The 68,975-nt window shown below is 61.2% G+C and overlaps 2 protein-coding genes and 1 long non-coding RNA gene across 4 annotated transcripts in view; all 3 read right to left on the reverse strand.

The window, feature by feature from the left end:
- Positions 1-13,749: 13,749 nt before the first annotated feature.
- Positions 13,750-17,330, reverse strand: LOC120234901. Its single transcript, XR_005529239.1, has 3 exons — positions 17,275-17,330; positions 16,367-16,476; positions 13,750-14,038 (listed from the first exon to the last, which is right to left on the reverse strand). It is a non-coding gene; the product is annotated as an uncharacterized LOC120234901 (long non-coding RNA).
- Positions 17,331-31,199: 13,869 nt separating this feature from the next.
- On the reverse strand, positions 31,200-46,614 carry RBM38 (RNA binding motif protein 38). The gene is made up of 4 exons (XM_039236902.1): positions 46,196-46,614; positions 45,277-45,400; positions 44,744-44,798; positions 31,200-32,714 (listed from the first exon to the last, which is right to left on the reverse strand). Exons 1-4 carry the CDS (start codon positions 46,361-46,363, stop codon positions 32,411-32,413), a joined length of 651 nt encoding a protein of 216 aa, XP_039092833.1. The 5' UTR covers positions 46,364-46,614; the 3' UTR covers positions 31,200-32,410.
- Positions 46,615-59,254: 12,640 nt separating this feature from the next.
- Positions 59,255-68,975, reverse strand: part of RAE1 (ribonucleic acid export 1) — a 19,714-nt gene continuing 9,993 nt past the window's right edge. For both annotated transcript variants that reach the window (XM_039236871.1, XM_039236872.1), the window contains exons 8-12: positions 68,103-68,210; positions 64,559-64,665; positions 64,403-64,478; positions 63,708-63,902; positions 59,255-60,300 (exon numbers count right to left, since the gene is read on the reverse strand). In XM_039236871.1, the coding sequence (XP_039092802.1) occupies positions 60,214-60,300; positions 63,708-63,902; positions 64,403-64,478; positions 64,559-64,665; positions 68,103-68,210 (573 nt within the window). In that variant the 3' untranslated portion in view covers positions 59,255-60,213. The remainder of the gene's footprint in view (positions 60,301-63,707; positions 63,903-64,402; positions 64,479-64,558; positions 64,666-68,102; positions 68,211-68,975) is intronic.

A 68,975-nucleotide genomic window follows, 5' to 3' on the forward strand; every position in this document is an offset into this window, starting at 1 on the left:
GCAGAAGCGCCCTGGGAGCGCGGTGTCGACAGCGCATTGCCCCAGACGGGCCCTGTTGCTTTATCTCAGCCCGGCTGCCAGGCCCGGCCGCAGGGCATTTCATCACCTGCTCCCATCAGCGCGCTCCCCGGGCCACGGACACTGTGCTCTGCACACAGAGAGAAGAATGCCCGAGCCATGTGCCAGCAGACTGACCACGGCCAAGTACAACTTAGGATCCTGCACCCTTCGCGGGACTCCCAAGCGTGGACTCCTTCTCCCTCCGCGGGGCCCCCAAGCCGTTCCCTGCCGCTCTCTGCAGCCGGCCTGTCCCTCCGTGGGGCCGGGCTGAGGGAAAAGAGAGGCCCAAGTTCACTGACAGCCAGTGCCGCCCACTCATAAATCGGCCCTGCGACCTCAAGGGCAGCTGCCCAGGGCAGGCCGGCTTATCAACCCAGGAAACGTGAGCCCGGTGCGGCCCCACCGAGCAAGGAAACGGGGGCCTGAGGAAGGGAAGGCACTTGGGGACAGCACCTCGCAGGGCCTGGGTCACTCGGCTGGGCCAGGGGGCTCCCCTCCCCCCGTGTTAGGTAACTCTCTCCGGGCCTGCCGCAGGGAGCTCCCACCTCAGCCCCAACTGGGGCTCACCTGGTGAGCCTAAACCACGTCCCCTCGATGTCACGGGCCTGATGACGGAGGAAGGGGCTGCGAGCCATGACATCACATCCTGCCAACGACCCAGATGAGCAGGAAACAAGTGCTCCCCAAAGCCTCCCTGGGGGAGTTCAGCCGGCAGGCGTGTGCGTGCGCCCTTGTGAGGCCCTGTGCAGAGCCGGGTGGGCCCGCTGCATTCTGACACACGCAAACTACAGCAACGTGTCAGGTACAAAATGAGTATGGTGCCATCTGGTTTGGGGCCCAGAGGAGGCTTCCCAAAGAAGTAGAGTTTGAGGTGAGACCCACAGGATGAAACGCATCAACTCGGCAAAGGGAGGAGGCAGAGGTGCAAGGGCCCTGAGGCCAGAGGGACTGGTATGAGGAAGGGAGGGAAGGAACGAAGCCCTGGTGTGGCTATAGGGCAGAGCACTTGGGGCGTCACTATACTCTCGGAGCCTCAGTTTCCTCACCTGTGAAATGGGATTATAACAGCATTCCCTTACTGTGAGGATGAAGTGGGCCTGAGAGCCATGTAGCAAAGTGGCTTGGAGGATGGGCTCTGCAGTCATATCAGAGCTGGGTTCAAACCCCAAGCCTTCTGGTTACAGCCTGGATAACTCAGGTAGGCTGTTCCTCTCTCTGAGCCTCAGTTTCCCCATCTGTCAGGCTGCTTCGAGTTTTAGATAACAACATGTCAGGCAGACCTGACAAAGGCTGGTTATCATCTTTAGGGACTGAGATCCAGAGATGGAAAGGACTGTGTTCAAGGTCACACGGCCTGGTGGCTGAGTAGGTGGCAATGGGTCTCCTGATCCTGGCCTTGGCCGAGCACAGCTTCTCGGTCTGCAGGCCCACAGCCAACTGAGGCAGTGAAACTCAAACCAGGAGAGCTGCATGTGAATGTGCACATGTGAGTGTGCATGTGGGCATGAGTGGACAAGGGGTGTTTATGCACAATTGTGTGAAATGCCAGGTTTGTCTGCGTGTAAACAGGACATGGGTCTGTAAGTGTGTGTGTGCAGGTGTGGATGCACGGCATGTATGTGAATGCACAGACGTGAATGGGAGTGTGCGAGTCTGTGTGAATGGGCCTGGTGTTGTTGAACAGGAGAGGAAGACACCTACGTGGCCTCAGGGACAGACAGACAGGGACCAGCGAGTCTTTATGCCTGATCAACTTCAGTCCAGATGAACCGGGAGAGTGGAAGAAATATTTAACAAAAGGCTCCTGGCCCTGGTGGGTTTCTTGCAACTACAGGTTCTCATTTAGGACAGTGTTCCTCCAGAAAGCAGCCAAGGCTCTGGCATGTTTCACAGAGACGGTCAGGGAGAGGCGGGGAGTCATCCTTCCCTTCAAGGAATTGTGATCGCCCAGCCACAAGCCCCTACTCCATGTTGGACCCCGTGCTGATGACCTCACATGCATTATCTAATTTAGTTCACACAACAGCCATGTTGTTCACTTTACAAATGATAAAACTGAGACTGAAAGAGTCACCCAAGTACTCAGTGTGGTCACTGCGTTTAGAAAAGAAGATTTCAATTCCCCATCCCTCTCTCTATTCAAAACACTTTGTCACTTTGCAGCTGCAATCACTCCATGAGTCTGGGTTGGTCTCGTGACTTGCTGTGGATACCAGAATTGCTGGAAGTGATGTTACTCCTCATCTCGGCTTCACACAGCCTTGCTTGCTTCCTCTCTCTCTCTCCTGCCTTCCTCAGGAGAATGCGACACACACTACCCAGTTGTTGCCATCAGTCTAGATGATACTCAGCCACTGCCCAGAAAGAGTCTGAAGCTGGCCCAGCAGCTGACCCAGGTGCATGAGGGATCCCAGCTCAGACCAGAAGAACCTTCCAGGTGCTGATTCAGGCTGAACTGTTGACTCGCTGAATCATGTCATCTTGAGCAACTAAGTTTGGGGATTATTTGTCATACGGCAACAGTAACCGATACACTCATGATCGTACAACTGTTAAAGGTAGAGTCAGGGCTCAAAGCCAGGGTTGTTGTTGTTGTTGTTTAAGTTTATTTAGTTTTGTTGGGGGAGAGAAAGCATGAGCAGGCGAGGGGCAGAGAGAGAGGGAGACACAGAATCCCAAGCAGGCTCCATGCTGCCAGCTCAGAGCCCAACATGGGGCTTGAACTCACAACTGTGAGATCATGACCTGAGCCAAAACTAAGAGTCTGTCGCTTAACCGCCTTGAGCTACCCACACACCCCTCAAAGCCAGGTTTTTTGCTCCCAAATCCATGCTCTCACCCCCTATATTCGGCCACCCCCCCACAGAAGGGAAATAAGGAAGAAAGCCTAGAGCTGCTAAAACTCTCACGCCAGCCTCCCGAACATCAGTCTACACCTTGTTTGGAACGTGCCTGGTCCCTACTGTCACCCACCTTGAGACTCCCTGGCGGGATCTGGTTCTTTTACCCCCGTCTGGTCCCTGAGCCCAGGCGGGGACGGAGCACTGGCTTCAGCCTCGGATCTCCCCCTAGCCTCTGTCTCTGCTCATCCGCAGAGTTTGTTCAGAGCGTCGGCAGAGAGAACCCGGTGTTTCTAAGCGTACGTATCAGCAGCCGCGATGAAAACCAGCTGCAGGGTTTAAAAATAACCTTCCCAGGCTGCAGGGGTGCCAGGTTCCTGGCTGAAGGGGGGCGGTAATCAACCCCAGGTGGGGGCACCCCCTTCTGGGGAGACTAACAGCCTCCAGGAGGCTCCTGGGCCAGGCCCAGAGCCCTGCCCGCCGGCCCGCCTGGGCCTGAGTCCCTGGGAGCAAAACCCGCCCAGGGAGTGCGAACAGGGAGCCAGGCCCTCTCTTCCGGGAAGTCGAGGCAGGGCCCCTGAGAGCCCTCCGGAGCAGGGACCTCGTCCAGCCCCTTATCAAGTGATTCTTGTCCCCTCTGCTTCTTTCTTCTCTGGTCATCACCTCTATAAATACAAGACTGGGGGTGGGGGCGCCTGGGGGGCTCAGGTCAGGATCTCACGGTTCGTGAGTTCAAGCCCTGCATCGGGCTCTGTGCTGACAGTGCTGCGCCTGCTTGGGATTCTTTCTCTGCATTTCTCTCTGCCCCTCCCCTGCTTGCTCGCTCTCGCTCTCTCAAAATAAATAAATAAACTGAAAAAAAAAAAAAAAAAAGATCAAGCTTTGGAGGGGCCGGAGCCAGGCTCACATGGGCCCTGCCTCAGTGGGTGGCCCTGAGGACCCACAGGACAGGGCGGGTGCGGAGCTGAGCACAGCGGCCAGAAAACAGCCAGTGCCTGACTGTGCTTCCTCCTTCAGAGAACAGGGCGGCCATGGTGACCCCTGCTCTCTTCCTCTCCCTGATCCTTGGGCGCCTGGTCCTCTCCCAGCTCCCCTCGGGCCCCTGACCTGAGCCCCCCCATCCCATAGGCTTGGAGCTGCTGAGACTTTGCCCACATCTGGCTCTGAGAGGGAGCCCGGCAGGCACACTGCCACCTCCCCACCTCATCACCTCTCACGACAGCTCCGGGCGGCTGATGGGTTCCGGCTGCTTCCCAGCGCCTAGAGTGGTGCATGGCACACAGTAGGTGCTCAACAAGGAATAACAGCATTCTTATCATTCCCATTTTACAGATGAGCAACTGAGGTTCCAAGAGGTCGGCTGGTAGCAAAGTACAGCCCTTGGAGGTTGAGGCAACCCAACCAGTGGTTGGTGGAGGATCCCCCGCAAGGTCCCAGAGGCAGGATTTGAACCTAGTTTCACTGGCACCAAAGTCTGAGTCTTGGCCGTCGACGACGGCCGAGTCTCCCACCTCTTCTGGCTGACTCCTCCAACATCCTTGCATCCCAGACCCTGTCCCGCACGTGCTGTGTGGCCTTAGGTAACTCACACAACCTCTCTGAGTCTTGGGCTCTGCATCTGTACCAGGCAGAATTTCCTTCAGCTCATTTTTCATCTGGTGCCTCAGTATCTAGCGCTGGCTGAGGCATGCAGTCGGTGCCCAATAAATCTTTGCTGATTAATTCAGTGAAGAGACGAGTCTACTTGAAGAGCACAGAAGTCAGCCAGGAGCTCTGGGTGCATGGCCTCCGGGAATGTACCCCTTCTCAATCCACTTTAAAGACACAGAAATTGTAAAAGGCGGGAGAGCTATGGGGTGTGCGGTTTCCATGAGAAAGAGGGGGGACCCTTGTCAGCAGCAACCCCCCCCACACCCAGACTCTTGGAAAAAAAACACTCCCTCCTACATCAAAAAAGAGGCGCGCGGATGAGCACCACCAGGCTATCTGTTAAAATGAAACGTCGAAGGACTCGATCCTGCACAGCTGTGACCCCACACTCGGGGGAGGGTTGTCTGGAGCGGTTCTCCCGGGTCCCTGCCGCTGGCTGGGAAACGCCCCGATGCCCCACCCGCGCAGGAAGCTGGCCCTGCTTCCCTTCTGTGCCCGCGCTGCCTCAGGCTCCAAGACCCCCCCACTCCCCACCCCATCTGGGGGCGATCCAGAAGGTTCTGAGCGGAATCCTGAGGCCCTGAGAGCACAGCCACCAGCTGTGAGCTGTGAGCTCCCAGTGAGCACGTTCCAGCGCCAGGGTGGGCGCAGAGAACTTTCCAGAGAGGTAGGGGCGCCTCCGGCAGACTGTACTCCCCGCTCAGAGCCGGCATCAGAGGTGGTGGCCACCGAGCGAGCCCCGAGCCCCTTGCAGGAGCCCCGGGTGGCAGCCCCCTCTTTCTATGCCGAGGAGAAGCTCTGGGCTCTCAGGACGTCTGGGCTCCCCCTGCCCTCCACCTCCAGGGGCCCCCAGCTCTGCCCAGGCTGCCCCGTCCGGTGGAGCCAATCCTGGCCCCCCAGGAGATGTCCGGCTCGCAGACGGCCTCGCCCACAGTGTCCCCGCCAGCACCCGCTGGGCTGGCTAACGGCAGGGGCCGCCCACGCTTGGTGTGGTGCTCGGCTGCGGCCTTCCTGAAAGTCCTGCTACTCTCCGAGCAGGGGCTGCACGTTTTCCCTCTGTGGCCCGTCCTGCAAGAGGGGATCTGAGGGCCCCTCGGGTGAGCCCCATCCCCCTGAGATTCCCGGAACTGGTGGGAAGTCTTGGGAAGCAGACGGGGGAGCAAAAACTGCCCTTCCCGGCGTGCTCGGGTCCACCCGAGGGATCTGGGCACACCCTTCCGCGCGTCCTTGATCATCCAGCTGGGCTCAGGGGGGCTCCCGCACCCACCTGCACTCACGTGTGCTCACACATGTGACAGAGAAACAGAGAGAGACAGAGCATGAGCAGGGGAGGGGCAGAGAGAGGAGACAGAATCAGAAGCAGCTCCAGGCTCCGAGCTGTCAGCACAGAGCCCGACGCGGGGCTCGAACCCACAAACCGTGAGATCACGACCTGAGCCGAAGTCGGACGCATAACCAGCTGAGCCACCCAGGTGCACCTTATACCCATTTTAAGGATGGAAAAACCGAGGCTCCAAGAAGAGACATTGCTTGCTGGGACCAAGGCGGACAGCCTCACTCCACAGTGGCTCCTGAAACATGACAAGCCCCCCAGCCCCTCTGAGCTCCCAGCGGCCTTACCCCCTCTTTTGGGTCCCTGCCTGCAAGGTGCTTGTTCTCCAGGAGCTGCTCGAGCTGGTTCACAGGGGTGAGTCCTCCCTCCAGGGCTCACAGCCGCACCTCGGCACGGGCACAGGTGGCGTGGCGGTCAGCTTGTTCCAGACTCCCCGGGCCCTGCCCCCGGCCCCTGGGCCAGCCTCGCCCTTCAGCCTCAGAGACCAGGCACCAAAAAGGGCTGAAGGGTGTGACGGGTGCCCCACCGAGGACGTGACACAGCCTGGGGTGTGCACCGCGGGGAGGGGCTCCGTGGCTGCAGCTGGGACTCCAGGAATCTTTCTCTCAAGATTCTTTTTTTAATGTTTTATTTATTTCAGAGAGAGAGAGAGAGAGAGAGAGGCAGCGTGAGCAGGGGAGGGACAGAGAGAGAGGGAGACACAGAATCTGAAACAGGCTCCAGGCTCTGAGCTGTCGGCACAGAGCCCGACGCGGGGCTCGAACCCACGAATTTCTAGATCATGACCTGAGCCGAAGTCGGACGCTCAACCGACTGGGCCACCCAGACGCCCCATCGAGATTCTAAATGGAGCTACTGAAGGTTCCAAGTAGAACCTTCCAAGGGCCCTAAATGGAGGCTCCTCTCCCTGGGGGGGATTGGAGGGGGGGGGTTGCACGGCCCACGTGCTCTTCGTAAAGGTGGGGTGTCCTCCGAGCCCCGGGGGCGGGGGTGTTCGCAGGCCCTGCTGGGCGGGCAGGAAGGACAGCGGGAGGAGGAGAGGAACGGACAAGCCGCCCGCCGCGTCTGAGCCTGTCCAGGCCCCGCTGCCCAGGCCTTATTTGGTAAGAGCCCGCGCTGCCCTGCCGCTGGGGGGGCCCCGGGAGGCTCGCCCCCACCCACCTGGCTCCCCCCCCGCCCGGGGCCCCTGGGCCAGAGGCCGGCCCTCCTGAGGCGCGAGATCCCGCGAGGCCGAGGCCGAGGCTGCGGCAGCCCCCCTCGGATGCCAGCCCGGGGGCGGGAGAGGGGTTCCCCGGCTTTTGCCTATATATGGCCGAGGAGAGGCCGCGCCGCTCCGACGGGCCCGCGGGCCCCGAGGTGTTGTCTTAGGGGGTGTTTGGCATCGGGCAGCGCGGCCTTGCACTCTTGTAAAATCCTGGCAGGGAAACTGACAGCCTGACACAGTTCTGGAAGCTCCGCGTCTCCGAAGGCCGAGGGCACGTGGGGCGCCAGCCGCCTGCCGGGCGGGCGAGCTCTGGCAGCGGGCGGGGGCTGCCCCACTCGGGGCGACCGGGCGGGGACACCCCTCTGGGCCGCTGGGCCCTGACAGGCGGGCAGTGTGTGCTGTGGGTACCATGGAGGGCGCAGGGAGGAAGCGGCGTGGCGGGTACACGTGAGCCACCGCCCGGCCCGGCCCCCTGCCGCGTGTGCCACTGTGAAAGGACAGTCCGTCCTTGTCACCCCGTCCACGCCTCTTGAGCACCAAGGAGGTGGACGCTCCCCTCATCCCTGCTGACGGATGAGGAAACCAAGGCTCTGAGAAGGAAAGGGATTTAGGACCCTGGGCTCTTCCCCAACCCCCGTGGGGAGCTCCACGGGCCACGTCCATTGTTCACAAACAGGTTCACAAACGTGTCCTGGGCTCCGCTCTGGGCCGGGCATCACCGTAGGCCTGGGGCAGCTGCAATGAACCAGGTAAGAAGTGCCTTGTCCGCAAGAGAACAGACATCCTGTCAAGTAAGGGAGACAGAGAAGGTCTCTCTGTGCAGACCATCTTCAAACGGAGGCCCAAAGACGGGAAGGAGCCAGTCCCGGGAAAAACACAGGTGGCGGTGCAGGCAGTGAAAATAGCATGTGCAAAGGCCCTGAGGCAGGGAGAAGCATGGTTGGGCCTAGACCAGCCGGGAGGCCAGTGAGGCTGGAGCAGAATGAGCGGAGGGGAGCAGAAGAGGCAGTCACAGGTGGTGATCACAGCGGCTTCAAGAGTTCCCATGAGGAGGGGGTGGTTTCATTGCAGGAGTAGGGGGAGCTCCATTTTTAGCAGAGAGCTCATAGAATCACGTGTGCTGCGCGTAGGAGACGTCTGTACTTTGCCAAATGCTTTACGGTCGCTTTCCTGATTCCCCAGCATCCCTGTGAGGCGAATGGAATCCTTATCCCCCTTTTACAGATGAGGAAACTGAGGCCCTGAGAGCCGAAATGGCTTGCTGTGTCATCAGTATGGGACAGGAATTCCTCCCTAAGCCCCGACTTACGTCAACGCCAGTGCCGGCGCAGACCGCCCTCCCCCACCCCTGCAAGGCAGGAGGGCAGGAGGGGAGCAAAGCCGCGTCCTCGCCGGTGGCTGCTCCTGTCCCCTTTCCACCTGCCGGCCCGCCCACTGCCCCCCACACATGGCCACTTGCAGATCGTGGGACGGATGTGCCCTCTTGTGCTGGGGACGCCCCCTGTTCAGCACCCCAAGTCCTGCTTCCCGGGAAGTGCCTTGGCCCCAGGCACCTGAGGTCACGTGCCCCGCAGGGGGCCCCGGGCACCAGTGGCGGCTGAGACGGGGGGGGGGGGGGGGGGGGGGGGGGGGGGGGGGGGGGGGGGGGGGGCGGCGGGGGGGACAGACACCGGCTCTGCCGCGCCCGCACACCTGGCCGCACGCCCACCCCCGCCTGGACCGGGAAGGGGCCGTGGGGAGGAGAGCAAATAGCAACGTGTGTGGTGCCCGCCTCAGCCTCCGCGGTGCCAGGGCAACGCCACCTGCTCCCGACCGCCGGCGACCGCAGAACAAAGGGAGGGTCAGGGCCGCTGCCAGGGGAGCGGGCGCGGGAACGTGCCCGGGAACCGGCCCCCAGCCGGAGACTCAGAGTCAGGGAGGCCTGCCCGGGAATCTATGGGCTCTGCGACCTTGAGCGTCCCCGGGGCCGCCGGCCCGTTTATTAAAGGGAAGGCGACGATAGCCAGCAACAGGCAGGGGTTTGCTGAATGCCAGGCTCTCTGCCAACCGTCGCCTCCTGGAATGTTCGCGGGATCCTCGGAAGAAACGGCCGTTAACTCTGTGCGGACAAGGAGCAAAGCCCAGAGACGCTGAGACAGCCCCCCCAGGCCACACAGCCGCTGACTGTAGAGCAAGGACTGGAGCCTAGACCCATACGCCTCTGCGGAGGTGAAGGGAAGGATAGAAAAAGCCCTCGAAAGGGAACGGCCACCTCCCCGGGCCCCGGGTCCGTGTCCCACGTTTACAACACGTCCATCCAGGCTGGCCTGGACTTTAGAGACGGGGAGGCCGGGGTCCCGAGAACAGGAGCCGCTGTTCCCTGGGGGTTCGAGGCCCGTCACCACTCACAGCAGCCTCGAGCGTGCCACCCGATGCGTCGGCTCCTGCCCCTGCTCAAGAGGCGGAGAATCTCCAAGCTCTGCCCTGTGCCAAGGACGTCCCCGAAATTTCATGACCTTGAAGCCGCAGGCGCTGGACTGCCGCTCTCTCTCTACTATTTCCAACCACGAGGCCGCCGGCATTTCTGCCCAGGGTCGACCCTGAGAGATTCTAGGCATCAGCTCAACGGCTCAGCTCCCACGGGGGCAGCGTGAAGGGTGGTGGTGGATTCCTTGTGCAAACACACAGTGGGGCTGCTGGCCGGGTCCGTGGGCTGGGCCTGTGGCCGCCTCAACGCCGGCACCCAAGGGCAGGCCTCCAGGATGGTGGCTGGCCCGCATTCCGGAACGACAGGCTGGGGCATGCCTGCCGGGCAGCGGGCTCGTAGTCACCACCAGGCCAGAGCATGAAGACACCCTCTCCCCCTCAGACGGCACCCTGGTGACGGCACAGCCTCGCGGAGCTGCGTGCCACCTTCCCTCCGCGCACGATTCCGCCTTCGCGTTACGGGACGGTGGTGTGGAGTGGGGACCCTCCACGTCTCAGGCGGGGCAGCCTGAGCTCAAATCCCAGCTCTGCTAAGCATCCGAGTGACTGCGGAGACGGGGCGTGCCTCCGTGTGTCCCCAGGTCCCCATCTGTGACTCAGGGGCTCGTAAAACACGCCACTCTGTGAGGACTGAAGAGGTAACACACGTTCGGCATTTGAAATAGTGCGAGCCCTCCACGGGTGCTACCCCAGGGCATCTGGGGCCTGGGGTCTCTGTTTTCTTCATCTCCCACTTTTTTTTTTTAATGTTTTATTTATTTCTAGGAGAGAGATAGAGAGACAGCGTGAGCAGGGGAGGGTCAGAGAGAGAGGGAGTCACAGACTCCAAAACAGGCTCCAGGCTCTGAGCTGGCAGTCAGCACAGAGCCCGACGCGGGGCTCGAACCCACGAACCGCGAGATCATGACCTAAGCAAAAGTCGGACGCTTAACCGACTAAGCCACCCAGGCGCCCCGTTCATCTCCCACTTTTAAATAAGGCACTTGGGGCCTTAGGGACCCAGAGGCAAAATGCTGGGCCAGAGGGTACGCAGTTTCACAGCCCTTGTTTCCTGCCCGGAGACTGATCTTCAAACCTGGCATCGTTTATAGCAAAGCCGATGTGTCATTTTCTCCACATTCCTGCCAGCACTGGGTTTTATCATTTTATCATTGTGTTGCTAATGGAATCAAAACGGCTTTGTCTGCATCTCTCTCTTTGCCGGCAAGTCTGTGCATTCTTCTGCGCAACAGTGAACCGTTCATTGCTTCCTTGGGGATGAGCGGCTTGTGGGCCTCCTTTGCGCGTTCAAGTGGCATCTGCCACAGTCCCTTGTCAGGTCCACACCGGAAGCGTCTTGTGAGCAGGACGGCGAGACAGGAGAAGTGGCAGCTCGGGGAGGCAGCGAAAGAAAGCCTCCCCCTCCCCCCCCCCGCCCTCCCTTCGCCTGAGTGTCTTCAGAGCCTCAGCAACTGAGGAAATGCTTTGCTGGGACGGGAGATGGTGCCGGCAAAGTCCCGCGGACCTCGTCCGCTCTGTGAGGACCCCCGAGCTGGCTCCCCCTTGCCAGGGTCTGGGACCCCCCTCCCCCCCACACACACACACTTGAGACTTGAGTTTACAGCTCGCAGGGGGCAGGCACCCCCGGACACTCGGAGCAGTCACACCCCATCCTGCGCACACCCCGGGTCCCCACACCCAGCACCCCGCCGACCCCACCCAGAAGCCCTCTCCTGCGGGGACTGGCCAGCAGCAGTGCCCCTACTTTGACAGAAAGGAAACCAGGGGCCCCAAGGAGTCATTTTTCCAACATCCCCTGGCCGTTGGCCCCAATTCAAACCCAGGGTCTGGACTCCCCGTCCAGTGCTCTTACCACCTTTGCATGTAGAGGCTGCCAGTGAAAGTCCTCTTCGGGGCCCAGGAAGCCGGGCAGGATGTGGCCCCGCCTGCCTCCCCGGCTGCATCTGATTCTCCACTCAGATTCGAAGTCCCCCCCCCCCCCGCTGCCTGTGCACCTGCCTCTGCTCTGTCTCCCCACGGGCCCCCAGGGAGGCCTCTGCTCAGGTCACCGGCCGCCAGAGGCCGCCCCCCACCCCTCCCTCCACCAGCCTCCTGCTACTGCCACTCGGGCCGGGTCCTTCTCAGCTGCGGGGCCGTTCTGGGCGATGTGGGGGGGCAGCGGCGTCCTGACCTCCACCCACTGGCTTCCAGGGGCACCCCAACCCCTCTGTGACACCGAAAACCTCTCCAGACGCTGCCCAGTGTCCCCCGGGGCGCAGCATTGACCCAGGAGAGACCCGCTGCCCTGGACTCCGGCACAACCGAGCTGGTGCCCGGTGGCTGGTGGCTTCTCCCCATCTTTGGAGCCCAACCTAGGCCTGGTGGCCTCCGCCAGCTGTCCCCTCCGCCTGCGGGTGTCCTCAGATACCCGTCCCACTCCCAGCCTCCCACACCCTTGGGGCCGCTGGCGGGATCACCCCCCAGTTTATCTTAAATTACTCTGTTTCTGTTTTCTGTTTAGTGACGTGTTTATTTGAGTGTCAGCTCCGTGCACGGGGCGGGGCCTGTGATGCCTTCCGCCCGAGCCCCCGGTGCATGGAAGACCCTCAGGAAACCCCGAGTTCCAGAACGAATGAATGAACGAGGGCTTCTCTCGGCTCCTAGAAATGAAGCCCGTCTGCCCCCACGGCCGCGACGGCAGGGGAGAGCCTGCCAGGGAAACCAGACAAGCCCCCTCCATAGCGCCGGCCCTGAGCAGCCCCCCACACCCATGCCCCCAGCCTTTTTGGGGTTCTTGGGCGACAGCGTGGAAACCCGTCCCCGGGGCCGGAAGCGGCCGCAGGCCGGGCCCTACTCAGCCGGGGCCGGGCTCAGATGGTGAGGCCCAGGGTCTAATTATAGAAGGCAGGTTCTGAGAGGAAGTGGCTGTTCTGATTAACACCCTCGGGTTTGTTCCCCCCTCGCTGAGGCCGTCCCCACCGGGAGAGGGAACGTGTGAAATGGACTCAGCTGCCAGGCCGTGGGGGGGGGGGGTCGCGGGGGGAGCCTCTGGCTGCCGGCTCAGAGCTGGCCCGGAATCTGGCTCCACCTCCCTCGGGCCCCATCCGCTTGAGCAAGCCTTGGCCTCCTGGCACCTTGGATGAGGACACAGGGACCTGGAGCTGATCTGATTTTCGAAGGGGCTGTAAACCGTTGTGCCTTGAGCAGGGGCACCAGAGTCGGGAGCTCTTTGAACCTCAGTTTCCCCATCTGCAGAATGGGTTGATGAGAACCGCGCCTCTCACAGAGCCTTCAGGGGGACTCAGTGGTGAGGTCCGCGCTGCCAGCTGGGCAGCCTGGCACACGATGAGGGCTCCGTGGGTGCCCCATTCTGCCGGACTGGCAAGACAGTCAAAATGAGATGGGGGGCTCCTTGCTCAAAAGATAGGAAACATTCCAAGATGGAGAGAGCAAAGCATTAAACCTGGAGCTGATGCCCTTCTGAGCCCCGGTGATCGCCCAGGCCGCACACCAGTGAGGACGAGGGGAGGGAGGGGTGGGGGTGGGGGGCTGCTCCTTAGGAGGGGGGATCCCTCTACACAGCCCTCCTCTGCGGACCTCCACGTGCCGTCGAATGGAAAACAGCATCAGAGCCCCGCCCGCGGCGCAGGAAGCCTCACGTACAAGCTGTCAGGACAGCGCTGCGAGCGGACAGTCATCATCCATATTTGAGTAAAAACCAGGGCAGGAGGCCGGGGCTCCCGCCTTCTCTCCCCGCTGGGGGGGGCCTGGGGGGGGGGGCCCCCGGCAGAATTCAGCTGTGTAACATTTTCTTTCTTAAAGACAGAGATTAGCAACTTGTGACAAAATCGTAAGAATGTTTAACTCTGGGTGGGGGGCAGCGGGGGGAGTTCTTCTTTTCCTGAAGTTTTCCGTATCTTTTCAATGGTAAAAGCCGATTTCACCACTTTGAAAAGTTTGAAAGAGACTGCCTATTCCCGGGGCGCCTGGGGGCTCAGTCGGTTGAGCGTCCGACTTCGGCTCAGGTCATGATCTCGCGGTTCGTGGGTTCGAGCCCCGCATCGGGCTCTGTGCTGACTGCCAGCTCAGAGCCTGGAGCCTGTTTCAGAGTCTGTGACTCACTCTCCCCCTGCCCCTCCCCCGCTCATGCTCTGTCTCTTTCTCTCAAAAATAAATAAACATTTAAAATTTTTTTCAAACACAATATAATTCACATTTCATAAAAGGCACCCTTTGACAGCGTCCGATGCCACGGCCCTTAGTACACATTTGTGCACCTGTCCCCAGGATCAGATCCCAGAACACGTCCATCACCCCAGAAGGACAGGGTGGGCCCTGTATACCCCACCCCCCCCACCAGGGCCCTTTCTCTGGCTCCCTCTTTCTCCGCGACTCCGTTCCTGCTTTTCTTTCAGTTTCTGTTCGTGGATCGGGGTGTGAGTCACTGCGTTGCTTTCTCACACACATTCTCCTTTTCTCTGTTTCTCCTTCTCTCCCTCTTTCACTCTGAAGGGGACACAGGCAAACCCAAGAAAACAAATAGAAAGACAGACAGGGTGGGGACAGAGAATGTCTGAGGGCTCCGGCCAGATGCGGCAGCCACGGGGACGCCTCTGAGGAGGGGACGGTGAAGCCGATGCTACAGGAAGAAAAGCAGCCACTGCTGAGACACATCCAGGCAGAAGGGCAGCATGAGCAAAGGCCCTGGGGCAGGAAAGAACCTCAGGACGAGCCAGGCAGAGACAGAGGAGCTGGACAGGGGCCTCCCTAGGCACCAGGCTCACAGGCTCTGAGGCGGGAGCCCCAGTCAGCCCATGGCCAATAAGTCACGGATGAACCTCAGAGAACCTTCCAGCACCCCCATGGGGGTGGGGGGGCAGACCACATGCTCAGCGCGGGGGACCCTGAGGTAGACATGATGCACCTCTGCCTCGGAAAGAGCCTGCAGGGGAAAGCACAACCGGAGCTCAAAACAAAGTTTGTGGGTTGATGCGCTCAATTATTCACTTCAGAAACACCGAGTGTTTGCCGCAAGCCGTGTGCGAGCTCGCGCAGCGCCCGACCTCATGGGGCTCAGAGTCCAGAAGCAGCAGCTCAGCCCTCGTCCTGACACGCGGGAGAGAAAGGCCGGTGCTGAGATGGCCATTCGGTCACGCAGCGCAGCTCCTGGGGCTCCTGCGTGGGGTCCAGCCCCCGGTCACCGGGGCGTTAGCTGAGCGGCCTTCGGCACATCAGTCTCCCTCTCTGGGCCTCCGTTTGAGAAAGGCCAGCATGTGCTCGGCCCCTCCCCTGACCCTGACTTTCAGAGAGGCCCCCACCCACGCCAGCTGGTGGGGAGCCCCGGAGGGTGGGGCCCAGGCAGCTGGGGGAGGGAGCGGCCCGTGGAGCAGCTGGAGGCTGGCTGTGTCCTTAAGGCACCGAGGGCAGCACCAGGCCAGCTGGCTGGAACCCAACAGCCTGAGGCTCATTTGTGATGCAAATGGCTGGCAGTGGCTGGGAGCCAGGGCACACGTCCCCAGCCAGGGCCCCAGCCTTTATTGTGAGCGGAGCTGGGGGGGCGGGGGGAGCCTCCCCAGGCAGCCTCCAGGGCCCTTTCCAGGTGGGTCAGGGGTGAGCAGGGACCTGGGGCGGGGGGGGGGGGGGGGGCTCCTGACCCACAGCGTGGGGAGGAGGTCAGATCCCTTGTACAGGAGCCCTCCCTGCATCCCAGGCCCTGCTAACCATGGGAAGCTAACCCCTTCANGGGGGGGGGGGGGGGGGGGGGGTGCGCATTCCTGGAGCCTGGGGCTGGGCCGCTGGCCTCGTGGTCCCTGAATGAGTGAGAAAGTGGCGGCTGGCAGGGGGCTCCGGCCGCGGAGCGCAGAGGTCACCTCTCCGGCCTTTTCCCTGGGATCCCGCAGAAATCAGGACACCGCTGTGTCCCAGCCAACGCTCCCTGGCCGGTCCCCAGCGCCTCCGCCGCCTCTCCTGGGTCCCCTGCCAAGCTACGGCCATGTGGACCTCCTCCCCACCTTTCCCGGCGCTCAGGGCCTCCGCAAGCCGTGCCTTCCACCCGGGGCGCCTTCCCCCCACCGCCGCCGCCGTCCTGCTTCGGGTCTGTGGCCTGCGGCTGTGCATGTACTTGTGTGTATAGTCTTCTTCTTAAAGACGGCGCCCCAAACGGCACACACTTCGGGCTCCACAGAACCTGCACCTGTCCCCAGGGGTGGGAAAACGTCCCGTGACACTCTCTTCCCCGGTCCCGGATTACCTGAGTAGGTCACATCCCCGGTTAGGTCATTCATTCACTCAACAAATATTTACTGAGCAGCTATTACATGCTGGGCAGGTTCCTGGGCACGGGGGCTGGACCAGGGAACACGGCCGACAGAAGTGCCTGCCCTGTGGACTGACATTCTACCAGGGGTCACTGACACGCAAGCAGGCGATATTCAAGTAATAATAACTGGTAAATGCAGGCTTGAGCTTGATGATAGTGACGGAGATAAAGGAGCAGGGAAGGGAGAGGTAACGTGAAGCTGTAATTTTTTTAATGTTTATTTATTTATTTTGAGAAAGAGAGTGGGGGAGGGGCAAGAGCAGGGGAGAGAATCCCAAGCAGGCTCAGCACTGTCAGTGCAGAGCCCAACACAGGGCTCGATCCCCAGAACCGTGAGCTCATGACCTGAGCAGAGATTGAGAGTCAGATGCACAATTCACTGGGCCCCCCAGACGCCTGAATGGGGCTGTCATTTTCCATGGGCCAAGGTAAGAGGTAAGCCATGCAGATAGCTGGGGATGAGCAGTCCAGGCAATGGGAATAGCAGATGCAAAGGCCCTGTGGCAGAGGCTCACCTGAGAGGACTCGACACTTCTCTTGTGGTTTTTATCAGTTTGCAATTAAGTAATTATTCCAGCGATGGCTTCCATATTTTCTCTTACCCGCTAGGACCTCGTAGTTGGTACTTGTTCAATAAATAAATGGAGAAAGCATTTCTGTATGTTTTTATTGGAAGGGAGGGATTGGAGCTGGGTGAAGTCATGGAGCCCCACCCCCACCCTGGAACACCCTCAAGCTCATAGGCTGGAGCTCGCTAGGCACCTGCAGGCTGGAATCGGGGCACGGCTCTAGGGGACAGTGGGCAGCTTTTTCCAGAAGCCTGGGGGCGGCAACACGAGCAGCTGGGAGCCAGGCAGAAGAACGGGGGGGGGGGACCCACAATGTCCCAGCTTGGTTTGAGGCACACGTGAGCCCCTTTAGACGCCCCAGAAGCAATCAGGAAACCACTGCAAGGGGGCCAAGTTCCTGCCAGGTCGCCGAATGGGGAAGTGAATTTTAAAAGTGTGGCCCTCAGGCCCCAAGTCATTATCACCTTCCCCCACCCCCACCCCCCACCCCGTGGGGTCCCTGCGGCTCAGGTGCTCAGCAGCAACAACGTCAGACGCCCACACCGGCGGCCCCGCCCGAGTTCGCAGGGGATGGGACAGGTCCCAGGCGTCGGGAACAGAGACGCCCCACCCACACTGGGGACCCCTCAAGGGGGCAAGAGCAGCTCTGCGGCACCGAAGGGGGGCCTTGGAGGGCACAGGGCACGGGCGCCTCGCAGAGCGGAGCCCACGCACGTGCTCCATCCGGGCGAGAAAGCAGGGGGTCCGAGCCAGAGGCGCAGGGTCCTCCAGGGAGAGAAGTGGGGCGGGAGAGGGACAGGATGGAGATTTGCCTCCGCGGCCCGGTCGCGGTAAACAGAAGCTGCGCATCTTACCCGGACGGGACGCCCCGCTGTTCACAGCTGGAGGCTGCACACCCCTCGGTGGGGCCGCTCTGTCCCCTCCCTCCCCGCTAAGCCATCCCCACCGGAGAAGGTGCGGCCCCTCCTCTGCATGGGGTGGGGGGGGGAGGCTCAGGGTGGTGTCACACACTATCCTGGGCGGGGCCAGGCGGAAACAGGAGCGGAAGTCGCTCTAGCGAAGGTCTCTGGCCCCACGGGCGGCGGGAACGCAGAGGTGCGGGGGGAGCGGTGCTCAGGGAAGGGGACAGAACAGAGATGCCGGGGAGTGCTCCGGCCCGTGCCATGCTCCTAACGCCCAGGAGGCTGTTGCAAAGTGGTGGCCGCGTGCCCGTTTTCATTTGGGGGGGGTGTTAATGCCTCATCCCCCCACCCAGGTGCGCTCCGCCCCCCGCCCCCACCCTCCGCTCCCTGGCCACACTCTTGCTTCGCGGGCCTCCCCACTGTCCATCCTGGCTGGGCACATCCAACCTCAGGGCATTTGCACGTGCTGACCCCGCCGGAATGCTCTTCTCACTGTTGCCTCCACACGTGACTTCTGTCCAGCGAGCCTTCTGCTGGACCCACCTCTTAGTCGATTCTTCCCCATCGACCCACCTGCTGCTTCACAAACCTGTAACCCCGGGACTTCTTTGCCTGGTTCCTGATCAGGCGAGCTTGGTCAGGGCAGTGGCCACACCCACCCAGCGCCTGGCACAGAGGAGGGCCTCGGCATTTGTAGAAGGCACCTAAGGACCTGCGACCACCTGGGACCCAGGGACAGGAGTAGGGAAGGGCGGTTCCCCCGGGGATCAGGGCACAGTTACAGAAAGCTGGCAAATGTGCACAGAAGGCCCTGCACACGGCGCAGGTGGGAGGTCTGTCCTCACGGGAAGCTGCCGTTTCCCCTTCTGGTGGAGAAGCACCCACGGGTGGGCTGGGGGAAGAGCGGGGGGGGGGGCGGGCAGTGAAGGGGATTTGGAGCCTCCTCCCCAGGAGCCCCCCCCCACCGCCCCCTGCCCCGGGGCCGCACTGCCGACCTCACGCGAGAGCAGCGGGACGAAGCCTCTCCATATCAGAACACGCTTTCTGGACGCAGAGCAAATACACTGATATTTATACCGCGGCCCCGCAGGGTGGATGCTTGGCTCTGCGGCAAATATGGTCAAAACTGAGTTCTGAGGCCCTCGGGGTAGAGCGAGGCTGTCCCCAGAGGGGCCAGCGGGTGGCATCCACATCCCACACTCGCATGGACGCCTTTGATGACCCGGGGAGGGGGGCTGTGCAGGAGGGAGGGAGGTCACTGTGCTTGCCCCGCTTGCACCCAGAGGAGGCAGCTCCCCTCTTTTTCCCAGGTCCCGAGCCGAGGTCGGGGCACCCACGTCCCTCAGGAACTTTCTCAGGAAGACGCACCCCGCGCTGCCTCGGGCGACTTCCCAGCTTGGAAGATTGTATCGTTTAAATTCTTTAGAATCCGTATGATCCGCGAGCGCCCTGAGTCATCCCTGCCTTGTCCCCGTCCACCTCCGCCCCCAGCCCAAGACGGGGGACAGATATCAAATGAGAAAACAAGTGAGTGCACTGAGAAGCATAAACCCTGACAGGTGCTCTGGGGGAGGAGGGGGAGCAGGGCGCAGAGTAGGGGGAGGGGCAGGGGGTCTGGCTGGGAGGAGCACAGCACAGAACGGCTGCAGGAAGGGCCCCCCAGGGCAGAGAGAACCACCCGTGCAAAGGCCCTGTGGTCTGTAGCCCAGCTCCTCTCTGGTTGCGCAGTTCTCTTGGTTATTTGTTTCCTCGTTGACTGTCTGTCTCGCCCAGCAAACTGGAAACCCCACGAGGGCAGGAATTTGCTTTGCTCCGCGCCATCCCCACGGAGTCTAGAACCAAGTCTGTATACAGCAGGCGCTAGCTAACACATACTAGCATGGTTCCCTGAACGCAGAAGCGACAAGCCGGCTGGCTGTGTGCCAGGGGGGTAAGCGGCAAAGCCAACTGCGAAGCGGCGAGGCCCCACAGAGAGAGTCCTCACGGCCACACCACCCTGTTCTGGGGGAGACACCTCAGGGACAAGCACCGTCGTTATCGCCAGCGCGTGGAACTGGAGGGACTTTCTCTGGCCGTTTTGCAGACTTCTGCCTCCTTCCCACATTTTACTGTGAGGTTACATTTATTTTTAATCTCTTTGGGTTTTTATAACTTGTATGCATTTGTGGGACCACATTCAAACAAAGGATAAAGTAAGAAGAGAAGTCCATAGTCGCCAGACATAGGTCCTCAGTCTGCCCTGAATTGCGGGAACGCAGCGGCCTTCAACAGAGCCCGCCCCCGGCCCCGCCCCGGGGTTGCACCCGATGGTTGGGGGGGGACCATGACCCCACGTCCACCGGGCTGGGGGTGAGCGAGTGGGTAGAGAGGCCCGGAGAGGGCTGGGTCCCTCCCCAGCTTTGTTACACAGGACGCCTCCCTCCCTGTGTGACCTGGGGACACAGCGACTGGCTCACTCCCTGTTGAGGGCTGTCCCTGCACCTGCTCATGGCCCCTACCCTGTGAGGCCAGGAGACTTGGGGCACACACAACGAGATGGATGGGGTGACCATCCAACACGTGATCCAAACTGGAAATGACTCTCCACCGCAGATCCGTGCAGGGAGGCCCCAGGAATTCTGGGTTTTCCGTGCTGATTTCTGTTGCTTTTTTCTGGATTATTCTGTCACAGTCGTTCCTCAGTTTTCCAGCGCCACTGCCTTGCTGGTTTTCCTAAGACTCGCCCAGCGGTGCCCGGTGAGTGGCAGACAGCCCCCAGCCCCGCGTCCCCAGCCCCCGCGGCCTCAGTGTGGGCTCGCCCCTCCTGGGCACCTCACGTGAATGGAAGCCCACCTGACCCGGCCCCGCGACTGGCTTCTTTCATTTAGCGCCACGGTTTCAAGTTCGTCTGCGCTGTCGCCTTTATTAGAATTTCACTCCTTTTTATGGCCAAATAATATACTTGTACAGAGAGATGATGTTTGTCCAGCTGTTCCACTGATGGGCACTTAGGCTGTTTCCACTTTTTGGCTGCTCGAATAGTGCTTCCGTGAGCACTCGGGAGGATGCTGTGGGGGGACGCTTGCTTTACCTTGTCTCAGAAGGACCCCCGGGCAAAGGGTCTCCGGCTCGGACGGCAACTCTAGGCTGAATCGTCTGAAGCTGTCTTCTGCTCAACACTCCCACCAGTGACTTCCAACTCCTCCACGTTCCGACCCCCATCACCCGCCACCTGCCATCACCCACCCCCATCGCCCACCAACGCCCACCCCCATCACCCCCCATCGCCCACCCCCCATCACCCATCCACATGTGGTACTGTTGGGGTTTTCGTTCCAGCCATCCTAGGGGTGTGAAGTGGAACCTTACTTTTTTGCTTTGATTCCACTTATGGTTATCCTTGTGCGTGCGTGCATGTGCATGTGCGTGTGTGTGTGTGTGTGAGAGAGAGAGAGAGAGAGAGCACGCGCGTGCATGCACGAGTGGAGGAGGGGCAGAGAGAGAGGGAGACGGAATCAGAAGCAGGTTCCAGGCTCCGAGCTGTCAGCACAGAGCCCAACGCGGGGCTCGAACACATGAACTATGAGATCATGACCTGAGCCGAAGTTGGACGCTCAACCGACTGAGCCCCCAGGCGCCCCAACACTTACGGTTATTCTTTTAAGCCAGTTTAAGCTGTAATGAAAGTCAGTGACATGGATGTACTCGGGGGGGGGGGATTCTGGAGCTGCATAAAGGAAAAAGATGACTCCCGCGCCCCCCGCTCTAACCAGCTGTGCTCCAAGAGGATTAATAAACAAGATTTTTTAAGCTGAACCATCAAAACCTTAAAAAGGAGGGGGCACCTGGGGGGCTCAATCAGTTAAGCGTCCAACTCTTGATCTCAGCCCAGGTCCTGATCTCCGTGGCATGAGTTCAAGCCCCATGTTGGGCTCTGCACTGGGCATGAAGTCTACTTAAAAAAAAAACAAACTAAAAAAGAAACAAATTTGAATTCTTCTGACTACAGGGCAGAGTCTTTTCCAACTTCTGAAGAAACTAGAGAGAGAAACAGGAACCACAGACATGGGGAAACCTATAAAAAGTTGAAAAGAACTAAGCCCAGTGGTGCTTAGGCCAGGCTTCACACTAGAACCATCTATAAGCCCTTAAAAACAACCCCCGCCCAGGCCCTCGCCCCGGAGGCTGGGACCCCGGGCGGGGCCGTGCAGCACGGTTCTGAGGAGCTCGGGGCCGATTGCGGGGTGTCCCCGGGACCAGAGCCCCGATGACACGGCGGCTCTGGGCTGGGGCGGCCGGCCCTTCTGGTCCTGGGGCTCCGCGCAGGCTGTGTGTGGGCGGCTCACACCTGTCCGGCGGGAGGGGTGAGGAGTGCCGAGTCTCCTCAGAGACCAGCCTGTTCTCTCAGGCCACGGGAGCAGCAGGGAGCTGGTGGCCCTTGAGCTCCTCCCTCCGCCGTGGCCCTCAGTGCTCTTTCCACGTGGGTCCTGTGAGGTGTTACTATCCATTTTTTATTGATGGGGAAACTGAGGATCAGAGAGGGTGAGTGACTTGCCCACGGTCACCCAGCTTGTGAGGAAAGGAATTCCAATTCAGACTCAAGCCTGTCTGTTTCCAGACCCTTGAATTCTTAACCCTCGCACTGGACCATCTCCTGAAGCCAAGCCGGCTTTGCAGGGGGGTGGGGATGGGGGTTGGCGGTCTGTCTGTCCTTCTATCCATCCCTCCATCCGTCTTTCCAGCCCTCCACCCTGCCATTCAATCTCTCCTTCCCTGCCTCTGTCCATCTGTCCGTCCTTTCCTCCATTCATCCATGTCCCCTCCCTGCATCCACTCAACACTCGACTACCTGAGTTAGACGTCTAGTCAGGGCGAGAAGACATTGTGGCCGCAGCCCTCCTCCCCGACTCGACTCTCTCGCACGGTCCCTCACTGGCGAGGGGCCCGGTAAGGCCTGGTGGGGACTGTGGCAAACCGGAGGGCGTGTGATCATTGGGGACGTGGGCCCAGTATCGTCAGAGAAGCTTGTGTGTGTGGCCGCACCTTCCTTCCCACAGGACTCTGGGAAACACACCCCCCCCCCTCGCCGCTCTTCCGGGCCGCACGTTCCGTGTCCCGTCCCCCCCCCCCCACCGTGGAGAGCCCAGCAGCAGGCTAAGGGTTGGCTTCGGAGTCTGCCGGCGGCTCGTTACGTGGCCTGGGGCAGGCCCCCGCCCTACTTGGCGCCTCAGTTTCTGCGTCTGCAGAATGGGAACAGTGTACACGCATCGTGCACAGAGTTGTGCGGATTCACACACACACCCATTCACCGAGCCCGCTGAGTGGCAGGCACAAGCGAGGTGCTCAGGAAGTGCGGGGTTCTCTGCCCGCCCCAGGAGGCGCACGGCCGCCCTGCACCCCTTGCGGCCTTGGGGGCTCCTATTAAGCCTGTTGGAGGTTCAGGACCAGCCTCAACCCGGTCCCACGGGAGCCAAGCAGCCTGTGCCCTTGGCCCAGGAGAGCTCACGACGCCAACTGGCCAGAGACTGGGTCCTGCCGCAGAGGCGGGGTGGGGGGTGGGGGGCTCTGGGTGTGCTGACTGCTGGTGAGCAGGGGTAGTGGGAGACCAAGGGGCGGGCAGAGGCGAGGCCCCCCCAAGGACAAGCAAGAGGCCCAGACTCGCGCCTAGAGGATGCTCAGCGGCCCAGGCCCTTGTCCCGGGTGATGGCAACAGAAAAAGAGACAGTTGCTCTAAAAAAAAAAGGAAAGAAAGAAAAACGAGAGAAAGAGGAATGAGGGAGGGAAGCAGCTTAGACATGGAGACCCAGGAAGCCAGCGGGGCCGGGAGCGGGCTGGCGTCTGGTGAGTTTTGAGCTAGGGCTGCGGGACGAGAAGGAGCCAGATCAGAACGTCGGGCGGCAGGGAGGCACGGTGGCAGGGCCGGGCCACGCCAGCCGTGCGGGAGCCGGGACCTGGGGTTTTATTCCAGGGCAGTGGGGAGCCGCGGAGCCTTCCGGGCCCGGGAACTGTGCATCCTGAGTCACTTTCTGAGAAAATCGAGTGGGTTATGGATAAGATGTGATACACACACACACACACACACACACACACACACACACACACACACCTGGAATATTACTTGGCAATGAAAAAGAATGAAATCTTGCCGTTTGCAAGAACGTGGATGGAACTAGTGTGTCATGTTAAGCGAAATAAGTCAGAGAAAGATAAATCTATGACTTCACTCGTGTGTGGAATTTGAGAAGCACAACAGATGAACATGGGGGAAGAGAAGGAAAAATAAGATGAAAACAGAGAAGCAGACAGACCACGAGACACTGTTAAATACAGAGAACAAACGGAGGGTTCCTGGAGGGGAAGGGGGGGATGGGCTAGATGGGGGATGGGCACGAAGGGGGACTCGTGTTGGGAGGAGCCCTGGGTTCTACTCCTGAAACCATATTATTACAGTAACTGTTAACTAACTCGGATTTAAATAAAATTAAAAAAGAAAACTGCGTGGGTTACCGTAGGCGAGAGACGGGGTGGGGGCACGGCCCCCCTGGACCCCAGCCAGCTGACGCTCCCCGGGGCGCCCGGATCGACACGCAGACAGACGCAGAGGAACCCCTCCCTGGTGTCTGTCACGTGCACTCACAGACCTCCTTTCCTGGCTTTTGTTACTCGGCCGTAAATAACACTGAAGCGTGTTAGGAACAAAGGAAGATGGCCCTCTAGTCGGGCCACCACTGACATCTGGCCATTTCCTTCCCCCGCTTTTATACACGTGGGTAGATTATCTCACTGAACTCTCATTCTTTTAGAACTTTCCCCCAACAGTGTTAATTGGATAATTCAGACAAAAACACCTCTATTTCGAATTTCTCTAAAAATGCCCCCATGGGGACCGGGGGGCCCGCGGGAGACAACGTGGGGGTGTCCCCAGTGCGCCGAGCCCCGGGTCTGCTGGGCCAGGCTTGGGGACATTGACCCCATGTTTAATGGTCAGGCTGCGTGCACCCGGCTTCGGGGAGAGCAGGCAGCGGAGCGGGGCTGATAAGCAGAGCCGGGCACTTATCGGCCCCAGCAGGAGGCCCCGGAGGTATCTGGCGGGCCAGGTGCCCGCTCCAGGCCGTGCCCTGGGCAGACACCCAGCCCCACAGCCGACCGGGCGGCTGTCACTGTCATTCTCGCTGTCTGGATGGTCCCAGCCCGGAGGCCCCCAGGCTGGTGTTTACATCTCTGGGACACAAACACAAGTGTGACTCAGCAGCGTGGGCAGGGAGCGCGAGGGCCACACGCCCCAGCTGGCTTTGGGGTGAGGACGTAGAAGAACGGGGCTCGGCGCTCGGGGACAGGGCGGCACGGGGGCCCCCAGATCTGGATGTCTTGGGTCCAGACCCTGGCTCTGCCACGCACCAGCTCTCCGGCCCTGAGCCAAGTGGCTGAATCTCCCCAGCCTTGGTTTTCCCATCTGCAAATAGGGCACAGTCCTGCTGGGGAAAGAACAGACACGAAGCCATAGGAAGCAGCTTTAATAAATGTCCGTTTTCGTAAGTCCCGGGGCTCTGACAGCCTCAGCCTCAGGGTGACAGACCGGAACACGCCCGGGGCGTGGCTGTCCGGCTGGACTGGAAACACGGGGTCCTTCACCCCCAGGCCGGACCCCGAGAGGTCGCGGGTGGGTTTCGCAGGAATGAAGGTGGTTTTCTCACCTCCACCCTTGACATCCCGCTCAGCTCTCCCGCCAGCAGGAAGGGCACCTCGCGCGGCCCGCCTGTGCCACGCCAGGCCGCCCGTAAGCCGTCCCTGGCCTCCGCGCAGTGGCCCCGGGGAGGGCAGACGTGGTGATGACCCCACAGGCAGGTGACATAACCACGACCCAGCTATGGCCCAGGACAGCCAGTGACAGGCCAGAGCACCTGGGCCTTTGCACGTCACCACGGTGGCCCGCTGGGTGGAGGGGTAAGGTGGGGGCCCGTCGGGCCAAGATGCTCCTGGAGGCCACAGAGCCGAGGCCGGCAACACAGGCTTTAGAGGCAGGAGCCCCAACCCGAGCCTGGATCAGCTGTTTCCAATCATGCCCACTGAGCCTCAGTCTCCCCCTCTGTAGATTGGGACTATTAACCCACCCCACATGGGAGGCTTCTGACAAGGAGGGAACGAGCCAGCACAAGGGAGAACATCAGACCCTACCTCCGCGTAGCACCAAACCCAGGGCCCCCTTCAAACACTCCCCATGCGAAAGCCCATGGGCCTCGAGTCCCGCCCAAGCGGGACACGCCCTGTGGTGACTCTTGACCCAAGTTGAACACATCAGTGAGGAAGAAGTCACTCTAAGCCTCGACTGCCCCGTCTGTGGCATGGGCGCAGGGGCGGGCCCGCTCAGCCGGCTGCTGTGAAGGAGGGGGAGGAACACAGGCTGAGTCAGTGGCAGCCTTCACAAAGCCCCACGAGACCATCGCTCTCCTGGACGTCCGCCTTCTCCTCCAGACAGCTACACACGCAGTGAAACATCTATACCCTCACCCTCCCTCGCGGTTAGGGAAGACCGGGTGACTGAGATCTGACCAGAGAGATGGAAAGGCAACTCCTGGCACGTCCCCTTGGGAAGTCTCAGCTTTCGCCTTCCCCTTCCCCTTCGTCCTTTAGCTGCCTGGAACTTGGACATGATGGCTGGAGCTACCGCAACCATCTTGTACCATGAGATGGTCTTGAGAAACTAAGCTATACACTAAAATAGTATAATGGGAAGTTAAAAGGGGCGTGGATTCCGGATGGCTCTGGACTGGCTGCTTCAGATATCCTTTACGTGGGGAGAAGATCAACTTGTAACTAGCTAAGAACCACTGTTGTTTTGTGTTTTTCTATTGAATGCCACTCGAATTACTGATTTAATTTTTCTTCCTTTTTTTTAATGTTTATTTACTTATTTTGAGACAGGGAGGGGGAAGGGGTAGAAAGAGGGAGAGCGCGAATCCCAAGCAGACTCCATGCTGTCAACGCAGAGATCTCATGAACTGTGAGATCGTGACCTGAGCCAAAAAAAGAACCAAGGGTCAGACGCTTAACCGACTGAGCCAGCCAGGAGTTCAGCCAGAGTCTTGGTTGAACAAAACTGACTAGGCTTGTGCAAAAGGGGGAATTTGTTAGCTCGTATGACAGAAGCACTTGTAACAGCCCAGGATCTGGCTTCAGGCATAGCTGGATCAAGGGGCCCTTAAAGGTGTCACCAAGACCCCATCTCTCCTTCACTCCTCAGCTCTACCTGCCCTTGTGCTGGTTTCCTTCTCGGGCAGTATCTCCATGAGGCACAAATCGTCCCTCCCCAGCCCCGGTCCCCAGGAGCTCCGGGCTTATCTGCTCCCGCCTGGCTTCCCAGCAGAAAGAGCTTCCTTCCCACGAGTCCCTGTAGACGTCCAGGACTGACTCTCATTCACCCAGACTGGGTCACATGCCCACCCCTGGGACCCAACCGCTGGGGCCGGGGGAGTAGACACACCCGTTGTGTGCACTGCGGAGCTGGGCTGGGGGTCCCCGAGGCCGAGGCAGCCCAGCTCCTCAAAGGAAAACACCAGGGGACGTTCACCCCGGAGGCCAGTGGCTACTAGGCAGATAGCACCTGCGGGTGCCGCCCCGGGACCCCCGGGCTGTGCCGGGAACTGAGGATCAGAGAGGCCAGGGGCCGGGTGAGCCCCCCTCCGCCCCAGGTGCAGAGGGTGGAGTAGCACGGAGGGGACTTGGTCTGACCCCAAACCCAGCGGCCCCTTCGTGGCTACACCCCTAGAGCGGAGCGGGGGCAACAACTCAGTGGTCTAGAGAAGCCCCCTCCTCCTCTCTGGCCCTCAGTTTTACTCATCTGGGAAGTGGGATAATGAGGCTCCAGGCAGTAACGGAAGTGCCCCCCTGAGCAGGAGCCTCGCCCTCCCTGGGCACCCTCCCTGGCCCTGGCCCCCTGCCGGCTCAGAGGGTGACGACGGCTCAGAGAGCTGCGGACAGAGGGACGGACTGGCTGGGGGAGCCTCTCCGCGCCTACCTCTGCGCCGGCACAAAGGGGAGAAACGGGACCCTCCTGAAGGACCGCGAGGAGCCAGGGCCACAGTGTCTGCATCGGGCCAGGGCACCGGCAGGCTCCTGCTCCGCTGTCTAGGCAGGCGCCCCCCAAGCGGTGGGGACGGGATCCCAGGAAGCGCAGCGCACAGTGGGGACGAGTTGGGATGGAGGCGGGAAGGCAGGCAACGGAGCTCCGCCCCCCTGGGGTCCACGCAGCAGAGTCATCCCCACCCCCGGGTGAGGGAGCAGGTGCTCACCCGCCCCCCTCGCCCCCCCAACTTGGGGCCACTCCCAGAGGCTCAGTCCCCTGAGGCTGGAGGAAGCAAGCCCAGCGGGGGGCAGCGGCAGCTGGTGACACCCTCCCCCCACCGTGTGCCGGAGGCCGTGGTGCCCGCAATGCCCTGTGTCTACAGCCACAGCCCTGGGCGCTCCCGCCCCATCCTCTCTGCCCCGCTGGTCAGGGCTCGGCCCCAGGGAGAGGCGTCCAGGGTCACAGCTCCCCCATCCCCCGACCCCTGACCCCCAGCCACACCCCACACCCCCCACCCCGCGCCCTCTGAGCCTCCAGGCCTGGCTCCATGCCTGCCTCCCCTTCCCCGGTGACTCAAAACGGTGAGCCCCTCTACATGCTGGTGGCTGTGAACACACTTAGCACGGACCCCAGACCACGGTGGCGGCTCTGGGCTTGTCACTAACACGCGTGAGGGGATGAGCGTGTCGGGGAGCAAATGTATCTGTGTGCCTGTGTGCTTGCGCACCCACACATGTACACACACGTCGGTCTCGTGTACATGACGTGTAGTGTGTGTGTGTGTGTGTGTCCCCGTGTATGGGGCTGTGAGTGTATAGGTGCGTGCATGTGTGACTGGTGTGCACGGCTGTGGATGTGTGCATCCAGGAGTGTGTAGGTGCACACGTGTGTCCGTGTCCATGTGTGAGTCTATGTGGGGGTGGGGGAGAGAGAGAGACAGTGAGTTGCGTGTGCATGAACATGCACGTATGTGTGTGTGTGTGTGTGTGTGTGTGTGTGGGTGTGTGTGTGCCTGGCCCTCTGGGTGTGGGACCAGGGACCGCCTTACTGACAGGGACGAGGAAGGAGCCGGGGGCCCCGGGGACCCTCCCTGAGCCCGCGCCCCAGGGAGTCACCCCCTTGGAGGACGGTCAGTTTCTCAAGGAGGCGGGGTGGGGGGGGCTGGCCTGGGTGGCGTCAGGCCCCCCCCACCTCCCAGGCAGGTCACCTCCCCCACAGTGGGGACACTCAGAACACAGCCACCATTCACGACTGCTGCCCAGATTGGTGGCCACGTCCCCGGGCCCCCCCCCCAGCCGCAGTTCGCCCTGTGCCCCAAGAGGAGCAGGTGACTTTGGAAACTCTCTCCCCAGTTTGCCACCGTCGGGAGCCTCAGTCCCAGGACCGGGAGGGTGTTTTCAGGGCTCCCAGGCCGGTCCCAGAGGCTGCCCCCGGCTGATTAGCGACAGGAAACGGGCTGGCAGCGCGTGGCCCTCCAGATAACCCTGGCAGCGCCCGCAGCCCCTCCCGGCCCCCAAGCCCTTATCAGCTGCAGCAAGTAAGTGTGTCCTCTGGGCCAGGAGCCCCACGCTGACCTCCCCGACCCCTTGCCAGGGTCTGCAGACTAAGACCCCGCAGGCGGGGGAGGGGAAGGCCCTGGGAGGAAAAGCCCACCGGCCAGCAGGACCTCACCTGACCTGGCCCCGGGAGCCCCGACTCTTCCCTGGGCAGAGCCCAGGGGTCCCGGACCACAGACAGAGGGGATTCGTAACCTCAAAGTCAAAGTAACTGGAAAAGGCCCCTTGGGGACCCCCAGGGATGGTGCGAGAAGGCGGCCCCAGGGCCACCCCCAGCCCCTCCTCCTGTCAGGGCCACCCCATCTCACCGCAAAGCCAAGGGCCGGCCGTGTGAGCGGTCGGTGGGTTCTGGGCCAGGGCCACGCCTCCTCCTGCCCCACTCCCTGTGGACACTCAGTGACCGTCTCTGTCCCCCCCTTCCCCCCCGCTCTGTTCCCCTCACCCAGCCTCTTCTGGCTCAGCCCGCCCCCCACACTCCAGTCTGAATGGACGGTCCTAAAACTCTCACCAGAAATCTCTGACGCCCACTCATCATCGGCTGAATTAGGTTCAGAACGCTTGCAAGCCTCAGCCCCCCTGAACTTAAACTTCTGGGTTGAGAGCTGAAGGAGGAACTCAGCTGGTAGAAGCTGGAGGAGTCGATAGCACATGCAAAGGGCCTGTGGTACGCTGTGACTGGTGTGTCCAGCAAACAGTGAGGGGGCTAGTACGGGCCTCATGGCATTGGCTTTTCCTCCAAGGACAAGGGGAGCCACAGAGGCTCTGAGCTGGGAGACAGGACCCCGCTGGCGGGAAGATGTGGGGGGGCCATGGAGGGTCCAGGAAAAGAGGGGATGGTGCCTGGCGTGGGGGCAGAGTCCTGATAGGCTTCGCTGGTGGAAACTTCCAGACCTGGCAACAAGTTAGAGGTGAGGGAGAGAGAGGAGTTGGGAGCAGCTCGAATGTCTGGCTTGGCCAGAGGGGCGGTGACGTCTGGGCAGATGACAGACGGGGACAGACTGCATGTCCCGGGGCCCCACACGGGAGGATGAGCCTGGCGCCTGGGGCGCACCTGGCCCAAAGGACGCCCGACGCAAGACCCCCAAGCCTTGGTCAGTCCAGCCCCCTGGCCAGGGTGCCCGTGCCATTCCCGCCAAGCCCCTCCATCCCGTGCGGCCCAGCCGTGGTGCCCACCCCCTCCCAGGCTCAGGGGCCTCTCGGCGACAGCATCGACAGGTGCGAGCGCTGCTGTCCCCCCTAGGCGAGGCCCCACAGCAGGCCCGACCTGGGTTTCCGAGAGCTGGTTCCAGCTGGTTCCATCCTACCCTCAACTCAGCTCCTCCTGCCACATTCCCCTCGCTGCCCCTCCTCCAGCCACGCTGGCCTCCTTGGGCCATGCATCCTACCCCAGGCCCTTTGCACTTGCTGCTGTCTGCCTAGAACCCATTCTCCAGAACCCTGTGAGACCCGCTTCACAGTGCTGATAAGCAACCAAAACGATCCTGTTTGTAGGCCTGTCAGGTCACCCCCACTAGACCACATACCCCAACGGGTAGCACCCGGTCTGTTTTATGTCTCCCTCCAGTGCTTTGCCTCTGACCCGCACATTTCTTGGAATGAATGAATTCACCTCCTCTCCAGGCTAAATGCCTCCTCTGTGAGTCCCCGGTGATTTCTCCAGCATGGAGCTGGGGCTCCAGCGGAGTTCTGGGAAATGCTAGAACTACCCCTAGGCTGGGCCCCCTCAGCCCCGGACGGAGACTTCCCTCCCTTGACCGTGCACCTGCTTGCCTCCCAGCATCCCCCGGGGCAGCTGGCCCAGACACTGTTCTCTGCTCTCAGCAGCCCCCACTCAGGTTCTTCCAGAAGCACCCGCCCTTCCTGGGGCTGTGCCCCCCATTCCACGGGGATCTGGGAGCCACCCGTCACACCACCCCGCGGGCCGGCCCGGCCCCCACTCCCAGGTCGCTGCTCACGCGCATCACCCACGTGGAGCGAGTCAGTCTTCCTCGGGTCCTAGGCTGACTGCGGGGCAGGGCGGGGGCGTCCGCTCCTTCCCCGTTCACGGAAAGGTGGGTGGAAACAGGACCCCATCTGTCCGCTCCCTCTGGAGCCCAGAGGCCAGTGCCGGGCAGGGCTCAACCGACACCGGACTAAAACGCCCGCTCCCAAGCCGTGACACCTAGTGATCGCCGTGGCGGGGGAGGGGGCAGTGATGGCCGAGGCCCCCTGTTCAAGAGAAAAATCACAGGCCAAGTTTTTCTTTAAAGAAAACAAGTTTTATTTTTATAATCAGAACGTTCTAATAAAAATATTATTATAATATTAGCTACCTTTATTTTCTGGGCTTTGACTCAGTACCAGGCGTGCCGCGAGGCGTGTGCCCGCGTCAGTCAGCCCCCTGAGGCCACCCACTTCCCTGAGGTAGGTCCGAAGGAACACCCCCAGCGCCCCCAGCTCGGTGGCCCGCCCCCCGTCTCCTGTGCGAGCCTGCCCCTCGGCTCACTCCCCTCTTCCTGAGTGGGGGCCACTGCACAGCCCAGGTGCCCCGGCCGGGAGCCCCCCCACCCCCCGGGCGGCCTGTTGGAACCTCTCGCCTCCCCCGCCCCCCCGCCCAAGACAGAGCCCCCTTCCAGGAAGGCAGGAGGTGTCTCTGCTCGGCCCCACTGCCCCGGCGGGTACGGAGCAGGTGACCCCACGAGGGAGGGAGCCAGGGCCCTGCCCTCCGACAGCGTCACCTCGGGCCACACTCCCTCCTGCCCTTTGTGGCTGGCAGGGGACAAACTGAGACAGCTTCCTGTCCCAGAGGGACCTGCCTGGAGGCTCCGGCCGTGAGCTGGCAGGTGACATGGCTGCTGCGGCCTCCTTGCGTGGAGCCGTCGACAAAAGCGAGTCTCTCAAAGTCAAAAATAGGTGCTGGATTCTTGGTGGTGGGAGGTCCCATTGAAAAAATAGACTACGATTCTGAAATCATCTTAGTAGCAAAATAAGGACGATAAGAAAAAAGTTGCAGCTCGACAGAAGGGGAAGTGGGCCGGCTCCCCGTCGCCAGCGTGGGGCGGGCTGTCGCCTAGTAAATGCGGGTTCCGGAGGCGGACGGTCCCCCCACACCCCTGCCACGCAGCTCACCGCCCGCTTCTGCTGCTCCCTCGGGTGCCCCCGCAGCAAGGCATCTCCGAGCGGGACGCAGGGCAGCCAGTCTGGGGAGGGGGCGAGGGGCCCCGGCCGGGTGCTGCGGGGACAGGTCTGTGGGCGCATGGGACGAGGGGAGGGCAGGGGCGGGGGGGGGGCAGAAGGCTGGCGGTGTGTGCGAGGTCTGGGTTGTATCTTCAAAGAGCTCTCGGCCGTTCCTGTTTCCCAAAGGGCCCCCTCAGGACGGCGGGCCCTGGACTTAAAGGGACGTGGTCTCCAGTCCGTCCGGGGTCAGGCGGGGCTCCCGCGGGGTCCCCAGAGGTACGTGTGCAGGCGCCCAGCCGGCCGCTTCCCTGGCGTGCGGGTGACGGGGCGGCCGTCACTGCATCCTGTCGGGCTGCAGCTGCGGAGGCTGGTACTGCACGAACGTGGTGCCCGCGGGGGCTGCGGCCGACAGCGCCTGAGGCACGGCGGCCGGGTAGCCATAGCCCACGAAGCTGGCGGCCGTGGCGGGCGAGGCGGCGTACGGGTACTGGTCAAAAGCGGCCGGCGGGTACTGGGCGTAGGCCGGGCTGGCTGGCGTGTACTCGATGTAGGGCGACGACAGCGGCGGCATGGGGGCCGCCGGGATCACCACGCTGGGCTGGACGATGGCTTGTGGGTAGATGTAGTGGGGGGTCAGCCTGTGGGGACCAAGCACAAGGTCAGGGTCAGGGTCAGGCGACAGAGCCGGGAAGCGGGCTCCGGGCGAAGGAGCTGATGCCGTGTCCCCGCTCGCGAGTCATCTGTAAAACGGGGATGGGCAACAACATCTTCCTTCAACTCACCAGATGTGCTCCTGCCACGGGGCCTTTGCGCTGTTTGCTCTGACTGTTCCCACTGCCCACAGAGCCCCCCTGGCCCAACCCAACGCTCTGCACTCCGGCCTCCCCCCCCCATAGGCCCAGCTCTGTGATCTGGGGGGACCGGGCTTAAAAATGATTCAGTTTTCAGACGGTGACATAAGAGCATCAAATCTAGGGAGGCCCCGAGTGACGGCCCAGCTCACACCCCGGCCTCCACTTCCCTGCTCATCTTCCCAACAGCCGCCACTACCAGGTGACGCGCTGCACCATCCCGCCCTCCTCCTCAGCTCCGCCCCGGCCACCGCGACCCAGCACCCGGCCCGCAGCAGCTGCTCCCAGAGGCGAGGCACGAAGGACATCAGCGTAGGTGCAGGGGACGCAAAGTACCATGAGCAAGGCCACTTACCATCCTGTGCCCCCTGACCACCCCCTATCCCCCCAGTGCCCACAGCACTGGGTCCAAAACCGAAACGCCTTCCCACCGACTGGCCGGACCCGCCCTCAGGCTGCCCTTCACGTCAGCATCTTGTTCCACAGCAGAGAATGGAGCTCGGAGGGTCGGCGGCTCGGCCAAGGCCCTGCAGCCATGAGGCAGCAGGGACCCTCCTAATGCACATCTCTCCCAGGCCGTGGGCTGACGTTACTGTGTGCCAGCCTTCCTGGCAGGGACAAAGTCCCACGTGTCACAGATGGGAGACGGGGGCGCCGGAAGGCAGTGTCGGGGAGGGCCGGCTCTGCCAACCAGATACTGGGTGCCCTGGGCAAGTGGCCGGGCCTCTCTGGGCCTCACAGCCTGTCAGGTATGCGACAGCCTCATCAGGGCAGACGGTGCAGCCCTTGGCATCAGCCTCTCCTCCACCTCTTCTCACACCAGCACCGGGCGCCCCGGACCCCAGCTCCTTTCTGCACCTGCGGGCGGGGCCCACCACTCCCTCCGGCCCCTGCTCCCGAGAGAAGCTGTTCTGCCGAGTTCCCCGGCACTCAGCGAGGCAGCCACCAGGGTGGCCCTCGGAGCCACTGGGCGCGAGCCTCTCCCCCACTGGGCCCCCCACATCCGAGAGGAGCCCTCACTCTGGAACAAAGACAGACGTGCTAAGGGGCCCAGGGCAGCACCCACAGGGTCGGGACAAACCCAAGGAAGCCGGAGAGCCACCTGCGGGGACTGGGGAGCCACCTGCGGGGCCGGAGCAGCATCCCAAGTCCCTCCAGACGCGCCACATGCGGTGGCAGGGAGACCGGGCGGCCACGCTCAGCCCACGCCAACCAGAGGTGCTGTTTACACGCGGAACTACGGACGATAAGCAGCCACACATGTGACTGTATCCGCGTAAGGAGGCTGAGGAGGCCGCGGGTGGGGGAGGCTGCCCGTGGGACAGGCCGTTCTCACGGGTCCGGGAATCAACGTCCCGAGCGCACAGGAGGGGCTGGCTGAGGGCTCGGGTCGTCGCAGGCCGACGGGCTCCCCAGCACGACCAGGAAGAAGAGGCGGAACTCACGAGGGCCACCCGCCCCCCACGGCGGGACCAACCACCACGGTCTCTCCACGCGGCGACAGGATGACGCGCCACGGCGTGGGTGAGCCCTGAGGACGCGCCAAGCAGGGGACGCCGGGCCCAGGCCATGTAACGCAGGGTCCCCTCACCAGGATGCGTCCACACAGGCCAACCTGGAGGAGACGGTAGCAAAGTAGCAGGGGCCTTGCAGGGGGTCCGGGCCGGGGGCACTAAGGGGGCTCCTCTCAGGGTGGCAGACGAGCCCCAGGTCAGGCAGCGCACGTATCTGTGCACGGTTGTGAACACGCTTCGCACCTGGCGGCCTGGCATTAGCACAACGGGGCGGACGGAGAGAGGGGGCGCGCGGGGCTGGCGGCGAACCCGGCGGGGAGCCCAGGGCACACCTGCCCGGGCCTGTGGGGCCACCAGCGGCCCCCGCGTCACCCTCTCCGCTGCCCTGCGAGGCGGCAGCGCCCCAGGGTCACCACAGCAACAGCCAGGCTGGCAGCTGGCCGCGCCTCCCCACCCCCACCCTCGGCCACGTCTGCCAGGAGGCCCCAGGCGGCTTCCACCGGGATCCCCAGGCTCTGGCTCCGGGCCCCAGGGCCCAACCCCCCACGGCCCCCACGCCCTCTGCCCCCACGTAAACAGAGCCGGGCCTGGGTTCGAACCTTGCTCAGTCTCCTGAGAAGAGCAACAGCCTTCTCGCGTTTGCTCCGGAGCGGGATAGGGTGGCGAGCGGACCACACAGCCCCTGGGCCCCCGCGGCTCACATTCCAGGACGGGACACACACACAAACATACCAACCCAGCAACTGGGGCTGGGGCCACAGGGAGTGGTCAGGGAGGGCTTCTCGGAGGAGAGAGCAGCTGCACCGAGCCACAAGGACAAGGCGGAGCGGCCGTGGGGGAACAGCGAGGAAAAGGCTGAGGCTGGAGCGCACGTGTGACGGGAGGCGAGGGCACCGGGCTGTCTGCTTAGAGACCAGCTCCCCAGGCACCCGCCCACCCGAGCTGCGCCCCGAAGTACCTGCGGTCAAGGCCATCCCCGCCTGGGCCGCACCTGCCTGCCACCCGCTGGAGCTCGCACCTCCCCTGCCCCGCACCCCAGGGCCTCACCCGAGGCTCAGCTCTGGGCCGGAGACCAGGTTCCCTGCGGAGAATGACAAGGGCTCCCGAAGTCGGGGCGCTTCCCGGGAAAGGAGCCACACAGACACACGATGAGGCGTGTCTTGGGTGGCGCCCCCACCCGGCTCCCGGGAACATCCCTTAGCTCGAGGCTCGGGACGCCCGAGCCCAGAACTTCTCCAAACACGGGTGAGGACACCCCTGCCTTAGACGCCCCGGAAGCATTTGCCAAAAATGTGGGTCCCTGCAGACCGAGGAGTCAGGGAGGGTGAGAGGCTCCGGGGTCTGGATGCACGCCCACACTCGGACCGCTGCCTAGACTGGGCCTCACACCGTCCACACAGAAGGATCCGGGGCAGCAAAAATGACAGGGGACAGGCGCCGGGCGGCTCAGTCGGTGGAGCGCCCGATGCCTGACTCGGGCTCAGATCGTGATCTCACAGTGGGTGAGACAGAGCCCCGTGTCAGAGTGCGGAGCCTGCCCTTCCCCACTCTCACGCACACTCTCTCAAAATAAGCTTCATAAATAAATATGTAAGAAAGTAAGGCAGGCAGGGGCGCCTGGGTGGCTTAGTCAGTTAAGCGTCCGACTTTAGCTTAGGTCATGATCTCGCGGTTCGGTTCAGACCCCGTGTCGGGCTCTGTGCTGACTGCCAGCTCAGAGCCTGGAGCCTGTTTCAGTCCGTGACTCCCTCTCTCTCTGACCCTCCCCTGCTCACGCTGTCTCTCTCTCTCTCTCTCCTAGAAATAAATAAAACATTAAAAAAAAAAAAAAAAAAGAAAGTAAGGCAGGCAGACGACGGGGTTCTGGCCACACCTCCCCCAGGCCGAGCCAGGTGGGGCAGCGGTCACATCCACCGGGTTCCACACGACGCTGGCAGTGCTGGAGCTCGGTCGCAGCCTCCCCGGGTGGGGGAGGAACTGCTAGCTTGGGGAGGCAGGGAGGCCCCGTTTCCGGACACGCCAGGAGGCTGCACACCTGCACCTGTCCGCCTCCTTCCCTCGAGGCTCTGCCCGCCCCCCAATCTATGCAAAAGGCCCAAGACAACCCACAGAGCACTTGGAAGCCGCAAGAGGCGCCGTGTCCCCGCATTTTGCGCGGTCCCACGCCAGCCAGCGGCCCGGTGCTGCCTCCTCGCCCCACACGCCGCCCACGAGGACGCCCAGCTCACGAGCCCGCCTGCATCTCCCAGAGGCCACAGGCGGCAGGCGGTCCCAGTGCAGGGCCCAGCAGGCTCCTGTCCCGACCAAGCTGCTCAGTGGATCCTGAGATGGGACCCCGACCAGCGTGTGCGCCCCAGACCCGGACCAAGAGGAAAAGAAGGAAGAGGGTCCCACCGCAGACACAGCCACAAAGCCCCAGGAGGCGGGGGCGCCCCCGTGGCTTCTCCGGCACGCTCTCCCCTCGGCGCCGCACTGGGATTTGCAGAGGGCAACCTCAGGGCCTGCCGTGAGGACTGGGACCCCCCCTCAACAGGGATCTCAGCCAGGGCCCCCTTCCCCCCAAGGACCCCAGACCATGCCTGGGACATTTCTGGGCGCCAACCTGGTGGGTGCAGCAGAGGGACGTGGCCGATACCCCGCAGGGCAGGGACGGCCACCCGGAGAATCCTCCGCATCATGTCCCCTCTCACACGCACAGACCCGCAAAGCAATGGGCAGATGCCGGGCTCTTTACTGCCCCCATGACCCGACGCTCTGGCCTGGCGCTGGAAAGGCGGCCAGGTGGGGATGGAGGAGCCGAGGGGCAGGGGTGCATGCACACACGTGTGAGCTGCACACGTGCACACAGGGAACCACTGAGCTTCTGGGGGAGAAAGCGAGCCCAGCTGAACCTCCTTCCTGAGCAAAGCCCCATGGCCCTCCCCAGGCTCAGGCTCACACCCCTCCCCAGCCCCGTCTCCAGCCCCCCCCCCACCACCTACCCCCCTCCCCGGCACACGGCAGCAGCATGAGGCCCTGGTCAAGGGGCGACGGGGGCAGGGCCTGTGTGCCAGGCAGGTTCCCTGCCACCCTAGTCCCCAGAAAGGTCGGGGCACCACCAGCCTCCAGGCACTTGATCTTCAGGCCTCTGGAAAAGCCACAGGCTGCACAGCACACCGCGGGCGAAGGCCACTCTGCAGCCTGGGCGGGAGCCCCGCGTCCTGCCCGCACCCACCCCAGACACCCCTGATCCCCCAACGGTGCCTGTTCTCCACACCCCACCCGCCTCTCAGACGGTCAAGCCTCCGTCTACCACACCACATCGAAGCAGGTCCTCTGTCCCTCCTTCCGCCCCCATCTGGTGGCCAGAGGGTCATCTTAAAAACAGCCAAGACAAGGCATCTAGGGGGCTCAGTTAAGCATTCAACTCTTGATCTCGGCTCAGGTCACGATCTCACGGTTCATGGGATCAAGCCTGTGTCAGGCTCTCCACTCTCTCTCAAAACAAATAAACTTAAGTAAACAAATAAATAAATCCAAGAGACCGAGCCACCCCCAGGACCAGAAGCCTCCAGTGGCCCCCACACCACCCAGAAGCAGACCGTTCCCCCCACGGCTTCCCACACAACCAAGCCTTGACTCCCCCTCAACTTATCTCTCCCCACTGTCCCTGCTCCCCCACCCTGTTCCCCAGATGCCACGGGCCCCCACACCACAGGGCCTTTGCACCCGCTATCCCTTTGCTTGTGCGCTTCTTCCCACAGTTCAAACCTCCCTTCCTCAGGGGCCTTCCCGGACCCACCCCAGGTCAACGGCAGCACTGCCCACCCACCAGCTCCCTTTCTTCCTTACAACCTGAAGCCTCTGTGTCCTTTACTTCATGTTCTATGTTCTCAATGAAAATGTAAGCCCTCTGCGGCCGGGCACTTGGCGCTGACCGCTGGGCCCCATCACCCGATGTGGAGGGCCTCATGCAGGCCGCATGATTGCTGGCACCAGGTGGCTAAGGAGCCTCCCCGAGGGATGCTAACTGGGTCCGGGGACAGAAGGTGAAGCCCCTTCAAAGGCAAAGGAAGCAGCGCAGCTGGAAACGGCCACCGCTGGGCACAGCCCTGCTCGGCAAGCCACGGCCGGGGACCCGGGAGACACGGAAGCTGCCAGCTCCGTCGGAGGCTGGCTCTGGCCCTCACCAGGTGCCGGGCGGCCTCAGCACTGCCTCTGTGGGGCGAGCGAGGCCACCTCACTGCTAGGGCCGCGTGAGGATCTAATGCTCGGGGCGCCCCAGAGAACGTGGCAGCACTCATGACCTCCTCGGGCCTGAGGGACCACAGGAATGGCCCCCAAGCCAGCCCAGATGCGCGGAAAGCCCTCCCTGTCACGGCCACCTGGCCCCTGCCCCAGGGGATCAGCCCAGGAGCCCTGGAGGGAAAACCGGACAGCCGGGCCCTGGGTCAGAGCCTAACGGTCAGGTGACCCGACGCTCCCCAGGCTGGCTCCGACCAGGTGCCGTGACCTCCAGGACTGGGGTCCCGCAGGCTCCTTCCAGTCCACTGGGAGCCGCGATGTCTGCCAGGACCCAGGGCCCGATCAAGCGCAGCCCAGCGGACTCGGCCCAGTGGAGGCTCAGGGGCAAGAGCCCTGCGCCTGGACCCTGGCCCTGCCTGTCCCAGTCCCTCATGTCTCTGGCCTGTTTCCCCATCTGCACACTGAAGGTGGCACGGAGCCTGCCGCGGCCTCCGCTGCGTCCCCAGAGGCCCCTGCAGGCGGCAGGTCTCAGGAGGCGAAGCAGCCGACTCTCGCACACGCTCAAAGCAAAACTCGGCGCGGCCTCGGAGGTCTCGTTTTCAGAAAGCAGAGCCACCCCCAAGAAAGAGAATAAAAAAGGCAAATGAGCCCATTTCACTTTTTCTGCTCTCTGGAGGTTTTCGCTGGCCGTGCTGGGCCCCGGGCAGCCACCGGGCGTGCAGCTGGCGGCTTCTGGGAGGGAGGGGCGTGGAGCGGGCGCCAGGGCGGGCAGGAAACAGGCCCAGGGTGGGAATCCCCGGTGGGGAGGGGGGTTACGTGAATGCTCCCTGGGGCCACCAGACGGCGGGCAAGCGTGGGGGCCGCGGGCACAGCATGTAGGACGGGCCACCAGGGACAGTGCCGGGCCCACCCGAACTCACCCAAGCCTTCACCTCCACCTGCACCCCCTCCCCGATGCCTGTCTGACCTTCCATGTGCTCAGCCCAAACCTCTGGAACCTTCTAGGCTCTTCCTACACACATTGTTTAAGCCGTATCGTGTTCAGCAGCCCACAGCTGCTCACCCTGGCCCGAGCCCTCGAGCCAGAGGCCACACAGCTGCTCGGAGACCACAGCAGCCAAGGGGATGCTTTCAAGACACAAGTGACCCAGCCACCTCATCCTGCATCCCTCTGAATAAAACCTAAAGGCACCCCCGGGCCCCCCAACTCCCCACTTCCTCCCGCGGCTCAGGCTGGCGTCCCTGGCCGCCCCTCCCCCCCACACACCTCCAGCCACCTGGTGGGCACCCTGCAGCCTGGTCCCCCTCATCCCCACGGCATCCTCCGCCTGCCACAAAGCCAGTGAACGGGCTGAATGAATGCCCCACTTCCTGCCTCCACCCACGTGGCAGGGGTCAGGAGCACGACCACTCTGCTGAGCCCTCATCACGTTCTCGTGCAAGGTGGGGAAACTGAGGCTCAAGGAGGCAAAGTCACGACAACGAGGGATCACACGCACAGGCCACGAAAAGGGCCTCCAGGCTCTTGGCCCAGGGCTCCGGGCGCTGCAACACGGGGGACTCCCCTGCTCCTCCCGCCCCAGGGGACACCCCTGGGGGTGACTCAGACACCCACAGGCCCGTCTGTGGTCAGGCCTCCAGCCCCTGGCCCCGGGATTCTGGACGAGGCTCTCTGGCCCTCGGGCCGCCAGTTCCATCCTTGAGAGGAACCCAAGGGCCGCCCCAGAGGCCGGTTTCTGTTACAGCAGACGGGGACAAACAACAGGTGTGCACGGGCGGCCCACCGGGGAGGGCCACACGCCGGCCCACGCCTCGCTCCGGTGCCAAACAGGAAGCTACGGCGTGGGGAGCAGGGCCACCCCAGGCACCCCGAAAGTAAAAACAAGCCATGCGACGCCATGGGGGGGGGTGCGGGCACCAGCTTCCTCCCAGCCCCCACCACCTCCAGCTCTGACCTCACTTCCTGCCGCGCCCCCAAGGTGCTGGTCGCACCCCTGTCCCCCAGCGTGAGGATCTGTGGCTCACCCCCCCACACCCATTATCTACTTCGCGTTAGCAAAGAGCGATAGGATCCCGAGAAGTTGCAAAAACAGCACAGGGAGGGCCTGGGTGGCCCCCCCGGCGCGTCCCCAGCGCTGACCTCTCACGCACCCCAGCGTGCGACCGACCAGCACCCGATGCTGGCACGCTGCTGCTGCCCGGGCTGGAGGCCCCGTCAGGTTTCTGTGTTTTCTGGTGTGTTGTCTCTGACCCTCCCCCGCGGGCACGGACGGCCTTCCCACCCGCGACCCCCACGCACACGGCCCCCGCCCCCTGCTCCACCACGGCCCGCACCCTCGGGTGCACGGAGGGGTTTCCGTGGTCTGGCTTCCCCGCCGGGCAGGGAGCACCTTGAGCCCGGAACTGACGGCGTCTTTCTTACTCAGCGTCCTGCACGCCGGGCCCAGGGCGGGACGGGACCGATGCTGACAGACGAGCAACTCGGAGCACAGCCCTCTACCCACCGCCCAGCCCCGTGGGCTCCACGCTTCTGGGGAGACGCACCTCTTCCTGTCACTCCCCAGGACGGCCCCCCGCCCATGACCCAGGGACCGGGCTCAGGCCCATCAGCGCACCCGCACCGGGGCCCGGTGATGGCGGGGGCCGTGGGGCCTTCCCAGAGAGCGCAGGCGCCCCAGGACCTACGTCCAAGGGCTGGCCAGTGGAGGTGCTGGGGCCTCGCGGAAGGAAGGATGGTACTGGAGCCACCAGTTGAGGCCCCGGCCTCCCGCTCACCGGGACCTCGGACCTCCGCACCCAGCACCTGCACAGGCGGCTAGGGCGACAGGCCTTGTCAGAGGGCTGCTGGGAGATCGGTCCCCAACAAATTCCAAGTGGGCCAGGCCCCCGAGCGACCGGCTCTGTGCAAAGGCTCAGCTCTGTGCTCGAGTCAGCCCCGCGCGGTAAGAGCATCCTGGTCCCCACCACGCCGACGGGGAGATGAGCCCAGGCGGACCCTGCTGTCTGGGACCCGGGGCCCGGCCTCACCCCTGCCACAGAGCAGGGCCTGTGGTGAACGGGTGTGGAGGCCCCAGCAAGGCCCCCTTAAGAACAGGGGCGGGGGCTGTGCCCAGAGAAGCAGCTGGCCCTTCAAAAATAACCCCAGGAGAGGTTCCAAGCACAGCCAGGCCCGGGCCTGACACACACCCTCTGACACCCGGAGGTCCCTTCCAGGCAAGGCCGAAGCTCGGCCGCACGTGTCCTCCCCACAGCGCTCCACGCCTTCCTGCCCGCAGGCTGCTGACTGTCCCCCACCCCCAGGGGCCTGCCCTCTTGCGGTTAAGTCACGGGTCACCTGCCAAGAAAGGATTCTCCAAACCTCAGGCCCCGGCCCCACGTACGGTCACGTGATAGACACACACAGCCCAAGGCAGGTCCCGAAGGAGCCCATCCCCCTTAAAAATAAGTAAATAAATAAAAAATGATGGAGAGCTGAGGAAGCCAAGCAAAAAGCGTGACATGCAGGGAGTTCCCTGGCGAGTCTCCCACGCCAGTGCTCTCGGCCCCGCGGGCGAGGGTTCGACGGAGGCCTGGCCCAGAGGGCGCTGCGCAACCTCTGGAAGTGTCCAGGGCCCAGGAGCGCAGCCAGCAAGCTGGGGGACGTTCGCCCAGGCAGGACAGGGGTTAACTGGCCGACAAAGGCCGACTGGCCGGCCCTGGCTCCCGCCGTGCCCTCGCCGGGTGCCCAGCCCGCGGCGCGCAACGCCGACTGCTGAGTCAGGCCGCCTGCACTCCCGCCCGATTGTTCTCGGTCGCAAAGGCCAAAGACAAAAGGGACGCTGACAGCCTAACTCTTCCAACTGAGGGGCACTGGGGAGGGGTGCGGGGGGGGGGCAGCTGACCCAGGGCAGCCCGGCCCCACTTCTCTGGGGCAGCACCCCAAGGGCCCCTCCTGCCACCCCGCACTTCAGCGAGGGACCCTGAGAAGCTTCGGTCCGCCGGCCACTGGCAACAAAAGGGCCGGACGCTCCCTCTGACCCCGTGTCCCCAGCTGGGTCTCCGCCCCTTGGCAACAGCAAGTAGGGCCAGAGGCCTCTTCGTCGTCACAGGTATCAGATGCCACAGGCTTAGTTACAAGATGACACCGTCACCTGAAGTCGAGAGGGTGCGGCGGTAAAATCTGCGCTGACCCCCACCTCCCCTCACGGGGGTGGCACTCAAGGGAGCAGGAGGGGAAAGGTCAGGGCACCCTGCCCGCCCGCCCGCCCCAGGAGCGGCGGCTGAGAGCACGAGGCTGGGGCTGGCGGCCTGGTTTCAAGTCACGTCACTTGGGTCCCCCTGACAGACTGTCCACCTCTCTTTGCCACAGTTTTTTCATCTCGGAAGTGAGGGTTACATCAGCCCCAGCCTCAGAAGGCCGCTGTGAGGACAGAGAATGGGAGGCGGGGGCACGGAGCCCCCGGTCCCGCGTGCCGGCACCGTGCAATGTGGTCATTGTTTCTGTTGAGGAAATAACAGATGGGGAAACAGGACGCTCAGGAGGAAGGCACCACCTGCCAAGGGGACCCAGCTGAAATGTGGCAGAGCCGGGATTTGAACCTGGGTCTGCAGGCTCCGGGGTCAAGTCCTGACAGTGACTGCAGTCCTAGAAGCAGCTGCAAGGGATCTGAAAAGAGCTCAAACGTGTGCGGGGAAGGCGCCGCAGGAGGTGGACCTGGGGCCCAGTGCCAAGGCTACGGAAGATCAGGAATGCCCTCCTCCTGTGACCTGGGCCCCACGAAGGAAGAACTCAGGACGACGGCAGATGTCCCCAAATACCTCCCGAGGCGGCTCCAGACCTCTACGAAGCAGATGCCAGGCCGAGAAGGAAACCCAGAACCGCCAGCTCCCAGCCGCCCCCGGGATCCCTCCCGGGAGAACAGACCGAGAGAGCTGAGCTCCCACGCATGCCGATCCATGCCAAGGCCACCGACTCAGGCGCCGCGCGTCCAGGGAGCACCCCCAGGTCGTGGGCGTGCAACTCCTCGGCCACCCATGTGACCTGCCCGGTCCACTCGAGCCCAGTTCCCAGGCAGCCGGTGGTTCCTTGAACCGTGCCTGTTTCTAGGGCTGACACATGCGTGTGAGACACACACATACACACACACGGCTCGAAGCACGGAATCCAGAGCCCAGGATTGGGTTCTGACAGCTTGAGAGGCGCGAACATTCTAAAAGGGGCTGCCTGTGTTCTCACCGCCCTTGCCATGCCCAGGCGCACAGCCCACCCTGTGGCCACGCTCCCGGCACCCGGACACACAGCCGACATCAATCCCAGGGCCGGGGACTCACGCCGCACGGCAGGCTCCTTTGTGCCCCTGAAGTGTGTGTGTGTGTGTGTGTGTGTGTGTGTTCTTCCACAAGCAGCTGCTATGACTTATTAGACAAAAAAAAAAAAAAAAAAAGCGAGGCGAGGGCAGGATGCGCCAAATCAGAGCACGTCGGACAAAAGGCGCACAGGCCGGCCCGGTCCCGTCTCACCTTCATAAGTAACTGACCTCTGACCCCGGATGGCAGTGGCCTGCTGCCACCATCCGTCAGGCACCGGAGTGGGTCACCCGGCACCCCAAGAAGAGCGCGCAGCCGCTGGGCCCACAGAACAAGGGCAACGCTTCCAGAGCCTTCACCTGCCCTCCCCGAGGGCCTCTCCCAAAGTCTCCACCCACAGAACTCAGAGATGCCGCCGCCGTCCCCATTTCTCAGGGGTGCGGGGGGTAAACTGACGGACAACACAACTGGTCACAGGGAAGCCAGGACTTGAGACCAGGCTCCGGCAGCCTCCGGGGCTCGGGCACCCTGGCCTCTGTCAGGACCGGAGGAGCCCTCTGGGCCTTCCCCTGGCTCGCCCCGCCTCCCCACCCTCTACACGCAGCCAGGTTTCCGCAAGATCAGAGAAGCTACTGGTTCCCAGACATGGAAAGGTGGGTGCGAACGGCACCGTGGGGTCTTGACGGTCCTCGGATGAAAGACGCCCTCGGACCAAGGGGCGCCCAGGGCCTGCGTGGCCAGGTCTGCCCACTCCCCCCCCCCACTCCGCCCCAGCGGGCAGCGTCCACTCACCCGTAAGTCCGCTGGATCAAGGTGGGGTGCAGCTGCTGCACGCCAATAGCAAAGCCTGAAACGAGAGGCCATGCAGGGGCTCAGCCTCACCTAAGGGAGCAGAAGCTCACAGCCGGGCCCCCCCTCATCTATAGGGATAGATAACTGGCTTCCTCTAGGCTCCCAGGCCACTCTCCCACAAACCCCGAAGCTCCTGCCTGAGGAAGCCAAGGGAGCGGGGTAACAGCAGCCTCTGGGCGTCTGTCCCCTGATCTCCAGCCCCGGGAACAACTTCTTCCTTCCCTGGTGGACGGCTGACAACTGGCTAATGCGCCCTCCGCGCCCTGCTCTGCTGGCACACGTGCCCAGACGAAGGGGTCCCACTCCCAAGCTAGGGGACGACCGCCGGGTGTCAGCTCTGCAAGCACATGATAGCTGACAGCCACTCAGGGGGCAGGGCCGGGGCGTGGAGGGGGGGCCTTTTCCACCCAACAGATACCGACACTGAATATAGCAAACATGACGAGCCAGGGAAGGAAAACACAGGCTCTCACCCGTCTGGAGGCTCCTCGGCTTGGCACCCAGATACGCCAGGTTCACGTTGGCCTTGCGGCCGTCGATGTTGGGGTTAGGGTCCTTGCAAGCTCTCTCCGCTGCCGCCCGGTCGGCCATGGTCACCTGAAGGGGTACAGATGCCTCAGGGGCCTCTCTTGCCGCTGGGAGGAGCAGAGGGCTCACTTCTGGCCAGGGGCGCTCCCTTCCCCCTCCCTGGGGGCCAGTTACTCTGAACCTCTGACCCAGTCCCCACCGACCCCCCCACCCCCACCATGGGGCCCTCCCGCCAAGGTCCCCGGGGAGTCCAGCTCCTCCATCCAAGTTCACGTATTGGGAAACCTAGCTTTAAGGACAGAAGCGATCCCCAGGGGAGACGAGGAACTTCCCCCCTCCCCACACCGAAGGCCTGAAGCCCGGGGCCCCAGCTTGCGCTACCTGCCCCTGGGGGTGCGAATCTCCTCATGGGAGGGGTTGGGGGACACTAGTTAGAAGGAAAAGTAGGAAACATGCCTTCGGGCCGTTGTTAACTTAAACTGACGTTTGTTCTGGGCGTCTAAAGAAACTCTTGTAAAATACCGGAGGGGAGGGGGTGCTAACGGCCTCCAAAGCGCCCTGGGGTGAAACCTCTTCTGCCTCCTTGTTGATCCAGGAAGTCCTGGGAGTAGCCGCCGGTCCCCAAAGCCTATCCACAAACCCCGAGGCGCTAATTGAACACAGCGGCTCTCCCTTTTAACCAGGGAGTGCGGTGGGGGCAGGGAGACTCGGCCGAGGAGCGGCGGCGGGACGCGCAGGAGGCTGAACCTCAGCCCCGGAGCCCAGGAGGGGGCGGCAGGTGCCGGGGCGGCCGGGCGTGCGCCTGCCGGCGACTCCGCGGGTCGGTGCGGGCCGGGGTGCGCGCCCGGCCGCCGGGCCACTTACGAAGCCGTAGCCGCGAGACTTGCCCGTCTGGCGGTCGGTGATGACCACGGCCTCCTCGATGTCCCCGAAGCCCTCGAAGTACTTCCTGAGCGAGGCGTCGGTGGTGTGGTAGGGCAGGCCGCCCACGAAGATCTTGGTGAACGTGGTGTCCTTCTGCGAGCCGTGCATGGCGCCGGGGGCGGCCGGGGGCCGCGGGAAGCCCGCGCTCGGGGCGCACGGCGCGGGCTGCAGCAGCAAGGGGGGGGGGGGCGCCCCGCCGCCTACGGACCCGGGCCGCGCGGCGCGGCGCTCATGGGCGGCGGCGGAGAGCGAGCAGGACAGCAGCGGCGCCGGTCACCGCCGGGCCCGTCCGCTCGCGGGCCGCTCCCACCGTGCGCGCCCGGCTGCGCGGCGCTGCGCTCCTGCCGGCGCTGCGGGCACTCTGCGCCCCGGCGCCCGCCCCCGGGCTTTGTAAGCGGCCCCGCCCCTAGTCCGCCGCGACCACGCCCCAGCCGCGGCCCCGCCCCGCCCCGGGCGCGCGGCGGCTGCCGGGAAGCGTAGTCCCGGCCGGGGCGGCCGCGGGGCGGGGCGGCCACGCGAGCCGGAGTGAGCCGGGGCGCGTCCCCGCTGACACTGCGGCCCCGGGGGCCCCCTGCGCGCCCGCAGGGGTCTAGTGAGTTAGAGGTCAGCGACGACCAGCCATGTCTATTGAGATAGGATGCAGCTACGTATATTAAGAGGTGAAATGATTCTTGTTTTATATGCAAATATGATTCACTGGACAAAGACGTTTCAGGGCCTTTCCACGATGGGGGCTGCAGGGACGCACAGAACTTACGCCCTAGCTCCCCGGAGCCTCTAACTAAGACAAGAGACAAGTCAGCGCTAAAACTGCAGTGGACAACCACGGAGGGATAGAAGCCAGGGATCTGCGATCTAGGAAGGTCCAGAGTGGTCCCAGAGGCCCCCCTGGAGGAGGTGACCGGGCAGAGGACGTTGTGCTGGCCTCCTCCAGCTCATATCAGGGATTCCTCCCTCTAGGTGGGCGACCCTGGGGGGAAACGCAAGCTGAGGGCGGTGGGTCTCCCCGTCCCTGTCCCCAGCCATGGAAACAGGCCATCTGTGAGCCCCCGTCAGGCACGACGGGCTACAGAACTTGCTCAGTTCAGAGCTGTTGGGAAGTTCGCAACGAACAGGAGAGCATTAAGCCAAGCGTGGGGCCCTTCTGGGCTTGGGGCCCTCGAAGCCGGCCCCGCACCAACCTCCCCCGCTGGTGGGGCACTCTAGGTGCAGAGGCCGGCTCTGGGCAGCTCGGACCCTCTGCCACCCGCACAGCTGTGGGGACACCCAGTGCAGCTCTAAGTGCGGCCACTCCTGGCCTGACCCTATGGCCTGCTCTGGGACGGCGGGACACAGGCGGGGACCTGGGGGGCGGGGCAGGCCGTGCTCCCTATTCTTTCCGCCTTTGAGCCAGCACCTGGGGTGCTTGACTCCAGGCCCCCTACGCTGGGAGGGGAGCCCTCAGTTTTCAGCAGGCCTCCCCGGATCACACGCTCCTCCGTCCCAGCTCCTTCCTCCCTTGTGCGGCCCGTGTTCCTGCGGAGCCTCGGACACACTCCTGCCTCCTTTGGGGCCTTTGCCTCAACGCTTGCCCTTTATCCTGCCTTTTTTTTTTTTTTTTTAATGTTTTTATTTATTTCTGAGAGAGAGAGAGACAGCGTGAGCAGGGGAGGGTCGGAGAGAGAGAGACACACACAGAATCCGAAGCAGCTCCAGGCTCTGAGCTGTCAGCACAGAGCCCGACGCGGGGCTCGAACCCACGAACCGTGAGATCATGACCTGAGCCGAAGTCGGACGCTCAACCGACTGAGCCCCCAGGCGCCCCCCCCCCACTTTTTTCCCTTAACCTTTTATTTTTTGAGAGAGCGAGAGAGAGTGAGCAGGGGAGGGGCAGAGAGAGGATGACACGGAGTCCAAAGCAGGCGCCAGGCTCCCAGCACAGAGCCCGACACGGGGCTGGACCCCACACGCGAGATCGTGACCTGAGCCGAAACTGGACCCTCAACGGACGAACCCAAGCGCCCCTATCCTGCTATTTTCTTTATTCCAATCTACTTCTGTTTCCAGAAGCCCTGCTCAGCCAGCCGCTCATTCACAGCCCCTCTCTCCTGCTAGGTGGGACCCGGATGTTTGCTCCAGCTGTAAGGCCGGCAAGCAGAGGGCCCGCGGGAAATGTTTGTTGACTGAATGCGCGGTAGAATGGAGGAGAGGAGCGCTCTCCACCAGACAAGGGGCCCTTTTAGAGCGGCCTTTGGAAACTTTGATTAAAGTGTGGCCTAGATTTTTTCCTAGAGGCCAGGGAAGGAGGCCACTGCCCGGCCACGTGATCTTGGGCAAGCTGAGTCCCTCCCCCGGGTCTCAGTTTCCCCTTCCGTGACACACAGGGCCTCCCTGGGGCCGCGCCAGCGGTGGCCACGAGGGGCTCGGGCGGGGTGGGCGGAGCCTGTGCCCGCGGCGCCAGCAGGCGAGGCTTCCCGCCTACAAGTCCCAGAGCCGCCTGCGCGCGGCCCCGCCCACCGCGCTCCCGGAGCCCCGCCCACCGCGCTCCCGAAGCCCCGCCGGACAAAACCCGGGCGGGGGAGGCGCGCGGGCCGGGAGCGCGGCTGCACGCGGGGCGGCCGGCGTCTGTCTAGCACGTGCTGGCGCCGCGGGGGCCTGGGGGCCTGAGCCAGGGCGGCCGCCCAGGGCGGGGCACGGGCTGCGAAAACGGGAACGCGCGGGGCTCCGGCGGGGCGTTTGTGCACCTCGCGCGGCTGCCCGGCCCGGAAGGGGGCCGGGGGCCGTGTGTGGCTTACCGGGCGGATGCCCGCGTAGGGTTTCGTTCGCTCGTGCATCCTGTGCCCCCTCATGTCTGCGTCCCCGGCCTCTCTGCCCACGGGGGGCCGCACTTTCCCACGTGCCTCCACTTCTGCTTGAGACTCAGGACTCAGCCAACACATACTCAGTAATGACCTATCAGGTGTCGGGGTGGGAGGGAGGGGGAGGGGAGGGGGTGGGGGGAGGGAGGGGACGGGGGGAGGGGGGGAGTCTTCCAGGCCCCGAGACGCTGCACGTAGGAAACCAACATAACCGCCTCACCACCACCCTAAGAGCTTACGTTTTAGGAGGAGGAGGGAGAAGGCGAATGAATGAAAGGTGAATATTATGTTTATATTTAGGTAAATGTTTCCGGTTAGGCCGTGAGAAGGGAGCAAAGAGGAACAGAGAGATGGCCGAGTGAGAACTGTTCTGTTAGAGTCAGGAAAGGCCTGTGCGAATGGGTAAGAGCCGGAGCCATTGGAGGATGGGGGACAGCAGAGGGAATAGAATGCAAGGGCTCAGAGCCACCAACATTTATCCTTGTTTAATGTTTATTTATTTTTGAGAGAGAGAGAGAGACAGCGCGAGCAGGGGAGGGGCAGAGAGAGAGGGAGACACAGAATCTGAAGCAGCTCCAGGCTCCCAGCTGTCAGCACACAGCCCGACACAGGGCTTGAACTCACAAATGGTAATATCATGACTGGAGTCGAAGTTGGCTGCTTAACCAACTGAGCACCCCAGGAGTCCCCCAATATATTTAAAAAAATGTTAATGTTTATTTTTGAGAGAGAGCGAGAGAGCTCAGTGGGGGAGGTTCAAAGAGAGAAGGGGACGGAGGATCTGAAGTGGGCTCTGGGCTGACAGCCCAATGCAGTGCTCGAACTCATGAACCGTGAGATTGTGACCTGAGCCAAAGTCAGACACTTAACCAACTAAGCTACCCAGGTGTCCCGTACGTAACATTGAGTACTGGGCACTTTTCTGTGGTGGATCCTCAGAGACTGCTAATAATAAAGGTCATTTGTCCTGGCCTGTTTGGGGTCAGGTCCTTGACTAGGTGACTTACATATAATAGATGATTTAACCTTGGGGCACCTGGGTGGCTCAGTTGGTTAAGCCTCCGACTTCGGCTCAGGTCATGATCTCATGGTTTGTGGGTTCGAGCTCCACTTTGGGCTCTGTGCTGACAGCTCAGCGCCTGGAACCTGCTTCGGATTCTGTGTCTCCCTCTCTCTCTCTGCCCCTCCCCTGCTCTCGCTCTGTCTGTCTGTCTGTCTCTCAAATGTAAATTTAAAGAAATTTTAGATGATTTTTAACCTCAAAACAGTCCTTGTCATATGTGGGTACTATTAGCCCAGTTTAAGGTGGTGGGCACAGAGGCTCAGAGGTGCTTCCCCAGGGCCACCAAGTGAATGATGACCAATCCATGACCCCCTTTGATTCTCCTCACAGCCTTTAGGGAGGATCTGTCTCCCCACTTTGAGGGCTGGGCGGGTTGGACCTGGGAGACGTTAAGAGAAGTGATTGAGTGGAAGTCTTAGGGGGAAAGCCCAGACTCTCAGGTCGGGGAACATCAGCCTTATCTGGGACCATGCCTGGGTGTGTGCACCTGTTATGAGTTGAATTGTTTCTCCCCCAAAATATGCTCAAGTCCTAACCCCTGGTGCCCACAAGTGTGACATTATTTGGAGGTTTTCATAACATAATCAGTGTAAGAGAAAGTCACATTGGATTCGTACGAGGCCTAATACTGTGAGTACTGTCCTTACAGGAAGCCCACGTTAAGGGACAGACATAGGGAGAAGCCCATGTGACAATAGTGGCAGAGAGTGAAGGGATGTACGCACTGGCCCGGGAGCATCATGATGGCTGGGAGCACCAGAAGCTGCGAGAAAGGCGCGTGTGGAACAGACTCTCCCTTCTTCGTGCGCTCAGAGGGCGTACAAGTCCCGCCGCTGCCTTGAGTCTGGACCTCTGGCCCCAGAACGAGCAAATAACTTTCTGTTGTCTTCTGATGACCACCCAGTGTGTGGCCATCTGCTGTGGCAGCCCCAGGACATGAACGCGATTGGAGAGATGAGGACAGAGCCCTGGGCAGGTGGAATCACGCAGCCTGTCCCGCTCGCGTCTTGGACCCGCCTTCAGAGCCGTGTGGGGGTCCGGGGACTCCTGGGTGTCATGCCAGGACCCAGGCCTGGGAAGCAGCCCTGTACCTCCCTGGGTTCAGCCGCTCAGCCGGGAAAGAGGGGGGGGGGGATCCAAGAAAGGATTCCTCCGCTTAGAACATCACCAGCTTCTGTCCAGTCCCATCCTTGCTGCCCAGCCCCCACTGGGAACAGAACCAGCGCCTGCCTCCCCTGCGCCCCTCCGGGGGGTCTTTCCCGCAGCGAGGGCCAGGCGAGGACCCCACCATCCCCACCTGCGGCTCACAGGCCCCATCTGGCCGCAGCCCGAGAATCGACTCTGATCTGTCTTTTGTTTTCTGTCCATCCCGGAACGCGGTCAGCCTGGCGTTTGGGTCAGTGGATCACTGAGCTGGATCCTCCCAGGACCTGGGATCAGGCTCCGTTTGTCCAGACCTCTTCTCTAACACCCCTCCCCAGCTAGTGTCCCCGCCCAGCCCCGCCCTGCACCTCCGTTGGCTTCTAGGCTGCGGGCTCTGTTCAGTGCCACGGTCCCAGGGCCCGGCACAGGGAGAGCACACAACAGATGTGTGCTGAGTGGGGCGCCCGGGGGCTCAGTCAGTTGAGCGTCTGACTCTTGATTTCGGCTCAGGTCACGAGCTCACGGTTCGTGAGTTCGAGCCCCACGTCGGGCGGGCTCCGTGCTGACCGCTGGGAACCTGCTCATCCTCTCTCTCTCTCTCTCAAAATAAATAAACGCACTTAAAAAAATCCTTTAACCAATGGATGCCGAGTGAGTGAACACACACACCAATGAACGGAAGACTGGGTGTGGCGGTGTCAGGGGGTCCCCAAAGCCCGTCTATCTTAACAGAGACCCAAGCAACTCAGGGTTTCTGCGGATTCAAGCCGAGCTTGCCCTTCGTCTCAAAGCCAGCCTGCAAGGTGGGGTGTGCAGGCCGCCCGCGCCCACCTCAGCCCAAACCGGAGGCTTCAGGGCCCTGAAGTGAAACATCAACACAGCAAATAAAAGGGAAGCGCAGGAGACTAGGGGCTCGCAGAGCTTTTCGCATCAGGGAGCCCCATCTGCTTGCTGCTTCAGCCTTGCGAGGCTCCTTTCCGCTCCTCCTGGCCCTGGGCTGAAAAAGCCACTCTGCGTTCTTTGCAAAGGCGGCGGAGGGGCTCTGGGAGAGGCCGGAGGGCGGGCCACGACCCGGCGGCCCCACGTCTGTGAGCCGCGCACATCACACGTCTGCTAGCAGCCGCCTCCCCGGCCTCAGTTTCCTCAGCTATGAAATGGACGAGATGGTAGCAGCTTCCTTGTGGCTCCTGTGGGGCTGAGAGACACAGAAAGTGCTGATGTCGTCATCGTACTGAGTAGGAGCTCAGTAAATGCAAACTCCTGCAATATTCGTGTTTTTTTGTTTTTTTGTTTTTTACCAGCACGCTTCAGTTTCCAGCCTACACAGCAGCAGCAGGGGGCCAGGTGGGGAGGTGGGGACCTCGCGGCCCTCCCACACGCGCTCCTTCAGTGGCTCCCACTGCCTGTGGGCGACAGTCCCAAGTCCCTTTGATGGAGACGCCCTCCGCTCACCCCCAACTGGTGCGGAAAGGCCCCCACGTCCCCCAGCCGTGTCCCCTCTCGGGGGCCCACCGCCCTGTGTGGGGGCCCCCTGACAGTCTGCCGAGACCTGAGGCCCATCCTCAGATGCTTTCAAACAACAAAATGGCTAGAAATGCAAAGGAAAACAAGCATATTCAAAAACTGCCATGAAAATGTTTACAAGCGAGCAAGTGATGTAGGAAAACATGTGCGATTTCGTAGATGCGTAAAGTAACAGGAGCGAGGGGGTGGCGGGTGGCCGGGACCCCCACGCTGTGCGTGGCTCAGAGTCACTCAGGCTCAGGGTCACAGCAGCTGCTGAGGGTGCAGGGCCTGCGTCCTGTGTCCACACTCATCTGTGTCAGTCTGATCTGCTGAGGGAGACGTTCTCCCCCCGCCCCCGCCAAGTCCACAGCCCTGAATTCTGTCTGCAGGCCAGGTGGGTCTGGGGGACCCAAGGAAGAACTCCTTTGTGTTACTTCCTATGTGGCAGCGGTCACGAGTTAAGCACACTTTATGGCTTCAAGTAACACAGATTTATTCTCTCGTTCTGCTTATTCTGGAGGTCAGAGCCCCAAAGGGGTCTCATGGGCCAAAGTCAAGGTGTCAGCAGGTGCGGTTCCTTCTGGAGGCTCTAGGGAGAAACCCCTTTTGGGCTTCTGGAGGCTGCTGCGTTCCTTGTCCCTTAGCTGGTGACCCCTCCCTCACCTTCCACACCAGCTGCTCCGTGGGCTTTCTCATGCTGATCACCGTGATGCTCTCTCTCTCCACCCCCTTCCTCCAGCTGCTGAATGGAAGATGACCCCCCCATAACCAGCATGATCTCCCCGTCTCAAGGTCAAGAGCCTTGTCCCTTTTGCTGTGTGACGTAGCACGGAAAGCAGCAGTCGTCTGAGGGGCTGATGGGGGTGTTTCATCAGTAGACAACCTGGGTCACTGTCTCTGTCCACCTTAGAAAAGTGGCCGCTGCTGATCTGGGAATGTGGATTATAAACAGGGCGGTTCCCACGCTGAAGGCAGCACACTTTTTCCTTTTTGGCGCTCCACGGGCGAGCAGGTGCGCGCGCTGGGGGGTTGCAGGAAGTCCCGTCCTGCAAATGGAAGCCTCTTTTCCCCGTGGGTGTACGGCTGATCCCCTGATCCCCGAGCTGCGCGAGGTCTGTGAGAGCCAGTGCTCTCTGCAGCGGAGTGAGGCCCCCACCTGCGGGCAGGGTTTTCCTGGCGGGCGGGTGCTGGTCCGGGGACCCAGCCGCAGCAGGTGCAGCCTGGCAGGCGCATCAGACGCGGGCTCCAGGAGCCCCCCAAGGTACAGCGTGGACGCGGGGTCTATTCCGGGGCGGTGGGGGGCGGGGCAGGGGGTGCCGTGTCACCCGGCTGAAAGGCACACAGCTGCCTGGGAACACTGTCCTCGTCAGCTCGGGCTGCTGTGACTAAGGACCACAGGCTGGGGGCCTTGAATGACAGACATTTATTTCCTCACAGTTCTGGAGGCCAGAAGTCCAAGATCCAGGTGCTGGGGTGCAGGCAGAGTGTTTTTTGGGGAGGCCCCTGTCCTTGGCTTGCAGATGACTGTCTCCTCCCTGTGTCCTCAAGGGTGTGTCTATGTCCTAATATCCTCTTGGAAGGACAGCAGCCATATTGGATTTGGGTCCATCCAGGTGACCTCATTTATTTATTTATTTATATGAATTTTTAATGTTTATTTTTAAGAGAGAGAGAGAGCGAGACACAGAATCCGAAGCAGCTCTAGACTCTGACCTGTCAGCACAGAGCCCGACGTGGGGCTCGAACTCCCGAACTGCGAGATCATGACCTGAGCCGAAGTCAGACGCATAACTGACTGAGCCCCCCAGGCGCCCCCCTGCTGACCTCATTTAACTTCAGCACCTCTGTAATGACCCAGTCTCCCCATACAGACCCCCTTGGATGCACTGGGGGTTGGGACTAAGCATGGGAATTCGGTGGTGGCGGTGGGAGGCGGGGACACACTTCAGTCCGTGACACAGACCTACTTCGCTTTGGCAGGCAGCTCTCAGTTCAGCAGAATCCTGCTGGGGGCCTACCACGCCGGTCAAGGGGCCCTTGCTGCTAAGTCCCACAGAGGCGGCCAAGAACTGGGGTCCTTGTCACAGGAAGTCCCAAGAGATAAAGCGCCCCCCGCACCACGAAACATGCCACAGATCTGAAGACAATAGGAAAACCACGCAAGCGATTCTCTCAGGGAAACTCCACTCCCATGGCACTTTGCCTGAAAGGTCAAGCCCAGACTCGGAGGTGATGGGGGACCAGGTGCTGGAGACAGTGGTGGGGCTGCCACAGAGGCTGGTGGCAGTTGCGGGCAGGGCCAGCCTCTCCAGGCCCCCGAGTAAACGGTGACACCAGGTGGCGTCTTAGCGCTGAGGCTCCTAGCGGGGGAGTGGCCGCTGGCTCCTGACCTGCGGCGGGGACCCTGGCGAGGCGGGAAGCGGTGCCCAGGTGACCCGAAGGGCAGGGTGCGCTGGGCGGCAGGCAGCGCTGTGCTGGAAGTTCTTCTTAGCACGTCTGTCCGCCCACCTCCACCCTCCCGGCCTGTCCCCCCTCCCCGCGGAGAGAAACTCAAACTGGTTCAAAGAGTCACTTTTCTTGAGGGGCTGACTCATGATCTAAGGAAGTGTGCAAACAGCTTTTTATCTGCTTTGGAAACACCCCTTAGCCTAGAACGTCTCGGCACTGACACCAAATCCACATAGACTTACGTACCCGCTGGGCTGTGAGATTGTTTCCTCTGCTTCTGCGACCTCGTGATGACGCAACACCTGTTGTGATAAAAACGCTCAAAGAAAAAAAAAAAACACCTCTGAAAACTACGGCTGCCTGGTTCTCTTGCTTCCTCCCACTTTCTGCTGCTCGAGCTCCGTGAAATCAGGGCGACCTCACTTTGCAGGAAATCCTGCCGGCGGGTCTCTGGGGATCAACCCAGCCCCTCTCTGGGGAATAGGATGCGCCTCTAGAAACTGCCCCCCACCCCCAGCATGCAGCCAGGATAGATTTCACAGCCACTAGCACAGGTAGGTCTAGAGGGTTCCAAGTTACCAGAATTCGCCTCAGAATGGCCACAAGGGCCATCACCCACCTGGGATGGAGATTTGCATTTCCTTTTTAAAAAAAAAATTTTTTTTTTAACGTTTATTTATCTTTGAGAGACAGAGAGTGAAAGAGCATGAGCAGGGGAGAGGCAGACACAGAATCTGAAACAGGCTCCAGCCTTTCAGCTGTCAGCACAGAGTCCGACGCGGGGCTCGAACCCACAAACTGTGAGATCATGACCTGAGCCAAAGTCGGACGCTTAACCGACTGAGCCACCCGGGCGCCCCAGAGATTTGCATTTCCTACTCTTTCCTTCCCAAACCAGGACAGAGGAGTGCCAAAGGGGGCACGGGTTCTGAGTCGCCCACACCAACAGGCAACAAAACTTCAGCGTCGCACGAGGAAACCAAGGCGGGGCCTTTACATGTTAAGTGCAGACGTCAGGAATCTGACCTCTGAAAAAATACTGACTTCAGTATTTCTCGAGGAGGCCATCGCTCTTCGTAGAGATGGAAGTGTATAATTTTAAGGAGGATTTTTTTTCTAACGGGGTAAATACTTCTCCAACCCCACTTACAAGCTTAATAACAGCACCCAGTGGGGAGGCGACACTCATTTCTTGGAACCAGCCCACTGGGGAGAACGCAGAAGCGCCCGAGACTGGCCCTGGGGTCGCTGGCGCCATCTGCTGGCCGCATCGAAACAGACCTCGGAGATCCCAACACGGCCCAGCGTGTGACTTCCGTGCCTGTAGGGCCCCAGGAAAAGCGTGAGACTTCCCACGGGCGTCATCCCACCTGGAAGTTACCGCAGGAGCAGCGAGAACCTGAACACTCACGTGGGCCGGCCAGCCACGAAAACAGTCTGCAGGCCCTAACTGAATACCCAACCCCAGGCTTTGCGAATGCTGCCTTTACCATCTCTCCCATTATACAGATGAGGTCACTAGGGCTCAGAGAGGTGGAGATCACACACTGAGGGGCCTGCGCTGGGAGCTGTGGGCAGGCAGTCTATGATCTGAACCACGTACAACGTTATACGGATATTTCAAATGTCAGGTTTTGATCGATTGATAGTCCCTCTCCCATTTGGGCGGAAATGCGAGGAAGCCATTATGATCGGTACTCATGGCGGGTACTGCTTGAAGCTACTGAACCTCAAGAACCTGTCCTGAACCTGAGACGTAACGGGGAGAATAATCCCAGTCCAGGATACGATGAACACATAGAACGTGTGTGTGTAGACACGTACACACACGTGATGGCAGTACAATGTTACACGGGATAATACTCGCCATTACTGTGAGCGACACAGTGGAATATAGAAAATAAGTGGATTTTAAAGCGGCTCCATTACAAAAACACTAGTACCAGTAACTACAGTCACTTCACAGCCTATGAATGGATGTTTAGTTTGGAAAATGCTGGCTGACATGTTCCCTAATGTGTTTGGCTCATTTCTCACAGAACCTCTCCTTCAAAGGAAAATCAAATTTGGGGGCCCCTGGGTGGCTCAGTCCATTAAGCGTCTGATTTCAGCTCAGGTCATGATCTCATGGTTTGTGAGTTCGAGTCCCAGGTCGGGCTCTGTGCTGACAGCTTGGAGCCTGGAGCTGCTTCGGATTCTGCGTCTCCCTCTCTCTCTGCCCCTCCCCTGCTCGTGCTCGGTCTTTCTCTCTCAAAAATAAACGAACACAAAAAGTTAAAAAAAAAAGAATTTTCCAGTGTGGCATTTTGTTCCTTGAAGATGACTTTATGTGTACGTTTTACCTTCCGTTGTATTATTTCATGGCTCGTTTTTACTGCTTTGTTTTCATTGTATAAATTTTTATGGTTACCTTTTACTTTGGGCAAAAGATAATCGTTTACCATACACTTCCTTTCCTTCTTGAAGTTGACGGCAGTGACGAATCTTGCAAGGTAACCATGTTTTTCAAAAGCGGATCAATGTAAAGGACAATAAGTAAAACACAGTGGAAGTGGGGTGTGCCCGGGACACTGCATGACAACCGGCCCCTTCATACGACCAGGCACCGGAGGGGCTGGTGACAGACAAAGGTGACAGACGAGGCCACCCCTAACACAGGCTGGGCAGGCAGGGGTCAGGAGTCCCCCTGACTGCAGAGGGCTCTGGGAAGGCTCGCAAGACACAAAAGCACCACATTTGCTGGCCACTTCTGTGTCTGTGCCCCCAGGACAGGGGGTCAGACCGGACGTGGCGGAGCAGGGGTGCGACCCTCCTGTGCCAGCACCACCCCGCCCCTGACCTCCGGCTCCTCTCCTGCAAGGTCTCGCCGCCAAGTGCGGGGTCACGTGCAGAGAGGAGAAAAGGCCCAGCGAGACCGGAGGGCAATGACGTGAAAGCAACGTGCGAACTTGAGCATCTAGGCGGTCGGTCTGCGCCCGCCGGGAAGCTCCTCCGCCTCCGCGTGGGGCCGGTCAGCACACGATGCTGGAAAGCATTAAGTAGACGAGACAACGGGCCTCCACGAGGCTTACATTCTCCTCTCAACGAAAGCAGGGCCTCTGGTTTTAACCGCGTGCAAATGTCTCATGGTGTGGGGACTTGACGCTTGTTATGACGGTCACGGTGCACACGTGCGGCTTTCTAACTAGAAGACCCCATCAAGTTTCCGAGTACCCACTGCACGCATCGCACGGTCCGGGTGCCGGCACAGATGAGGTCTAAGATGCAGAGTTTCTCAAAGACTCCGTGTGCCTTTTAGGAAACATGAAAACAAGTACCCTAAGAAGTCCAGTGACTCAGCACTTATTTCCTGGTTCATTGGCAAAAGCACAGCAGGCTTTGAAGCTCTAGGTTCTGGGCAGGCGGACAAAGAGCTGGGGCCCTGTCTACCAGGGCTCTTGTCTCCGTGGGCACCACGGGCTCTCTCTCTCCCGGCTTCTGGCACCACAGAGCAATTTCAGTAAATGGTCTTTGGCAAATGTTTTCAGTTTGCCAGTAACCAAAACGAGCTGTCCCCTTGGTCTTGCGGCAAAGCCCGGTCTTGGAAAAGAATGCTCTGCGAAGCTCCTGATTTAGACCCACTATTTCAAGGTCATTTTCAACCATCGCCCGTCACTGGCTTATACAGAGAATGAGGAAACTTCGGGTAAATGAACACTGCTAAATCTTGGCCCCCCCCCCCCCCGCCCACCATGAAGGCGGGCCACCGAGATCACACCACACTCGGCATAGCAGCTGCCTGCTGTCCCCGCCATGTGCAGATCACAAGGCCCCACAGCTGATTCATGCAGCAAGAGACATGAGGTGGAATTAACTTGAAAACTCAGACTTTTCCCCCTTCGCACCTGCCTTTCTCTCCCCCCAAAATACATCTTTCATGCAGAGACAGAGCTGAAGAATTAAAGGGCCTGAATTTACTTGGGATCCGACTACCAAAGAATTTGAACCACCGAGTGCAGGCGATCTCTTTCAGTAAAAAATTTTATTTTCCTTGCTTTTTAGGAGTAGGCAAACAAGCGTTACAAGATCATCAAGCCAGATTTCCAAACTTCAGCAAGTCAGCTTAGATCCCAGCCCCAAACAGTAACGCGTGAGAAGCATCTGGGATCACAGGGGAGAAACACAACCACGGACTCAAAAGTCAAACGTCGAAGTTGAATTTCACTCAGATACTTACCAACTAAGAATTTTCAATTATGAGAAATTAGAAAAGGAAAGCAAGGCCGGGAACCCCCAGTCACTGGGCGCGATCCAGAGCACGTGTCCTGCAGGCAGCTCGGACCCCGAGCTGAGGGCCACACAAACGTCCCCCACTGGGTCTGGCGCTCAGCACACGGACGGGCCGTCCCGGCCACCAGGCGGTGCGCCCGCAGAGCCCAACAACACAGGGATGTCACAGACGGGACGCAGGAAGCCTGCGCTCGGACAGGCAGCCGCTGGGCCTGCGCACGGCGGACAACAGTCACGGCCCGGGGTCCCCGCCCTCCTCAGCGAGGCTGCTGCTCCCCCGACGGCGTCTCACGTCACACATCAAAACCCACGGTCGTGCTGGACGGAGGAGCCCCCGAGGGCTGAGGGGCAGAGCGGGGGGCAGAGAGACAAAGGGAGCTCAGGAGGCAATGTTCAAAATACTTTATTACAAAATGCAGCACAGCGTCCTCAGAATGTTCCCCAATGTTCTCCACCAAAGACGGGGCTGAACGAAGCGCTGCAGATGCCCGGCCGCCACCGGCAGGAACCTCACTTCCAGGGCCAGCAGAGGCCGGCGGCGGGGCTCCTGCCTGCCCAACGACGATCGTTTTCTCCAGGGGCTCAAATCCACATCGTGGCTGACAAGCTACCAAAAACTGGGACCCAAATTCGTATGAAGACGAGGCGCAGCGGAGAGAGCACAGCTCCCGACAGCCCAGGGGCCTCGGCCTCTACTTCTTATTCCTGGGCTTTAGCTCCTCGGCTGCATTACGCAGGAAAATGTAATTCTTCTTTTGAGGATTATAAAATTCATGTCCCTAAAGAGGAAAAAACACAACAATCTTATTATTAAAGAGCAAAAGTTAGCATTTTGCAGGCACTTGGCACCGTCAAGCCCCGTGCCGCGCATCGAACAGACTCTCTGGGGGACCAAAACAGGTTTCTGGAGAAAGAAGCAAACGTTAAACAGAAACTGGTTTCGGAGGAAAGGTCAAGGGCGTGGTGGGATCAGTCTTCAGTGTCCCATTGGGACAGATGGTCTTTGATGCACCGTTCAGCGGAGATGCTTCCACCCGCCCCCACTGCAAAGCCCGGAGGACTGCCTGTGGGAGGAGCAAGGCCTTCCGGGACAATGGGGGAGGGCTGCTCTGACTCGAGGCCGCCAAGCATAAGGCACAGCTGCTGCTCTGGGGCTTCCCGGGCATGAGGGCAGGGCCGGGCCGGTCCTCCCCACACAGAGCCACACAGACGCGGAGGGCCGTGTCGTGGTCGCTGTGCCTGCTCGTGCCCGTGGTGAGGCGGAAGGAGATCAGTACAACTCTGGGACCAGAAAATTCGGGCCCAGGCTGGACTGTGAAGGGCTGGGAAGGGCAGACTGGGGGCTGTGAACATTATCCCACACGGAAAAGGAACAGTGGCCACCAAAGTCTCACTTAAGTGGCACCAGGAGGAGAGGGGGCGCCTGGGTGGCTCAGTCGGGTGAGCATCGACTCTTGGTTTTGGCTCAGGTCGTGATCTCATGGTTCATGAGTTCGAGCCCCGCATCGGGCTCTGTGCTGACAGCAAAGGCTGCCTGGGATCTCGTCTCCCTCTCTGCCCGTCCCCTGCTTGCTCGCGCTCCCAAAAACATAAATTTAAGGAAAAAAAAAAAAAGAGAGACAGGACAGACCTGTTTCAGGGAGGTGGGGGGGGACAGGGAGCAAGGCAGAGGCAGCACCTCCGGCGACCAGTGGAGCAGTAACAGGGAGGCGGGAAGGGACCTGGCTGCCCCCTGCCTCCCCCACGATGACGGGTTTTAGGCTCATCCCTGGGCAGATGTGCTAATAAGGGTCTAGAAGTTTCGCTCAGTGGTGACACAGGCTCTCATCGTAGCACACAAGGCACAGCTGCTCTGGCCAGGGGGACACCGGGCAGTAGGCCGAGGGGTTAGTACCGCGTGGTCAGGGTCTCACTCCAGGGACAACGGTCCTTAACGCAGAAACAGGGTGGCGTTCCCAAAGCAGCTCTTTCTACACGAGGGTGAGGACTTCACGGCTTCCGCGACGAGCTGCCTTGGACACTTCAGGTGACGCACCAAAAACAGCTGTCGCAGTGGTGACCCACCCGCCACCTCTGACCACCGTTTCCAAGCCTGCAACACACGGAGCCCTGAGCGAGACGTGGGCTGACCCGGCTCTGAGGTGGCCGCGGGCGGAGCACGTGGAGGGGGACCCATGGAAGAGCCCTGGGGAGAAACCGAGGCCTCAGGCCACAACCTGGCTCCGGCCCGGCCCCAGCAGAACCAGAAGCGCACGCTTTGCAAAGCAGAGCGTGTGGCTCCCACAGTGAACAGACACGTGGTGGCACATCTGTGCCACAGGCTGCCACGCAGTGGAAAGGACGGACCAGATATGCTCTGGGCCGTGGGTTCTCCCCACAATCATGTCACCAGGTGAAAGATGCCCGGCAAAAAGGAGCGTGTGGTGTAGGACTCGTTTTACATAGAATTCTAGAACATGCAAACTCATCTATAAAGACAGAAAGCAGATCAACGGTGGTGTTGGTGGGGGAAGGATTACAGCAACACACATGGAAACTTCTGGGGGAGATAAAAGTGTTCTCTCGCCTGGGGTGATAGTTTCAGAGACACATGTACAGATGCTGAAACCGATCACTCCGCACAACGACCACATTTCAGGGCCCCCTCCGTTCGGCTGCCCGAGAAAGCAGGGTGCAGCTGCACACCCGCGTCAGCCGACACTCAGCCACGGAGGCCACACGGGCAGGGGCCGGGGCGCCTGGGTGACTCGGCCTGTTAAGTGTCCGACTCTTGATTTCAGCTCAGGTCACGATCGCATGGTTTGCTCGATCAAGCCCTGCATCGGGCTCCATGCAGACAGGGCAGTGCCCGCCTGGGATTCTCTCCCTCCCTCATGCTCTCCCCTTCTCAAAATAAATTAAGCTTAAAAATTAAAAGTTAAAATTAAAAATTAAAGAAAACAGTAACGTGCTGAACAGGCAGGGTGACCACAGGGAGAGCAGCCAGAGACAACGTCCGGCTCTTCTGAGAAAGAGAATCAAAGGTGAGACGAGACCTGTTTCTCCAGGGGGCGACGGTAAGCGACTCGGCAGGGACGCGGGGGCGACGGAGGCCTGGAGGATGGAGGACAAGCACGTGGGAGTCGGCGGGACTTCTCTCTCCAGGTGAGGGGCCCCTGGGGCACCAGGTGCGCGCACGCTGTGGGGACCAGGATCCGGAGGAGCTCAGGAACCAAGCCAGAACCGAGGGGCTGCTGGCGGCGGCTGGAGAGCCCCACCCAGAACCAGTCAGGCTTCGGGCGGACGGGGAAGGGCGGCGCCCAGGGCGCGGCCGAAACAGCGGGAGCAGGCGGGCGCTCCCCCCTCCCGACAGGCCCCGCGGTCAAGGGAAACGAGGTTTCTCAGCGAACCTCAGCGAGCTCTGGCCCAAGGCTGGAGCGTGCGCTTCCCAGCGGAGGACCAGGAGGCGGCGGGGACGGAGAGAAGACGCCCAGAGGGGGAGACGGGTGGCGTGAAGGGGTCCCGTGCGTGTCTGCGGTGGGAGGCGGTGGAAGCAGACGGGCCAGGAAGACACGCGCGTGTGCCGACGAGTGGGAAGCCATGGTGGAAAGGCGGCTGCGGAGAGGGGGGCAGAGTGGGGCGGGGCGGGGGGCGTGCAGACGAGAAAGACGAAGGATCAAACAGTCCAGGAGAAGCAGCAGCCCAGGAGCACGCACGGGGCTGGCCGAGCGAGAGCAGGCGTCCGCCAGCAGCCCGGGGCTCGAGCACCCGAGACTGTCCCCCTCAGGGCTGCGCTGGGACGCCTCGAAAATGCATCCAGGATCCAGTCAGCCCCTAACTCGCCTCCCCAAATAATACGCAAAAAAGCAACACCTCCAGCGAAAGCCCGGCGACCTGGCCCCGCGGCCCCTGCCCTGCTCTGCCCTCCTCCCTGGCAACCACCCAGGCCTCACTGAAGGACGTGCACCCACCCCGACGACGCCCGGGTGGCCCTGGGCTCACCTCTGCTTCTGGGCTCATGATGACCAGACCGTCCCCAGGGGCAGGTCCCCAGGGAAAGGCTCTTTAGGTGCGACCTCACTGAGGCCCTGTACCTCGCGAGCATGGCCTGCTATTTCCCTCGGAAGTGACAGGACGGTGACCTGCCAAGGTCACCAGTGAGTCCGGAGAAGAGTCACAACTCGAGGCCAGGCCTGCGGGCCCTCACCTTGGACCAGTCGTAGCTGGAGGCGTAGGCGAATATGTTCCCGTTGTGGTTGAAGCAGCAGGCCGCTATCGGCTGGTCCAGCTGCTCCGAGGTTTTCAGTTTCGTTCTGGCGTCTTTGTCCCAAAAGCTGAATCTGCCATCAGATCCCACGGTGGCGAGGGTGCCGTGAACAGGGTGGAAGGCGATGCCGTTGACCTGCAGGGAGCGACACGCACAGTGAGAGGTGGACAGCGCAGGCGTGGTCTGGCCTTTGCCAGGACGTGCTTCGTGCCGCGGGAAGACAAAGCATCCAGACCGTCACTTCCCGGGAGCCGGCTGCCCGCGCATCTCAGGAGAAACCAGCCAAGCTTCCAGAATCAACTGCCAGCCCAGGGCTGCACCACGTCTCCCGTTAGGAACACGAGTCAGCAAACATGAACACATTTGCAGCCAGGGGCGCCGCAGAGTGGACCCCAGGAGCAGCGCCCGAGGGGGCGGAAGCCGAGGGCCCGACGTGCACCCAGAAGCCGCAGGCAGAAGCACAGAGAGTCAGGGTGTCATAAAAACAGAAACCTGGGCCCTACGGCGTAAGCCACCATCTCTGCCTGTGAACTTGCACACAAAGTGCTCTTTCCTGCCCCCAGAATGACTCAGCCACCCACCTCTAAGTCTAGTTTCTAGACAGGTTCTCAAGGTTAAAGTTTCTAAAAACATACCGCGTAGATGTCCTGAGGCGCTGAGGTATTGGTTCCGTTCGAGCGGTGACATTTGAAGGTGAAGTTGTCTTTGGCGCTGAAAGGCAAAGGCCTAACTGAGCTTTCCTGTCTGGAAAGTCTCAGGTGAAAACTCACAAGCGAACTGAGCCCACTTACGGGTTTGGGGGGTTGATGTAGTGAATGGCAACCCTTCCCTCAATGCTTCCCAGAGCGAAACCAGTCGGCTTGTTCTGTTTATCTTTGAAAATCGCCACACATCGATGCTACCATTTGGAGAAAGGAAAACAGCGCGTTACCACAATGTAAAAGGTAAGACTTCATAACGAGGTGAAGGTAAATAATTTTCACCCTATTTCTGGGTTACAGAAGAACCAGAAACACAGTACGCAAACACGATACAGAAGTGATTTCTCGCCCTCTGGTAAACATTACCGTCCACCTTTCGGGAAACGACTTGTACTTTGTGAACAAACTGCAGACCGTGTGCTTTGGTCAGTGAGGCTCAGCCTCTGGTGCCAGAAAGGCCTGTCGCTCCCACAGCGTGGTGACCCTCGGGGCCCCCACGTCCTATTCTGGTGCCGCCCCGTCATGGCGGCGGGGGGGGGGGGCACTCGTCTCTCTCAAGGCCCACCACTAACTAGGGCGGCCACTGGCCCAAGGCTTTGATGCCTCTGCCTTCGCGGATGGAAAAGGGAAATGGTGTCCCCCCCCGCCGCCCCCGGCGACCGCAGGGACAGAGGATGTGACCGGCACTTTCTAAATTGTGACCACACTTCACAGAAGCAACACGCCGCACCCGACCTAACGCGGGTCTGGGGACCCAAAGAAGGGGTTCCCTGGACTCTACGGCAGAGGCCCCCCCCCCCCAAGAGCCCAGGATCAGCCTCCAGGGGCAGAGGAGCAGGGCCTGGGTCTTCACTTCCTCTGTCTATACTTCCTTTTACATGTTTTACTCAACTATCTTGAGAGAGAGCGTGTATGCGAGCAGGGGCGGCAGCGGGGAGGGGGAAGACAGAGAGAGAGAGAGAGAGAGAACGAGGGGGAGAGAATCCCAAGCAGGATTTGCACCGTCAGCACCGAGTCTGACGCGGGGCTCTGTCTCACCAACCATGAGATGACCTGAGCTGATGCTCAACTGACGGGACCACCTGGCCGCCCCCCGAGACCGACCCACCCACCCACTAGACGTTGCATCTTCCGTGAGGAGTTCAGGAGGCGCAAGGGCTGCATCAGAGCCTGGGATGAAGCCACAGAGGAGTGAAGGTGAAGAGCGGTTTCTGTTACTGGGACGCCTGCCAGAGCACACGGATTTCCCAAGTAAACCGAAGAGTGTGTGCTGGTTCTATTTCTGTACCGTTTGCCTTTTTTTTGAACAAAAAGCCCATTACTTCTGCCAGCAGAAAAAAGATGAACGGAGAGAGACGAGAGTCTGTGAGTTCCCAGAGGCGGGCAGGCGGTGCCTCGGGCGCTCAGCTCGGGAGCAGGAGCCGCACGCCTCTAGGGGGCTCCACCGACCAGAACACACCCACGCGGCGGCTGGGGCAAGAGCTGCCCGCCTGCCTCAGCAAGTGAGAGGCCCAGGTGCCTGGGAGGCAGGAAGTGAAGCCGGGTCAGACTAGGTCTGGTCAGGAGCCGGGGACTGATCCAAAAGGAAATGAGGAGCCACCACTCTTTTCAGCAGGTCCGGCAAAGTGAGATGCGCTGTTGTAAGAGCGAGCCCCCCAGCCCCCCTCGGAGAGACGGAAGGAGGGCACACGCAGAACCCCTTCCGTCACTCAAGGAGACTTGGATTAGATGTGGTGGGAGAGAAGGAACAAAATGAACAGATGCCCAAACACCTGCACGGCCGAAGTGAACCCGGAGATGAGAGAGACAGGCAGGAAGGGGGGGCAGATCAAGGACGGCCTCCAGATCTGCAGCAGAGGCAGCAGCAGTGGATCTCACGGGATGCGGGGCACACGGGGAGGAGCAGGAGGGGGGCGGGAGCAGGGCAAGGTCAGGTTTCCGCTCAGCAAACACCTACAGAAGCCCTCCACACGCCAGGCCCGGCGTTGGCTGGGAAAGACGCAGCCACAAAGAGAAACCTTGGCTCTTGCCGAGTTTACGTTCCAGCGGGCAACACGAGACAAGATACGTAAAACGTATTATGTGTTTATCCGTGAGGCATATGCGCGCGCACACGTAACTTTGGGAAAATACCAGGGAGAAGCCTGAGGAGGGGTAACCTCGAAATACGGACCTGCAGACACCGGTCCCGGGTTTGGCGCGGGCTGGGACACGGGGCTGGGACACGGGGCTGGGACACGGGGCTGAGACACTGGGAGACACGCAAAGGAGCTGTCAGACCATGGGAGTCCCCGAGGGGCCCCGGAGCCGAGGTCTGTCGGGGATCTGGGTCCCCAGCCCACAAGGTTTACCTAAGTGACAGCAGGGACGGGAGAGGAGGGTCCTGCTTCAGGAGAGAAGGCAGCGCGACCAAGGGCACACACCGGGGAACCCAGCATGCGGCAAGAGGCGAGGTAGCCGAAGTAGCAACCGCGTGGCAGGTGTGAGGCGGGCATCGCAGGGACCAGGGATGGGACCCTGGAGACCACGTAAGGACAGTGGTGACTCCTGCTCAGCGGGGGGATCGGCTGGTCCGCGTGCACTGGAACCCCTGGTGAGGAAGAGCCATCGGTGGCCAAGCCAAAAGCGGTTTCAGCAGAGTCATGGGGGCAGAAGTCTCAAGGGAGCCGGGTGAGGAATGAGTGGGAGGGAAGAGGGCGCATGTGAGACGCTGAGCTGCAAAGGAAAAAGGGGTCCGAGTGGTACTGAAGATGTGGGGCTACTGCTGGTTTTCTCGGGCAAAGGAGCCTGGAGCATGAGTCCGGGCCGGACGTGACATCAGGGGGGGCGGGAGTCCGAACCCCCCCCCCCGCCCGCTGAAGAGGTGCGGACCCCCCCACAGTAGGCCTGCACAGAGCGCACCGCTCACCTGCCTGGCGGGAGAAAGGCCGGGAGCGGTGCGGGTGCAGGCAGACTTCTAGACTCGGTGGGAGGAAGAGAAGTTCCCCACCACTGGCTTTACGCTCCCTGAGTAGGAGCACGTGCAGAGACAAAGGTTGGGGAGGGAGAGCCTAGGGGTTCGACGAGCGAGAAAAATCTGCGTCTGAGGCAGGTGAGCTGAAGAGAAAAGCCCGGTAACGGGGCATGATGAATGCACAGCAGGGGCCGGAAGCTACGTGCACGGTGGAGTCCCTCTCGTTCCGTAGGGTCCCGCTCCCCAGGGCGCGTCTGGAGAGGACAGAGCAGTCGGGCTTGTCCAGGGACGGACAGTATTTACTCACTAAATACTTGCTTGTATCCTGAGTTTCACCCCCTCTGAAACTACTTCTAGGGGCACCTGCGGGGCTCGGTTGATTGTGCATCCGACTCATGATCTCGGCTCACGTCACGATCTCACGGTTTGTGAGCTCCAGCCCTGCGCTGGGGTCTGTGTTGACAGATCCTGCCTGGGATTCCCTCCCTCCCACCCTCCCTCCCTCTTCCCACCCCTCCTCTGCTCACGGTCGCTCTCTCTCAAAATAAAAAACTTTAAAGAAACAAACTACAAGAAGAAGCTGCGTATAGATGTCTGGAAGTTCAACCGGGCCCAGCCGTGGGCCATAAGGCGTGTGCGGCACGTGCTCACGAGCGCATGCGTCCTGGCCGCGCAACTCACCTGGTGCTTCAGCGGGGATTCGATCCTCCTGAACTCAGAAGGCTGATTCTCTAACTGGTAGACAATCAGTCCCCTCTCCGCAGTCGCCACCACGGCCATAGGGTAGATCTAGGGAACGGAGGGAAGGGCCGTGCTTGAAACGAAGGACTATGGCTTTTTTTTCTTTTACACCAAACTATCAGATCAAATTTCTTTTAGAGCCAAAAAAGTCAGTCTAGATTCTTTTTTAATTTAAAAAAACCACCGGTATAGACATGTTTCGTGAAAATCTAGAGCAACCATATCTGAAAGCACAACGTCCGTTTTTAAGAGGCTCGTGTTTTAAAACCGTAAGATATGATAATTTGGAAACTACACTGAGGAACAGGGAAGAAACGAAAGGCGCCTACCCCCTTCACACGACAGCTGTCGTTACCACCGGTGCCCCCGCCGGTGCTTCCCCGGGCGCGCGCACGCACAGGCGCGTCGGGCGCTCATACGTAAGCTGTGCCCTCGCTCAGGGTGTGTGCTCCGGGAGGGCGCGTGCTGACCGGACAGCACCCCTCCCACGCCCACCAGGCTCAGCTAACCTGCCGGCCTTGCTGGCGCACCAGCTCACACCCAGGCTCCGTCTTGCTCTACAGAACCAGAGCCATCTGCGACTTCACTTTTCTCACCGTGAACTCCTAACAGCGCGATTACTGGTAGTTGGCACAAAACTTTAAGACTTATAACCAAAGGGACAGAGAAAAGGTTCTTCAGTTTCCTTTCCACTCACAGTCCCCATGGACCTGGTGCCACCTGCAAAGTCGCTGCCAGTTTTCCTACAGCCGCCAAAACACATTACATACTGATGACACATGGCTTCCTGCACACGTTCAATTAACAAGTGGC

The sequence above is a fragment of the Hyaena hyaena genome, unplaced genomic scaffold (genome assembly GCF_003009895.1).
Source record: "Hyaena hyaena isolate Hyena2069 unplaced genomic scaffold, ASM300989v1 scaffold_119, whole genome shotgun sequence".
NCBI lineage: Eukaryota > Metazoa > Chordata > Mammalia > Carnivora > Hyaenidae > Hyaena > Hyaena hyaena.

Coding starts and splice junctions, on each gene's coding strand:
- RBM38 (XM_039236902.1), bottom strand. CDS start 46,363: ATGCACGGCTCGCAGAAGGACACCACGTTCACCAAGATCTTCGTGGGC. Junction 45,401..46,195: donor AGTCTCGCGGCTACGGCTTC/GTAAGTGGCCCG, acceptor GTACCCCTTCAG/GTGACCATGGCCGACCGGGC. Junction 32,715..44,743: donor TTGATCCAGCGGACTTACGG/GTGAGTGGACGC, acceptor TGGTCCCCACAG/GCTGACCCCCCACTACATCT.